We start from the raw sequence: 69662 nt of genomic DNA on the forward strand, positions 1-69662 counted from the left end.
ACTCATCTACCCTTGTCTCTGATCGGTTCTTCACAGACCTCTGCCACCCCTCCCCACCATGGAGCTCTTGGTCTAGTGAAGGTGAGGGAGGGCCAGAGAGCTAGCTCTCTCCTGCCCTCCTCACAAAGCTGTCCCCTTTCGCCTCCTCTGTCCAGCCCTCATGGCCCCCCTCCACCCATGGTCTTCTGGTGAAATGGGTTAAGCCCTCCCAGGAAAAGCCAGAGATGGAGCCCAACCCTACCTTCTCCCCAAGACATTCTCCTACATGGGACAAACCACCATCTTTGGTCTGACCCCTTCTCCCCCGATTGATGGGAACACGCCAGCCCCAGCTCCCCAGGAGGAAGGAGGGGCTAGAAAGCAGCAAAAAAGGGTCCCACAGCCACCTACCTACCTGTCCCCTTCCCTTAATTCCTCCCTAGAGCTCCTCCACTTTAACCCAAAGAAGTTCATGGCAGCAGCAGGCTGAGACCCAGAGATGTTTGAAAACTCATGGCACTTGTGAGAAACGAGGGAGGGGCAAGAGATAGGGAGGGGCCACCCCTGGGGAAATGGCAATGAAGGGGATGGACCAGTGTAGCAATGGGGCTCTGCTACTCCCAAGATTGGGCGGGATCTGGGAAGTTGAGGGTAACAGGCTGGAGAAAAGGGGATCAGGAGATGATGGGAGAGGTACTCAGGAGGCACCCCAAACCTGGAGCTTCCAGGGTCTGAAGGTTTGGGGGCAGAGTCCCCAGACCCTCATACGTGGCTTTGCCTTCCCTGCAGGACCTCTTAACTGCCCCCTCCCCCCCCCCAGAGAATACAGCCTCACCATTCCCAACCCACCCTTCTCAGCCGTGCCCACCGCCATCAAACCCTGCTGCCCTCTCCTACCCCAGCTTCTTCCTGCCTTCATGCCCGCATCAACCTCTTTAGAGGGGAACCAAACCCCATCTCCCTGGCCCAGAGTCCCAGAAGCAATATACAAGAAGCAGGAACTCAAAGGGACAGACAGCACAGCCATCTTGGCAAAAGCATCTTTGGGTGTAAGGGTGTCTCCCCCCGGGCCAGTGGGGAGGGGAGGGGAGACAGGCCCCTGGTCCTGGGGCAGGCGGTGAGGTACAAGCCCCAGGAGGGCTGACTGATGCCTGGCAGGGGGCCAGGAGGAGAGGACAGACACGCGGTGCCAGGAAGGAGACAGGTTCTTTGTTTCACTGTTGCTTCTAGATTTTGTTTTCTGTCTCTGGGTTGTAAAAAGCTGCACTGGCGGCCTGCCCCGCCCCGGCGGGGGATGCGCACGTACATGGAGAAGTCCTGGCTGCCGGGTGCAGCAGGCGCTGCTCTGCTCCTGGAAAAGCCAGAGCTGGCCTGGGCCGCAGGCTCCCGGTGGCTTCAAGTGATGAGATTTTTTTTTTTTTTTTGTCTTTTTTTCTTTTCCATTTCGTTGAAATATTTACAGCAATGGGGAAGGAGGAGAGAGGGAGGGGTAAGAGGGCCCCCTAGGGGAAGATCCAAGTCCTGGACCCACTCCCCAGGGAGATCCAGACCCAAAATCTGCTCCCCAGATAGCCGAGCCCACAGGACTGGGAACTGCCCAAATATGGCCACCCCTGTGGGCTGGAGGCCCTGCAGGGAGTTGTGCTTCATCAGGAGTCACCCCAAGGGAGGGGGTCATTGGATGCAGTTGTGGAGGGCTAGGGGACAGGCTTGCTTGGAAGGCAGGAATGAAGAGCAAAGGGAAGGAGCTTCAGAGAAAGTTCCACCTTTAAACCACCAGCCACTGCCCTGGCCCTGGGGCTTTCTCATGGGCCAGAGGCCCCAGTCTCCAGGGAGCAGGGAACCATAGTCAGGAGGAACCTGTCCTCTGTCCTTCTGCCCCCACTGCTTCCTCCTGGTGGCCGCAGCACTTCTGGCTGCAAAGGAGCAGCTGACAGGTTTGATGCAGCAGGGCCTTTGGCAACCTCAGATGACAGCTGCCCCTGGAGCCCAGGGAAGCCAAAGCATCATTTCTCTCCAAGGGGTGGGGGGTAGGGGGGCCAGGAAGTGGACTGTGCTCTTCCACTGTCTCCCTCCTCACTCCCCTGGGGACCGCTGGGCTTCTCCTCACTGCACTTCCCCCAAAACAGAGCTGGTGCATGTGGCTGGTGGGAAACCCTGTCTGCGACCCTGCACCTCAGGCCTTCACATCAGAGTCCCCTGGAGGGCGCTGTAGGGTCCACAGCTGAGGGGTGCCTCTGGAGAGAGTGGCCCCCCCAGCCACTGCCTCCACCAGTCCCCTTCCCTACCAGAGCCCTGCCCAGGATTCCTTCTTGGCACTGGGCCACCAGCCCCTGGTTCGTGAAGTCCCTCAGAGACTGGTGACCAGCTGCATCTGCCCATCCCCATCGGGCCCTGGCCCCTCCAGGCCCGGGGCAGCCAGGTACCCCTCGTGGCTAGGCCGCCGCACCTGGTAGTAGCCCTGCAGGGGATTCCGGGCCACCAGGGCCGGCGGGCGAGAGGTGTAGTAGATTTCAGGGGGGCCAGGGGGCACGGGAGGGGGTGGGGGCAGGGCCTCGCCAGGCCCCTCAGGGCTGCTGTCCGGGTAGGAGGGCGAGTCCCGCAGGTTGGCCCCGCTGGCGTAGAGCGAGTCCCGGCCGGGAGGGGAGGAGAGAGGCCGGCTGGTGGCCCCATCCTCTGCCGTGCAGCTCTCCGACTCGTCCAGATCACTCTGGTACAGCACCGACTGGGCCCGGGGCAGCAGCAGAGGCTCCTCCAGGGCCTTGTAGAGAAGTTCGATCTCGGCCCGGTCAGCACCCCCGGGCCCTCCAGCCTCTTCCTCACCACTACCCCCTGGCACGGGTGGCACAGGGGGCTCGGGTGGTGGGGGGCCCTTGGCCACGCTGCTGCTCCCCCGTAGGTTGTTGTGAACCAGCTCGGAGATGATCATCTTCTCAAAGGCAGCAGCGTCGGCAAGGTTTCGGCCTCGGGGTGGCTCAGGGCCCCCATCCCCTGGAGGGAAATCCCCACTTCGCAAGGAGTAACTGTTGTTGAAGTTGCCGTTCAGGGGAAGGGTGTCCATGCCACAGGCCTCCCGGCCTCCCAAGGGGTGCTCTGCAGGTGGAAAGGGACTGGTCAGGAGGGGAGAGGGCCTGTTCCTGGGACAGCACAGAGCGGGGTACGGCCATATCTCTGGGCTTTCTCTGCACTGGCCCCTGCTCCCTGGGACTCTGCTGTCATGCTCCCTCTCTTCCTCTCTGGTAGTGGGGTTGCCAGGTCAGTAGCAGGCTGGCAGAAGAGGTGGTTGGGGACCTGTTCTCCCAGGGCTCCCTCCCAATGGGGGCTCAGGTTCTCAGCAGTGTGAGGAGGCCTGGGGTGACTGGGTCTGGAGAAATGGCTGCTTTTGCGCTCTGACTCTCGTCACCATCATTTCCCCACTGAAGGCCCAAACTCAAAGAATACCATCCATCTGGCTGCTAAGCCAGAGATGGATTGGAGGGGGGGGCGGGAGGTGGGGGACTGCATCCTTGAGTTCTCCTTCTCCCTAAGTGAGGCTGTCTGAGTTAAGGCCACTACCTGTCCTAACTCAGCCTCAGAAATGTCATCAGAAAAGAACCACACTTACTGGGTTCCCGGAAGCTCCCTGCAGGTGCCAGCCAGGAGAGAAAACAGGGAAGGTTAAGAGTGAGCCTAGAAGGCAGAGTCCAGCCCCCAGACCCCATGATCCCAGCCACTGATGGCACACTCTCCCGGCACCATCGCGGCTGTCTCCCCAGAGTGCTTTTACCTGGGGAGTTGAAGACAGGGGGTGAGGAGGGATTGAAGCCCACAGACTCGGCAATGAGGGTGTTGTAGGGACTGGTGCCACCACGGGGCTGCAGGACAGGGTTGGTCAGCAGGTGGTTCCCCATGGTACCTGCCCAAGAGGTCAGAGATCACAAAGCAGCCCAGAGACGTGAATCCAAGAACTGTGAGGGAACTGGAGCTGAACAGAGGGACCCCTTCTCACCTCGGTTCAGGGTGGGGGTGCTGTTGATGTCACCCGCCATGAAGGAGGACTCCGTCTGTTTCCTCACGGTGTCGTTCCACATCCTCCGGATTCGGCTCTGGGGACACAGCCCAGACGTGAAAGGTCCTCAGCAGACCCTCCCCAAGCTTCCTCACTGGGTCAACCATCAGAGACTGGGACCGAGCACGCCCTGCCTCCAAGGCTCTCGTTCCACCCCCTCAGCCCATGGAGCCCTGCCTGTGCCCTGCCTGGCCTCCGTACCTGGGTCCCTGTGTAGTAGCGGGTGTTGCTTCGCATGGCTGAGGTCTTGAGGGAGCCATGCGTGCCCCCGGGCGGGGAGCGTATGCAGCAGTAGGAGTGACGCAGGCACTTGCTGTACTCCTTGTGCACCTGGGAGCGAGGAAGAACATCAGCGAGAGCAGACGCTGGCCTCCTTGATGAACCAGCCACCCGTAGAGTGAGTGCAGACGGGACCCCGATGGCATGTTCCCCGTGCCAGGATGGCAGGCCACCCGAACCTCACTGTCATCCTGTTCTCCCTGCCCCAATCAGTTAGTCTCATTGTCATCTCATTTGGGCCCATCCCCTTCTCTGCCTCCACCGACAGCTGCTGATTCATTTGTTCGTCTGTCCACCAGATCTCGAATCAGCACCTGCTAGGTGCCAGGCACATTTTAGGCCCCAGGGTTAGAAGACAACAAAACAGCCACAAAGCCCTACCTCTGGGAACGTAGAGTTTAGTAGACAGAGACAGAACGTAAATAACAACATAAATGTCTATAGAGTGTCTGGTTGTGTTAAATATTGTGGAGAAAACAATGGCTGGGCAGGGGTCTGGGGAGTGCTGGTGGGTGGTCTGCAGTTTTGAATAGATCAAGGATGGCTCATTGGGAAGGAGACATTTTAGCAGAGATTTTGAAAGAAATATGTGAGATCTGCGGATATTGGGGAAAAGCATTTAGGCCAAGGACAGGGAGGTGCCAAGCGGAGAAGAGGGAGCACATGTCTAGCACGCCCAAAAGAACAGAGGTGAACAGGGCTGGAAGGACAGGAGGGAAGCAGGGTCCTGAGGGTGGTGGAAGCAGAGAGGAGCTTAGCCAGACTGTACACGGTGCGGGGGGGCCCTGCAAGGACATCGGCTGTACTGTGAGAGGTGGGAGCCTTGTGAGGATGTCAGCTGTACTGTGTGAGGTGGGGGGCCAGCGCAGACATTGGCTGTCACTGTGTGAGGTAGGGGCCCTGTGAGAACATCGGCCATACTGTGGGACGTGGGGGTCCTGTGAGAACATTGGCTGTCACTGGGAGTGGTGGGGGACCTGTGAGGACATTGGCTGTCACTGAGAGGTGGGGTCCATGGATGGTTTTGAGCAGAGCAGCAGGGATACAGTCAACCTTACAACATGAATTTTTGTGATAGCCATTTCCTTTATCCTCTGCCTTAGTCTTACCCACCTTCCTGCTCCCAAGGCCAAGAACCTTTCTCAAACAAAAATCTGACCATGGTTCCTTGTTGCTTTTGGGATGAAGTCTAAAAATTCCTTAGCTTGGTTTCCCCAACTATAGTCTTAAGTGTTGTTGTTTTGCAGTCAAGTCGGCCCTGTGACTCATGGCAACCCCATGTGTTAGAGTAGAACTGCTCCATAGGGTTTTCTTGGCTGTAGTATTTATGGGAGCAATTTGCCAAGCGTTTCTTCCATGGAGTTGCTGGGTGGGTTTGAATGGCCAACCTTTAGGTTAGCAGCCAACTGCAAACCGCTTGCGCCATCCAGATTCCTGTCAGGAGTGTACCTCCTAGTTACTTGTGCCCTCTCCATATTCCTCCACTATTGTTATTTCTTTCATACACACATTTTTAATTCAGCTTTTAACATATTTATTTAAGAGAAAAACTTTCTATCACCACAAAACTCACAGCTCTTCCCTAAATGCTCAGCTAGGAAACATCCTGTCTGGGAGACACCCCAAATCCTCTCCCCTCCCCCACACTTGATACTGTCCCCCACTTTGGAGAAGGTAGCGGCTTCTCTCAACACATCTCTGAACTGTACACTCCCACCCTTCCAGAACACTCCAATCTGGCACGCGTCCTCACACCTCCAGGCCACTCTGTCTTTTTGCCTAGAACCTTCTTCTCCCTCTAGCTGAGGCCTCCTTGACCCCGAGCCTGTGCCTCCCTGATGGTAGGACACAAGTCCTACCGCGGACCATGGGCCGGTCCTCACATGCTAGATCACCACTGCCTCCCTCTCCAGAGTGCCTAGGAAATGTCTCCGAGAATCTGATCCAGGGCTGGGTATCTGGGATAAGGGCCACAGAGCCCCCACCCTGACCTTACCTTCTTCTGTAAGGCGCAGTGAAAGACAAAGATGAAGACCCCCTGGAAGGCGTTGAATGTGGTGAAGAGATAGGCCATGACCACGGATTCCTTGTTGATGAAGAGGAGGCCAAAAGCCCAGGTAAGACCCAGCAGGAAGAGCAGTGCGATGGCCCCCAGGGCCCAGGATCTGGGGGAACAAGGGGTGGGCACGTCAAAGAGCCAGCCGGAGAGGGGAACAGCTGCAGCCCAGGCTCCAACCTGGGCCCAGTGTGCGGGATAGGGGATCCTCAGCTGGCTGGGGCTGTCTGCAGAGAGCCCACAGGCCCTACCTGGGGTTGAGCAGGCCCTGGGGGAAGTGGCCCGCCCAGGGACACTCACTGGGCCTGGGCCTAGGGAGGTGGGGGGGGGGGGTGGAGGTGAGGGTGGCAGTTTTACTAAGGTGAGTCATTCATTCTCCTGCCATCTCTGTTTTTCCCTATTTCTAGACCACTTAACTATATTTTAACTGCCTACTCCTCTTTAAGTTGCCCTTAAAATGGACTCACCTTTTAAACGCAGCCTTTAAGCAATTATATCTGTAAACCACAGGTTTCGTGTGCTAATTATATTTTTTCTAATACCTGTTAAATAGATATATAACGATCTTTGTACTTAAATTCATACCATGGAGCACCAAAGGTACAAGGACAGTATTTAGGGGACTCTAGAAGAGGCCAAGCCCTGTGTGGTGGGCCAAGTCCTGGAGGAGGCACAGGGGGTGGGCGCGTGTATGTGCGCATGCATGCACGTATGCTCACTTGATGTTGTCGAGGCGGCTCGAGTCGGGCTTCAGCACGGAGGAGCTTCGGACCATCTTGTGCAGGGTCACCATGAGGAACACCAGGTTCACCTGGGGTGGGAGAAGGGAAGGAGGCTGGGCCGGGAGTGGCGTCTTCCGCCCTCGAGGCCTCCTCTGTGGACGGCCCTCCTGGAGGGCCTGCACTTTTCATCAAGGCACCCATGCCACTGAAGTTAACCGGCTGGCACAGATCTGTGTGTGGTGTTGCTGTGAGAACAGGGACCAGGTTCGACCGTCACTGTCTAACGTGGAGCGGGGGCTCAGGCAGCAGCTCCTGAACACCTGGGCCTTCATTCTGGAGTTCCATAGACCCAATCTGCTTTCATTCTTAGATGGCTGCCCAGTTCTGATGGTGTTTTGAAACCAGTCCCTCTTGGGGCTCAGGGGTGAATGGAGTCTAGGCTAGCCTGAACAAAGGAAGGAGACGCAGCACTGAGGGTACTGCCTTCCGACTTACCACGATAACAAAAGAGACGGGGCCAATGAAACTCCAGATGAAGTAATTGTCCACTCGGAGCCAACAGCTGTAAAGGAAATGAGGTAGGGTAGAGAGGAGCAGAGACTTTTCCCTGCACCGGGAGGCCAGTGACTGAGGCTACAATCTTGGGGCCCGGGGAGGGAAGGCACTGCTGAGAAGGGAGCCAGGCAGGAGAAGCAACTGGAGGGAAGGAGCAGGAGACACTCACGCCTTCTCAGTGCCATAGCTGCGGTAGTCAATGGCAGCTGCGATGCCCACCACCAGGGCCGGGAAGCAGTAGCCGCCCAGGTAGTAGTATTTGGTGCGGGAGTACTCGCTCTCAAACACCTCCACCAGCAGCAGATAGAGGTGCACGCCCTCCAGACACAGCCAGGAGAAGGCCGCCAGGAAGAAGTAGTGCAGCAAGCCGGCAAAGATGGGGCAGGCAATCTGGGGATGGAGCACCACAGGTGAGGGGAGCCCCACGGGCCTCCGCCTTCCTCTCCACTCAGGGGTGGCCTCTCCCTGTCCCCCAGTGCTGGCAGGCACCTGCCCCTTGTGCACCCACCCACCTCATACTGAGTCTTGTCTATCCCGACCAGGAAGAGCAGCTCGGCCAGGAAGAGGTTGATGCACAGGTTCTTGTGGATAGTGTTGCGGTCTGTCTGCAGCCCCCGCAGGAAGCAGAAGGTGGAGATGCAGATTGCCAGGCAGACCAGGGAGATCACGATGCCCACCCAGGTGATGACCGACAGCAGGAGCTCGTTGATGCGGCCCTGGTACTGGGGAAGGAGTGGCAAACTCAGGGCCTTGGGCTCGGACACAGCTGAGCTCGCTGCCTCCCCCCATCTGTTGGCCTTCTGCCCCCTTTGCAGGTAGGCCCACTTCTTCATGCTCTGGGAGGCTTGTGGGGAGAAGACAAAAGGGACACCTGCTTTTCTTCTCCAGAGCGCCCTAGAGAAGGTGGGACCACGACCAGAGAGGGCCTCATGCCCCAGGCAGACTGGTAGCGCCTGCGCGCGCAGAGCTGCCCCTCCCTCTGCTGCCCATGCTGTGTGCTCTGTGATGCCATGCAAAGCAGGCCAGCCAGCAGCCTGGCTGACGAGTGGCACTGGGCGCTTACAATCTCACGGTGAGCCATGAGCACGGCGAAATTGGTGAGGTGGCTGCAGGCGCAAGTGGTGTGTGTCTTGTTGGACTCCACCAGGCGGCAGCCCTGGGTCGACCAGTAGCCCAGCATGGACCGCTCAGAGTAGTTCCAGAAGGAGCAGTTGGCGTTGAAGTGGTTCTTGGCCTGTTGTGTGGTGTGGCCAGGGGTCAGAACCAGGGAGTCCTGTCTGGCCCCACACCCAGTGACAGGGATAGTGACAAGCCAGAGAGAAGTGCCTGGGGCTTTCAGGCTCACAGTGACAGCCTGGGATCTTTGGGGACAAGTTGCTCAAGCTGGTGAAGGGGGAAGGTACACAGGGAGGGGTTGTATCTGAGCCACACGCTTGCCCCTGGGGCGGATGAAGCCTAGGGGCATATGAGCAGGATGCTGGGACTCCATGGTGGGTAAGACACCTCAGCTCACCTCCAGGTGGGCCACGGTAAAGATGACAGGGTCCATGAGGAAGACACGGCTGGACTCCTTGTTGATGGACGCAGCGATGACCTGCGAGTTCACCACCAGAGAAGCGCCCCCTGGGCCTCCTGCGCCTACTTCTCCTGCCAGCTTCACCGTGGCGTTCTCCGTGGACAGAAAGAGGCCCAGGTTGTTGTAGAGGATAAAGACAACTTTGACCACCCCTGGGGGGACAGGCACACCATCAGTCCTCGGAAGTGCACCTCCACCTGGGCCCTCAGCCATGCTCGCCACTGGGACCTCTAACACCAGCCCAGGGGGACCCTTGGGGAGCCCTCCTACAGGACTGCTGCTCATTGGTAGGCAGTTTGAACAGCAGGGCAGTGGGCCCTCAATTCACCCCTTCCTTGCTGTGTGATCTTGAGCAAACCACTAAACTCTGAGCCTCAATCTCAAATGGGACAGACCTCCCCATGTGAGGACCAACTGCACTGTTCATAGGAGTGAGCACTGCACTCAGTAAGGCTGGGGGGACCTGCGGACCCCTGCAGTTTACACTAGCTGGAGCGGAGGAATGAATCTCTGTGCATTTTCATGGGTCCCAAACTGTGCTTGAATTCTCCAATCCAATAAACGTTAACCACTGCTTGCAGAGGTGGAGCAGAGAGTACCGGCTGAGGGGCTGTGTTTCTGCCTGAGGCACCACCGGGGGGCACTAACCGTTGCGGCTGTTCTGCTTGATGGTTCTGGCTGACAGCTGGATGGAGTTCTCGCTGGGGTACTCCTGGGGGAACACCAGCTCCTGCACCTGGCCCTCTGTGTTCAGGACCGTGACCTCCAGAACTGTGGGGACAGGGAATGGCAGGCCATGCAGGGTTGGGGTCTGTCCCTCATCCAGGGGCTTGGGCTTCAGAGTTGGGGCTATGTGGCAAGAGGCCCAAGGCTGAGGGTCAGGGTGCCAAGGATACCCCATAGTGTAGGGCCAGGTGTGCCCCTGCGGTCAAGATTTGTGTCTGAGCTTGTTCCTCAAGGCTGGAGACTGCCTGTGTGATGCGGCACGTACCCACGTTTTGCTTGGCAGCCAGGAATCGGGCAGGCTCCCGGACATTGTCGGCTAGCAGGAAGGCCCCCTCCTCTAGGACATCCAGGAGCATGGTGGCCGTATGCACCTGCTCCGTGGTGTTCATGTCCTTCCAGGACTCAAGAGCCTCTGGCCGCAGCAGATTATCCACCGTCTCCACCACAGCCTGCACAGGGTGGGTGGGGGTATGGCGCTGTGAGCCCCATTACCGAGTTCCTCAGGGGCCTGGCAGGAGGGCTGGCTCTGCCCCTCCTCTCAGCCTCCACCCCCAGTGCCGCCTGGACCTGCTCCCCTACCCTGCACCATCCACCTGAGCAGGTCTCACCTTAATATAGTCCTTGCAGGTTCTCTCTCGCTTGTGCATCTAGGGGATAAGATGGAGGTGGCATCAGGCCCAGCTTCCAGACACTGCTTCCCTAAACCCAACACGCACATCTAGGGCCCGATATCTCACTCTTCGGTATCAGTACCACCCACTGGGGCTAGGCCATCAGCAAGAGAGTTCTAAGAGCACTCCGGCACCCAGGACCATCCGAGGCAGCATAGGGGCAAAACCCAGTAGTCCTTGGAGCCTTTCCTCCTGCCTGACTGAGTGGTGTGCCAGCAGCTAGCCCAGCTCAGAGTACCAGGCCAGACACTGCCTGAGCCCTATGGGCAGGCACCTGCCCTGGGTCCCACTGCCCCACCGCCAGGCCCACCTTGTTGTAGTTCTTGCCAGCTGACTCTCGCTCAATGGGCCGCAAGGCCTGCAGCTGGGCGTCCAGGATGTCCAGCAGCTGCTCCATCAGCTTCACGGAGGAGGAGACGTCACCCGCGTAGATTGAGCCCCGGGTGTGACGAGCTAGCTCACTGGCGATGTTGGCTGCATTTTCCCCGCTCTTGATCTGTGTGAGGTGGGTTGCGCACCAGCTCTGTCAGGGACCATCCTGTTCTCCCCCACATCCACAGCCCTGTACACCCCCACCCAGCCCCTGCATCTCCTTCCCCTCCCCTGGTCCTCTTCTGCCTCCCCACCTGGCCCTGCTCCCTGTTTAGGCAGGGAGGGGACCGAGCAGTTCCAGTTCCGCCTTCTAGACTTTGGACCCCGTTGTCTTCCCAGTTGCTCCCCCACCCTTGCTGTGTCCCGCGCATGGCCGTCCAGGCCTGGTGCTCAAGCAAATGTGTGTGTCTGTGAGGGGTGGCTGCTGCTGGTACCTTCTGGGCCACCTGGTTGACCCAGGGGGAGGTGCAGTTGCTGAGGTCAGGGCCCCGGGGGTTCCAGAGCCCCAGGGCTGGTAGACACTGGAAGGAGGCAATTCCTGCAGGGACAGACGAACAGGAAGAGAGAAGGAAGCCAAAGGAAAGGAGAGAAGGATGGGCCAGAGAAGGGGGAAGGAGACATCAGACAGAGAGGGATGGGTAGGCAAAGATGGAGGTGAGGGGAACACGGGAGGACAGGGGTGAAGCAGCCAGACAGTCAAGAGAAGCAGCAATTGGAGGCGACGTAAGCCACCCCTTGCTTCCCCTAGGTGCCACTTTCCCTCTTGGCTCCCCTTGCCTTTGCCTGCCAGGATGATAGCCCTCTAGCCAAGTCCCCCCAGGAAGCTCCTTCTTGGGGAAGCCTCTTCTGACTCACCCTCCCCTGACCTTAAAGTACATGGCTCCCACCCCACCCCCCCAGCACTTCAGCGGCTCCTAGGTTGTCCCGTATCTCTCAACTGAGCCAGGAGCCATGCTCTCTGCAGGTGCTCAGTGGGCATTTAGGGGAGGAGGGGAGTCACTGAGCTACTGCTGTCTCTGGAACTCTGCTAGACACGGGGGACACAGTGCCTTCAATAAAGCTCCTGTCCCGGTAAGGAAGAGACAGGTTAAATGTGTTTACATTCAGCAGAAGAGTGGACATGTCCCCCATCCCTTCCCTGGCCCAACCAGCAGTGGCCAACCCCAAGCCAGTCACAGTGGACATGACCGTGGTCTCTGCCTGTTCCACTCACCTCGTGTCCCCTTGGGGCAAGGCCTTTCCACCAGCATCCCCTGCTGGGTGGCTGGCCACTGGACTCGCCGTACCTCCCGGGGTTCACAGAAGAGCTCAGGAGACACGTGCAGATTGGGGGCCAGGGGCCGCCGGGTGCTGGGGGCCGGGGCTGTGGCTGGAGGCAGGTCAGGTCCCAGCTGGTTGATGGCACCCACAGGGTGCGTGGTGAGGGGAGCCCGGCGGAGCGGGGTGGTGGCTGCGGGCGAGGCTGTGCTGGTGAGCGGAGTGGGCCGGGCTGTGGTGGTCGTGCTGAGGGGTGGGGAAGTGGCTGGACCTGGAAGGGAGAAGAGATATGAAACAGGGTCACCCACCCCTGGGCACAGGGTTCCTGGTCCCCAAAGAGTCTGGGGTTGGATCTCTCTCCACAGTTTAATCCACGAAGAGAGGCAGAGGTCCCCTATACCCAAGGAACCATACAAAGTGTCAAAAGAGGCCATAAAAACCCTGAGGTCTGAGGGAATAGTTCAGAGAGGAGAAGCAGGAAGGAGGTGTCAGAGGGCCACTAAACCTAGTCACCTCCCATCCTGTTCTTGCTCCAACTCTGGTCTCTTTACCCCTGAACATATCCCTTCCTGCTGGGGGCATCACTTCGCCCTTCTACAAACTCGACTGGATTAGATCGGCGGCTTTCCAGCTGCTCCATGGGGCCCTGGGCTGCTTAGAGCTGGCTCTGGGCAGCTGAGGGGATAAAATGAGACTGTGGAGGGCCCTGCCCCATGTCAATGCCAGCAACTCTGCTCTGATCTGTTTATACATATTGGGTTCCCACCCAAGGTTTTGGCCCACGAGGGCTCTACACTGAAAAACCGTGCTTGAGCCCTGGGTAGAGGCAGTGCAGTTTAATGGTTACGAACTCAGAGTCTTGGGTTCAAATTCTGATTTGGGTGAGTTAATCCCCCACCCGCCCAGGGCCTCAGTTTCCTCATCTGTAAAGTGGGGACAATGACAGTTCCTGTCTCATGGGTCACTGTGAGGATTAGATGAGTTAACAATTGTAAAGTGCTAACAACAGTGCCTGTCACATGCTGTGGCTTTCTCCTACGTAGGGTCCCCTGAGCCCAAAAACTCTAGGTCCCCAAGAGCTCTCAGGATGCTGCCCACCCTGGGGTCCATGGAAGGGACAGACTCCTGGCCTGGACATAAGCTGTCCTCACCAGCACTGGGGTCAGGTGGCCCAAACTCCAGGCTGTAGCGCACCACGAAATAGTTGTTCCAGACGTAGAGCTGGTTGTCACGTGGGTTGTAGTCAACAGAGGAGACAAACTGGTAGGGGTTGGGAAAGGCGAGGCTGACGGGTTCCTCACGGTTAGCGTTGGTGTTGAAGGCGTAGTCCACTCGGTTGCCAGCTGCCTCGCTGTCATCGTCCACGTACACGGAGCGCAGCACATAGAGGACGCCGCACACCATGAAGGCGTTGGACGCTGAGCGCTTGTCGTAGCCCGTCTCCCAGGTGCCCTCAAAGCGCAGCGTGTAGGGGTTGAGCTGGCTCACCACCAGCCGCCCGTTGTTGCCCTCGGTGGCGTAGATGACCCACAGCCCATTCTCATCCACAGCCAGGTCAATGTCGGTCTTGCCCCCCCAGCGGTAGGGTGAAGTGTCGTGGTAGTTGGCCGTGTTGATGACTGTCTCCCCACTCTTGATGCGTGTCCGGAGGTCATACTTGACAATGTTGCGTGTCCGCTCCTTGTTGTAGAACACGGCTCCGTCATAGACCACAAAGCCCGTGCCGTCTACCCGATTGGGTAGGCGGTAGGTGGTGGTATGGCGGGCGGCCACATAGTCTTCCCACGAGGCATACTCGGTCAGTGTGTCTGTGCGGTATGGGATCCAGGGCATCACGTAGATGCGGTCACCAGCCTGCAGTGGGTCCTTGCACCATGCGCCAGACTGGTGCTCTGACTCGTGTGTTGAGGTGGGCTCCAGCACCTTCTGCAGAGTCCCTGGGCACACGAAGACTGGGCCAGGTGGGGTGGGGAGGAGACAGGAGAGGAGGAGCAAGGACGAGGGAGGGAGAGAGAAAGGCACGTTGGTCACGGGGGCCAGGGGGACCAGGCTCTCCCCTCCTGCAGCTGCAGTCATGGTTGCTTGGTAGGGCTGGTGATGGGGAGGGGGTTCTGGGCTGGGACCCCCCCTCCCCAGCTGCCCCTGTCCCTGGAGATGTCAACCCTGGAGGCCATTAAGAGCAGGGTTAGTGTGTGTGAGGGGGAAGGTGGTGCCCCTCTTTCCTTCCCTGGCTGCTTGAGACCCCACAGGCTGGGGAGAAGGGGTTTGGCAAGGTCCCTCCAGAGACATCCATGTGACTTAGATGGGCGGAAAGATTGCCCACTGCAGTGACTCCTGGATGCGTCCTTCCAGGGTCTCAATGTCTGCCCCTCCCCCTCTCCAAGAGCTAGGGTCAAGGGTCCCATCCTTCACCAACCACACCAGAACAGAGATTTTTTTTTTACTCCACTTTCTTCCTCCTGCAAAAATTGCAAGGTAGAGATATTTCCTTACCCTTGTGGGTATCAGAATGCCCCATTCCAGGATGGGGGAGGCATAGGGGAGTCAACTCTTCTAAAGGTCATGAAGGAGCCCGTGTCCCCCCTCCCCATTCCCACTCAATCAATAGCTGAGGAAGGGTTTCCTGAGGCTGGTCCCTGGCCAGCCCTCCCAGGGCCCCAGCCCTGCCCCAGCCAGCAGGGTCTCTCACGGCATTGCTCAGCAGCAGACACTGACACTGGTGCACATGGGGAGGGTGGGGACATGAGAGGGAGGGGCTCCCGTGAGGGGGGGTGGGGAAGGAGAGCTGCAGGGCATGAAGAAAGACAGAGGGGATGCGGCGAGGTCCTGGCTCCGAGTGCTGGAGACCACCTGGGAAGAAAGGGTTAGTGCTGGCAGAGGAGAGAGGGGGTGAGCAGAGAATTCACTCCAAGGCCCAGGCCCGACTCAGGGTCCCTCGGGGGGGCAGTCCCAGGTCCAGCTCGGAGGGGGCAAGGGAGGGAACCAGGTGCTAGGATAAAGACCCAGCCCGCCCCAGCCAGGCCCCCCACCTCCCCTGCCCCGGACCCCGATTTACCTGCAACCATCCCCGGCTCGGGAGGAGGGATCAAGGCAGCGCTGATGTCAGAAAGGTGGGGGGCCCCGCCCCACCCCCCCATTCCCTGAAAAGGAGGAAAACCTCAACTGCATCTCGTTGGCCGCCGCTGGCCTGCCCACCCCTGCCCGACACATCCCAGTACAACTTGCTCCTAGCCTCCCTGCAATGGGTGGTGTGGCTGGCCTCCCCGCCTCCTCTTCACAGAGAGGTGGCACCCACCGCCCCTCCACATAGGTGGGTGGGCCTCCCTCTCCCTGCTAGCAGAACCCACGGACAGGCCAGGGCGAGGGCTTGGGGGGTTGCAGTGAATTCTCTGCTCCTGCTTGGCCTGTTACCAAAGCAGCTGGCCTGGGTGGGACAGGGCAGGCTGGGGACCTGGCTCTAGCCTGGGGGCTGCCCCAGTGGCCAGATGGCTTGGACAGTAGCCAATGCTCATCCCCACTTCAGCCTTGCCCTTCCGCAGACTTTGGGGGCAGCCAGCCCTTCCACAGCCTCGTGGAGAGTCGACAAGTGGTCCCCAGGCACCAAGCAGCCAGGAGCATGGCCATTAGCAGGGGGAAGGGAGTCTGAGGCACAGAGGTGGGCAGGGACCAGAAAGCCTGTCCCCTAGGTCCTTCACTGCCCATCCCCATGGACCTTGAGGGCCTTGGGCCCCTGCCACCACCCTGTCCCGGCTGCCCTGAGGGCCAGCCTCCACCCTCTGCCCCTGGCCTCTGTGCCTGTCTCCCCTCTCCCCAGGCCCCCCTCCAGGCCCATGGTGTCTGAGTTGATGTGTGTGTGAAGGGGGCGGTGGAAGGTCTCAGAACCTGTCCTGGTTAAGGGTTTGGGGGAGGAAAAACATGGTTAGAGGTTGCGGGGGAAGAGGGAGAGGACAAGGAAGGGTCGGTCTGGGGCCTTTGACAGCAAGGACCCCTCCCCAGCACCAAGGTCCCAACTCCTCTTCTCTCCCCTTTGCCCCGCCCCTCCCATCGAAGAAAAAAGAATCCAGGGCTGCGCATCCAAACAGGGCCTGCAAGAAGAGTGTCTGGTGCCGGGTGGGAGAGAGACTCCAGGAGAGAGTGGGGAGGGGTGCCTCTCAGAGGAGAGGGAGGGGTGGAGGGGGGAGGGGAGCAGCTCAGAGGGACCACACCCCACCTCCCTTGCAGGGGATGCTCCACAGACCGTAATTTCAAGGCCCAAGGGTTTCTGAAAGGCCACCCCATCCAGCCCTGCCCCCGGGGCCAGCCTGGGCTCTGTCAATTTCCCAAAACTTTCTGGGGAGGAAATGACAGCCCCCAACATCCCACCCACCATGGTGTCTCTGTTTCTCTGCTAAAGGTTCGACAAGCAAGAAATTACGGTCCTCATGGAAGTCCCCAGACTCTCCTATGGCCCCCCAGGGGCCTCTCCCTTCCTCTAACCACAACAGCCCAGAAGAAACCCTGACTGCAGCTTCGCAAGTGTGAAAGAGACAGAGAACCCCACCCCCCCCTGCGAGGCCCACCCCCGCCCCTCAGCCCCCCTTTTGGCACGCTGCCCTCCCAGGGCTGGGAAGAGCTTGAGACCCCTTCCCAGAACTGGACCCCCAGCTGGCAGGAATGGGGTTGGGGGTGGGCTGGTGCTCCGTGCTCCAAAACAGCTCTGGGCCTTGGAAACGCCAAACCAGAAGGAACTTAAGAAGCCACTAGCAGCCCAAGGAGAAATCTGCTCCCCAAAAGGAAAACATAAGTGTCCCCTTTATCCCACCTCCCTTGAACCAGAAACACAAAAGCTGGGGGAGGAGGAAGAGGAGAGAGCCAACTCCTCTAAAACCCCAGCTGGGAGCTGGGATAGGGTCCCTCCCCCACCCGCCCTGGATGCTTACACACTTCTCCTGAAGGAGGCAAAAGGAATATGAGAGGAGGCCAGGTCCCTGGCAAGGGCTGAGGACTAGGAAGGAGGTACAGGGAGAGGCCGAAAGAGAGGCAGAGAGAGAGAGACAGAGAAAGTCCTGCCCGTGCTCAGAGACGAGCTTCCGCGGGTGTCTGGACGGTGGAGATGCCCGTGGCTGCACCAGGGCTGACCCCACCAGGAGGACACCCGGGGTGGGGTCATCAACTGGACCAAGTTGGGAGGGGAGAAGAAAGGGCTGGGGAGGGGAGGGTGGGGTCACATTAAGTATGGGTACAGGTAGAACAAAGTGTGAGTTAGGGGTTAGCATTGGTAACAGTGCGTTTACCTTTCTGCTCCACTTCTACTTTAAGCATCGGAAGAGAGAGAGAAAACAAATTGAAAAAAAAAATGTGCAAGAAAAAAAGAGAAAAAAAAAAAAGAGATTAAATTGCTTTTGTTTCTTTTCTGGCAACATGCCCCCTTTTCCTTTCCTTCCTCACTCCTGCTTCCCCAACCCCATACGTAGCATCAGTTCAGCCCCCGCCCCCAAGTCCCTTCCTCTGGGAATAGGTTGGGGCAAGGGAGTGTTGGGGAGACGTCACAGAGAGGGGAGACACACAGGAGGACAGAGACAAAGAGAGACACAGAGGTGGGGGGAGGACAGGGCAGGCAGACAGAGCCCTCAGATCCGAGGGGAGACCCTCTGTACAGAGAGGGGGGCAGAGGGGCGGGGGAGTCCCAGCTGGGAGATGGGCTCTGGTTAGGGGGGGCACCAGGGAGGGAGTGGGGTGGAGGAGCCACTCTGATCACCTCCCACCTGCTCAGGCCCTCCTGCTAGAATGGGGCCTGGGGGTAAGGGGGTTCAGTGCTGAGAGAGCACGCTGAACTCCGCATCCTCTGGCCTGGCCATGTCCAAGTCCAGCTGAGTTCCCCAGGCCCTCACCACCCCAAGAGCAAACACAGAGAGAAGGTGGCAGAATCAGACACTGTGATGAGGAGGCAGACAGGCAGTGTACCCCGGCCTCGGAGTGAGCCAGGGTGGGGAGACGGAGGCCAAGAGGTGAGAGGCAGGGGAGGACACAGACGGGGCCAGACAGCAGGCGGCGGGCACAGACACCCCTGCTCACGGGCAGTTCCAACTGGGTTTCTCCCCCAGCCCCCCTGGGCCCAGGAGCTGGGAGCTCTGCGCCTGCCCGCACCTGGGGGAGGAAGGGGCACGTTAGGCTGTGCTCAGCTGCAAGGCAAATCCAGTGTTAGTCGGGCTTGTCCAGGGTCCCAGACACCCACTTCCTTTTCCCCACAGTAGCCCCTACCACCCACCCCTGACTCACCCTCACCAGCACTGGGGTCACCCTCAGGGTAGGGGGCCCAGTCTCTAGAAGCCCAGGGCAAGATGGCTGCCAGATGTTCCCACAAGGCTCTGCTTCCCTGGCCTGGCCCCTCCTCTCTCTGGGTGGCCCTGCCCAGGTCCTCCAGGGGCCCTGGCCATCTCTTTGAAGACCTGAGCCTCAGCAGGGAGTTCACAGGGGCAGCGTTGGCCCCTAGCACCTCATCCAGGTCTGGCACACAGGAGGTGCTCAGCAAACGTTTGGGGGATAAGTTAGCCCTGGCTTCTTGTCCTCTGGCCTCACTTGCATTGCTCCTTCTTCCAGCCCACCTCCAGCTCTACCCACACACGTCTGCTTTGTGTGTCCATCCTGTCTCCCTGAAAGCTCTGGCCAGCTCTCTACCTTCAGACTGGGAGCTGCCCTGCCCTCTATCCCAGCCCATTCTGGACTCTGTGGCCCTACAGACACTCAGGGCTCGGCTCCTGGAGGTCTCTAAGCTCCTTCCCTCCCCAAGCCCTCTAGCTTTGTTCTGCCTCTTTACCTGCTTGGATATCTACTTGGGTTAGACGCCACTTGGACCAGGGAATTTTTCCTGCCCTTTATCATGCCTGCCTTGGGAAGAATTGGGTTAGTCACCTGCTGTTACTTTTATCTTGATTAAAAGCAATAATAATTGGTAGGAATCATAATGAGTAGTCACAACAAAAACAGAAACTACCAAGTGTACAGCACGTACTAGGTGCTGTGAGCTGTGCTGACACTGCCTTGGCCATAGATGGGGAAACTGAGGCTCAGGGAAGTGAAGCAGTAGGGCTGAGGCCACTTGGCTAGCAAATGCAGCACCGTTTCCTTCACACCTATTGCTGGGAGTGCCCACTAGGTGCTTTACGCACATATCTCTACTCCTTACAGTATCCCAGGGGAGACTTTACTCTCCCCCCATTACAGATAAAAGAACAGGCTCAGCTTGAAAGAGCATTTCAGAATGTTACGGAGCACATTCTGAACCAGGCTCAGGGCTGGGTGCTGGGGGTGAGTGGGCCTGAAGAAGCAGCCTCTGCCCTCAGGGAGTCTACATTCAATAGTCATAATTCAAGAACTTGGTTTCCAGCCCCAGGCCAAGTGCTTGACATGCATGATCTCATGGACTCTGCCTTCCGTGGCAGCCCAGAGGAATGAAGCCATTTGCTCAGGGTTTCAGCATCAGAAGGTTCAAGAGCCGAACCTCGAACCTAAGCCTGCCTGGCTTCCCTGCTGTGCTATACTTGCTGCCTTCTGCCCGACCCCCCGCTTCCCTGCTGTCCCAGCCGTGGGGTAGGCAGTGTCCCCAGTGCTGTGGGGAGGCTTCAAGGAGTAGATGGGCATCCCCCTCGGCCAGTGGCTGGAGGCCTCAGTTGCTGAAAGGAAAGGGTAACGAGCAAAAGAAGAAAGTTATGGAAGCACATAAGCAATCCTGTTTCCCCCAGCGGAGTCACCTGCAAGGAGAAATCAAAGGTTGGGGGGAAGAGCAGGGTGGAAGGGGAGAGGCAGGAGAGTTACAGGGCTTTCTGCTCCCCCTGCCCCCCATGCTCACAGCCTGGTTGCCCTGCCTCCTCTCCCCTCCGCCCTGAGGTGCTATCTCCAGGTTGGCTACGTGAAGCTGGGAGAGGAAAAGGGAAGGGGTGGTGGGGAAGAGGGAGGGAAGAGAGAAGGCAGGAAAGCAGGGTAATGTTCAGGGCAGGATGCTGAGGAGGAGAGACCCTGTCTTTGCTCCCCTTGGCCAGGTAGAAGACAACCAGGCTCCTGGCTCCCCAGATCACCTTTCTCAGGCTTCCCAGGGACCACTCACAGTAAAACATGTTGGCACTTCCTTTGCAGACAGGAAGTGCTATCATGGTAATGGACAAACCAACCAGGAGATATAAATCTACTGAAAATGCCCCCAGCCCTTCACACAGAATCTGTCACTAGGTCTCAGGGGGTGGTCTGCCTTGCTATGGCTGGCAAGAGACTGCTTGCTGTGTACAGTCCAGCTTCTGGGGCTAGGAGGGTATACAATAGGAAGCAGTGTCAGGGGGACAGGAATGGAGGTGTGTGGGGGTGGGGGGGGCAAGAGAGAAGAGAGAAAGTTGAGAGAGGAAGGGAGGTGAGTGACAGGGAAGAGCAGGCACGTGAGGGGGATCAGGAAGGAAAGGGCGTGAGAGGAAGAGGGAGGCAGAGGATTTAGAAGGCAGCAGTCCGAGTTCAAGGAAGATGTAAGTGTACAAATGGGAGTGGGAATGAGTGAGGGGAATGTGAACAAGAGTTTGAGAAGGTGCCCCGTGAAGGGGACAGAGTCTGTGAAAAGGGAGTACCAAGTGTGGATGAGGGTGTCTGGGAGAAGAGAGTGTGATGGAGGGAGCAGGCCCGGCCGTCCCCCGAGCGGCCAGTGCACGTGGCAGGTCAAGGTATCTCCTCCTCATGTGCTCACTTGGGGAAAGGGCCCACATTGCACAAAGAACAAGATGACTCACTGTAGGGAACACAGTCGTACTGCACCTCCAGGTACTTGTAGGTCCCTGGACAGGGGTCAGGAAAGGCATCAGAGCCAGCGACCACCACACACTGGGTGCGGTTGTTACACCTGTGGAAGAGAGACAGGGAGCTGAGAAATAGAACCTAGAACTGGGGGGCTGGCCCCTTTCTTTCCCAGCCTACAGGGTCAGGGGAGGAATAACCAAACCTGCTGCCGTTGAGTCACTTCTGACTCATGGTGACCCCATGTGTTTTAGAGTAGAACTGCTCCATAAGGTTTTCGATGGTTATGATTTTTCAGTAGATCACCAGGCCTTTCTTCCAAGGCACCTCTGGGTGGATTTCAACCACCAACCTTTTGGTTCGTAGTCAAGTACTTAACCATTTGTACCATTCAGGGACTGGCCTCAGGGGAGGAGTGAACACTCCCAAATTGGGAAGGAACAGTGGGGCCGAAAACCAAGAGCAGAGGCCTTGCATGGGCATTGTTTTCTGTTTCCTGCCTGCTTTCTCTTCCCCACCAGGGATCGCTCTTCTCCTTTCAGCCCAGTCTCAGCATCGAACACAGGGCTGGGCCAGAGGATGTGCCCTATGAACAAGCTGCCCTTTATCACTTTCATCACACCTGAGTGTCACCAGTACTACTGCATCCTTGATATTTCTCTTTAACTTGACTTTAAAGCCCTTTCATTGTTCACTTAATTAGTACATATGAAGCCACACATGTCAGGTGGTATCTTTCTTCAGAATGAACACATCCTATTCACAAAATGTTCAGTGTCCACCTCAGAGTGTCTTGTGGTCTAATATGGCCCAAGAAGCACTCTTTGAGCAACGCTGCTGTAAGGATTTACAGCCAGAGACGAAAGGAGAGGGGGCAAGCCCTCACTTTGTGGAAAACCCATTCTTGATTGCCCACAGGGAACTCCTGAGCCCCTGTCAATTTTTTAAGAGTCTAGCTAACATTTATGAGAGACCTACTTAACAAAAAACAAGAACAAAAAAACAGACATCTGCTGTCTGTCCGTCTGTCATCACAGTCAGGGTCTCCATTCTTGGAGCAGGCCAGGTCTAGTCCAGACAGGATTACAACCCGGCCGCGGGCATGCAGAGAGTGTTTTGCGAGGCTTCGCAACAGGTATAGGCAGAGTGGGCCCTGTGTCTTCAATCCTGCCCTCAACCAATGAGTGCTCAAAGCTGAGGCAAAAGTGCAAGAAGGGTTAAGGGGCTGGCGGGGAGGGACAGATTAAGATGGGAGGCATGGGGGCATCCACCTATGTCCACCCATCCCACCCACTTCCTTACAAATAGAACACTTGCCTGAACAAGTTAAACACGGTGTTACCATACGTCACAACAATTCCACTCCTAAGTATATACCCAATAGACTTGAAAGTAATGAATCCAACAAATACTTGTACCCCAGTGTTCATTGCACCATTATTTACAATAGCCACAAGGTGGAGACAGCCCTAATGTCTTAAACAGATGATGGATAAACACAATGTTGTCTATCTATACAATGGAATATAATTTGGCCATAAAAAGGAATCAAGTGCTGCTACACACTACCACATGGATGAACCCTGAAAATACTCTGCTCAGTGAAAGAAGCCAGACACAAAAGGCCACAGAGTATAAATTCCACTTATATGAAACCTCTAGGATCCAGAGGCAGAAAGTAGATGAGCAGTGGTTGGGCTGGGGGAGGGGAGTGGGGAGTGACTGCTGATGGGTACAGGGTTTCTCTCTAGGGTGATGAGAACATCCTGGAACTAGAAAGAGGCAGTGGTTGCAGAACATGGTGAACGTTCCAAATGCCACTGAGTCGTTCTTTTGAAAATGGTGAATTTTATGCTGTGTGAGCTTCACCTCCATAAACATAAAAACACACACAGAACAGCAGCCCTCAGCGGGAGACTCCACATCCCAGCCTCCCCTGCAGCTGGACGGGCACGTGACTGAGGAACCAGTGAGATGTGAGCAGGCGAGACTTACGCCTTTAAAGGGCGGGGTGAGGGGAGGTGCTGGGCACGCGCAAGCGAAAGACAGGAATCACAGGAAAGACAGGAATCGTGGTCTTATGAACTCCGACCTATTTTGGCATCTGTCACCTTTCAGCTCCTCCCCAGCCCCTCCATTGCTGGACGAGGTCTGTGACTCCTGCCCTCTCTCAGCCCACAGTCACAGCAGTGCTCAGTGTGGGCATCCCAGCTGGGCAAGGTGCTGAGGAATCGTGGGGAACAACTCAGACCCCGGAGACGGTGGTGACTGAGAGTGATGTGGGCAGGGTGAATCTGGAAAGGCAAGTGGGAGGAGGAAGGCAGTTTCCAGGGAGCAGGGCCACAGCCCAAGGAAAGGCTTGGAGACTGGACTGGGACCACCAGCACGGGGGTGCCAGGAGACAGCAAGTGGAGGTGAGGGCCAAGGTTGCCAGGCGGGGTGCAGTGGGCGTTTGAGAGAGAACAGGGGAGGGGCAGCCGAGGAAGGTGCCCAGAAGTTGGCTATACCCAGCCCAGCCCACTTGTCCAAGCGACCTGGCCATGCTCATCCCCTGCCCAAAACTCTCCGAGGCTCGTGGTGACCCCAGACACATTCTGGAATCCTCCACTGGCATTCAAGGTCTCCCCTTCTACCAGCCTAGGTTCCAGGCCCTGGAGTGAACCTGGCTCTCTCAGGCATTTGGCACAAACTCTGTGAGTGACTACTGTGCAACTGGCCATGTTCTGGGACGTGGCAGTGACAGACAAAACTCCATCTCCACGGGGCTGACAGCCCAGTGATGGCAGAAAGAAACCAGACACTAAGGAGGCAAAGTATCAGATGGAAAAGTGGACGAAAATCAGGGCCAAGGAGAGAAATAAAGCAGGGAAGGGGGCTGGAGCTGGGGGGCAGGGGCCGCGAGTTTGGAGAGGGTGGTCTGGGGGCCCCGAGGAGGGGAAGGAGAAGCTATGTGGATGTCAAGAACAGCATTCCAGGGGGGGGAACAACTATTGTGGGGGCCCTGAGTGAGGAGACCCTGATGTGTGTAGGAACAGGCTGAGGTAGCCAGAGCTGAGGAAGCGAGGGGAGAGATGGGGAGACAAGGAAAGGAAGGTGACGAGGAAGCACATGCAGGGCCTGCTATGCCGTGGGGAGGACCTGGGCTCGTGCTCTGGGTGAGGTGGGAGTCACAGCTGAGCAGAGGAGGGTGTTCACAGGTGCACCTGGCCGGGAGAACAGGCTGTAGCAGGACAGAGGGGCAGCAGGAAGAACTGCTGTAACGGTGAGAGGTGGTGTGGAAGCGCTGGTCAGATTCTGGGCATAATTTGAAGGCAGAGCCAACGTTCTGCAGGTGGATGATATGAGCGTGCGTGAGGCTTCTACAGCTTTGTACACGTGGCGCCTCACCCTGGGATCCTCTCCTTCCACGCGTGCACATATTCACAGCCACACATACTCAAACACTCTCACGTTTACACTCACACACAAAGCCACACATACTCACTTAAACACACACTCATATGCTCACACTCTCCTTCTTTTGTCTGGATGTAGGTGTCACCTCCTTAGGGAAGACTGACCTGACCTCTCATGTCTAGGATAAAGGGCCCCCCTTTGCTCTCATGACACCTTGACACTGTCCTGCCACTGCTTTTATTTTGCAAGGCCCTCTGCCCCCCACTAACCTTACAGTAAGCTTCTGGAGGGGGTGGGCTGGTGTGGGGAGGCTGGGCCGCTGTTGCAGAACAGGCTGGTGTTGGGGCTGGGTCTGATTTTCTGTCTGCAGGGGGCCGGCACCTGGCTGGCCCTCAGGAAACACCCAGCAAATGGATGGAAAAAAGGACGGGGTGAGTGGCCTGCCTTTAAAGCTGGGGAAGGGGAAGCAGCTCACCTCTGCGACATGATCTTGAAGGCGTCTGGCAGGTAGCACTGCACATTCTCCATCTGGAAGGGGTCGGCGTCGCAGATCTTGTCGTCCGTGCGCCCATAGTTGGCGTTCTCCACCATGATGACGTCGCTGCCGGGGCACCGCAGCTCAATGGGGTAGCCCTCGCATGCCAGCTCCCGCCGCATCAGCCCAAATGGGAGCCCGGCCCGGCTCAGGCCTGCAGGGAGGGGTGGTGTCACAGATGACAGAGAAGGGGCCACTGAGCATGGCTTTTGCCAGCTAGGGATGGCTCCACCTCCAGCTCTGCTGTGTCAGGAACCTCAGTTTATTTAGCTGTAAAATGGGCTTCTCACATGCCCACCTGTGCAGTAAAGAATTTAACCTTTCCCAAAGACATGTCTGGCCTTGGCCCTTGGCTCCCGGGAGGAGATCCCTAAGCCCTTGAATCATCCTGCCTGTTAGGAGCGTCTTTGCCTACCTGGGGACCTTGCGCCATGCCACTAGTCTAACGATGTGATTTAGGGTGGACACCTTGGGTCACATGGTATCAGCTCGACCTCTGAGGGGTTTGGAGGCTGAGGTCGGTCAGACATGGTGGCCAACCATATCAATGTGCCCGAGCCCAGTAACAATCTTGGTCACATCACTGTCAGAGGGGTCAGTGCTGTCCATGACTCCAGGAGCAGAGGACACCTAGAAGCACTGCGTTTAGGGTCCCCCAGGACCTTGCCCTGTGCCTCCTCCCCGGCTGACTTTCACCTGTGTCCCTTCCTGTCATAAACCGCAGCCCACAGTGTAAAAGGTCTTAGTGGGTCATTTCAGTGAATTAAAGAACCCGAGGGTGGTCTTGGGGACCCCTGAGATGGCAGCTGGTGTCAGAAATGAGGGTGGTCTGTGGCCTGTTCCCTAACCTCCCAGCACCCTATGAAGGAGCAGAGGGGAGTAGCATATACTCCTGCCTTGGAAGAGGAACCGCAGACCTGCTCTGCCACTGCCCAGCTGACAGAGAATGTGTCCTTTAAGCAAGGGCTCTGCCATGCGGCCTGGGGACAAGCAGCATTGGCACTGAGCAGGGGTTGGTTCAAAATGCAGATTCTGGCCCCCACCCGGAACCTGCTAAATCAGAACCTCGGGGGTGAGGCCAGGAACCTCCTTCACTAGGTCAGCCTGATATACACTCAGGTTCAGGCAACCACTGCTCTAACCTCCCTAGCCTCAATTTTCTGGTCTGTAAAATGGGGTACCCAAGGCTATGCCAAGAAGAGTCCATGCACAAAGAGAATGCTCTTGAACGAGGCACTGAGCGTTACCATCCAGGGTTGCCACGGAGATGAAGGAACATGCCCTGGGCAGGCCCAGCACCTAGTAGGGCACTGTCACATGGCAGAACCCATCCTGGTTGTGCGGGGTAGACGGCCTGAGTTCAAATCCCCACCCAGCCACTCCCTGGGGGTGACTCCTCTAAGTCACTGACAGTCCCTGGGCCCTGGCTCCTCCTCTGAGGTGCAGTGCAAGGAATTCAGCATGCCACACGGGCCGAGCGCTTGGAGGGTCTCTGGCCTCCAGCGAGATGGTAAGTGCAAGCTGCTGCTATCATTAATGTTGCTCAAGCAGCCAGTTTGGACTGGACAGGGAGCTCGGGCCTGCTCTGCTGCTGAGGCAGCCACCTTCTCCAACACTGGTCCCCGCCATGCCTTGCAGGGTACAGGCGGGAGTGCTGATGCAGAGAGTGGCCCAGAGGTGCCAACTTGGGGACTGTCCCTTGCAGTTGCAGGGGATGACCACCTGGGCTCCCAGACTGCATGAGGGCACAAGGGCAGGAGGGGAGACAGAGCAAAGCAGCCCCACCCAGAGGCCGGGCTCTCCAGCACCGGCCAGGGTGCCCAGGGCATGGCAGCCAGAACATGGGGTTTCTTGGGGTGAGTCGAGTCTCAGTCGGGGAAGTTTTACATGTGCTCCTCTCAACACCATCTGCTTCCCCAGCTAATTTTAGCCCTTCCCAGGCTGGGAGGGAGGCTGGGGGTGGAGGGCTGGCTCAGACAGGCCTGGGGGTGTGAGCAAGGCTTCCTCCCTGCCCAGCTGGGGCTGCAGGGCAGAACCCTGATGGGCAGAGAACATGGGGCGCTGGGGTGCTGCTGATCAGGCTGTGCCAAGGAAGGCCCTGGAACTCTGCTCAACACTGCCACCTCCACCTTCAGGCCCACGTGGAGGGTGCTAGGGAAGAGGGCCGTGGCTGATGCTGTTCACACAGTGCCGGGTAGGTTGGCCAGGCTGGCCAGGGCAAGGGGTGCGGCCAGCAGGCCCCTTCTCTTGGTCTGTCTCTGCGCCCATGCCCGTTGGCTGCCATCGGAAGCATAATTGAATAATCGGGGTGGGTGGGCGGTGGCTTGGGGCGCTAATTGTGGCCTGTGCAGGATCCCAGGGCCGGCACAGGGCCGAGCCGGGTAATTAGTTGTTTTTAAATAAACGTCAGCGGGCATGCTTTAATTAAGCCTTCTTCCCAGTGAGAGCCTGAGAGATGTAATCACAGAGAGAGAGACATAAGACGGAAGCACGCTGGCTCACCAGGGCGACCTGTCCACGTCCCAGGGGGCCACAGCCACATCCCCAGCTCTGGGACCCCTGGCAGGATAGCACCTGGCACCCTGGCCAGGCAACTTGTTGGAGTGCGGGAATGATCCAGGGGCTCCTGAGAGGGGGCAGGGTGGGATGCGATCCCCAAATCATTCTCAGGCTGGCTCCTGCACCCTTGGGTGCTTGGGAGTCACTTCGGTGCTTTCACAGCCCGCCCTGCTGCTGCAGGCTGCCCTGCTGGAGGGTTTTAGAGATGTGGTCTGTCCCCAGCCCCGGCAACACCTACCTTGGGTGGCCGATGTGACCAGGACGGCAGTGACGCAGAGGCTCCAGAGTACAGCGGCCAGGCGGGCCATGGCGATAGTGGCCAAAGGCGTGCGCGGAGCAGTCAATGGCCTGCTTGGGGGGCCTTGCCCCACATCACCAGGCAGGCACCAAGGCCTGGCCCACCAGCCTGGGGAAGAACAGGAAAGTGAGGTGCCACATGGCCAGGGCCAGGCAGCCAGCAGCATCCCGCCAGGCTCAGGACGGTTCCCTCTCCTCCTGTGAGTGCTTCGGCTTCCATCCTGCTGCAGTGGCGCCCAGCACCTCCCTTGGGCCAGCTACATCTGACAGAAGCTGCAACCTCACCTCTCCCAGGCCTCTAGCACTCCCCTGCCTTCCAGGGACAGACCTCCATTCTTTCCCCACGGGAACCTCCAGGAGGCAAGGCTGCATCCAGTGGCAGAGCAGCTAGCTCATCAGGACATCGCAGCTACAGAGGGCCCACCTGTATCCAGGCATGCCTCAGCACCCCCACCAGAAGCCTCTCTCCTCCATCCCTAATCCCACCTTGTCACCCCACTGGGCACCCTCACCAGCTAGGAGGAGAATGGAACTGATCCTGGGTGGGGACCCAGGTGTCCGGCTCGTAGCCTCTGGTCCTGGGCAGGAATCCAGCTGCCTGCCCCCAGCCCCCGCTTCCTGTCTCTTGTGCTCTGGTAACTAATTAGAATCCTGCTGGCTGGCGCCATGGATGGGGACCAGGGAGGCCTGAGTCCCCTCTTTCCCCGCTGGGGGACCCTTGGGGTAAAGCTGGAGACAGGCAGGTGGGGTCGGGGGGTACTGCCTGGGGTGGGGCCGGGAAGCTGGTGGAGGGGCTGGCGATCCTCCCCACTCCCGCTTGCTCTTTCCTGGCAGAGGCAGCGGCTCCTTAGGCACACTGGCTTGGGGGTCAAAGAGCTCAGCTCCGACCCAGTTTCTTCCTCCCTGGCGGCTGTTCTTCTCACCTCTCTCCCTGGCTTGGTCTCCCCATTACTCTCAAGGTTGCAGCCCTGGAACTCTGCCCTGGGCTCTTGGCTTTATCTAAGCCCTAGTCTTCCAAGTGTGGTTCCTGCCCAGAGACTGCAGCATCACAGGCAACTGCTCAAAACCCACATTCCCTGGGGAGGCCTAGAGCCCCATGTTTCAATGGGCCCCCGGTGCGTAAACCACCGCTGTCCTCTCCCTCCCGAAGCAATTCCAGCCTGCCCCCCCTCACACTCAGCACCACCGAGGAGCTAAGACTTTTCAGACCTCTTCTTCCCAGCCTGGAACCTCTCAACAGACTTCAACCAACTCTGACTCGTGGTGACCCCATGCGAGTCAGAGTAAAATTGTGCTCCACAGGGTTTTCAGTGGGTGACTTTTCAAAAGTAGATCACAAGGCCTTTCTTCTGAGGCACCTCTGGCTGAGCTTGAACCTTCAACTTCTCAGTTAGCAGCCAAGTGTGTTCACTGTTGCACCACCCAGGGACTCCCAACAGCTCAAGCTAGTGTCCTTCCCCCCGCCCTCCAAGATGTTGCAGCAGCCTTCAAGGTCTTACTTGAATCGGCCCATTAGCTCCCGGGCCCATTTCTACTCTACCACTCTGCTGTTCCTCGACCACACCAGGCTCTGCCCCAGGACCTTTGCACGTGTCACTTCCTCTGGGCTTTTGTTCAAATGTAACTTCTTTTGTTTAGTTTTGTTGAAACAGAATTAACAAACCATACAATTCACCCATTTAAAGTGTACAATTCAGTAGTTTTTAGTACATTCACAGATATGTGCAACCAGCACCACAGTTAATTTTAGAACATTTTCATCACCTCAACAAGAGATCCTGTACCCTTTAGCTATCACCCCAGTCCCCCAGCCCCTGGCAACCACTAATCTGCTTCAGTTTCTCTCTGTAGATTTACCTATTCTAGATGTTCCATATAAATGGAATCATACTACATGTGACCTTTTGTGGCTGACTTACTTCACTGAGCGTCATGGTTTTGAGGTTCATCCACATTGTAGCATGTGTCAGTACTTCACTCCTTTTTATAGCTGAGTAATATTCCACTGTACAGCTGGACCAGTGTCCTGGGGTGGTGCAAATGGTTGATGCACTTACTGCTAAACAAAAGGTTACCACCCAGAGGTACCTTGGAAGAAAGGCCTGGTGATCTCCTTCCAAAAAAATCAGCCATTGAAAACACTATGGAGCAGAATTCTACTCTGATGCACATGCGATCACCATGAGTTGGGGTCAACTTGATGGCAACTGTGTTTTTTTTTTTTTTAAATAGACGGATCACATTCCGTTTGTCCATCTGTTGATGGACAGGAAATGTAACCGTATCTCTCGTGCATGGTGTGTCCCCGCCACAAGGCAGGGATCGATCCTGGATCATGTTCACTGCTATATCCTCAGCTTCTAGAACAGGGCCTGGCACATGGCAATAAGCATTTGTCAAAAATGAATCTCAGACCCCAGACCCAGGAATCCACCTCGGATCCTCACTTCTTTTCACATATAAGATCCATTGGCAAGTCCTGTGGACTCTGCCTCTAAAACAACTCACTCATCTGCCCACTTCTGGCCCTAGTGCCACCACTCACCACCATCAGCTGTGGCTGGGCCATGGTCCCAGCCTCTTCCTCCCCCTGGGGCTTTCCACCTCCATGCCTACCCCCAATCCAACCTCTCCCCAAGGCTAAGGGGTTATTTAAATATGCAAATCGGATCACAGCCTCCCCTCAGCTCTCCAACTTTCTGCTCCTCACCTGGGTTTAGATGGCTGCTCCTGACCCAGCCCTACCAAGCTCTCCAAACTCCTCTCCCTCCCTCTCTCCTCCCTACCCTTCCCTCCTTGCCACTTAGGCTGTTCCCTCTGCCCTAAGATTGAAACAGTCTGCTGAGGCTTCTCATTGCTCAGGGCTCAACTCCAAGGTGGCCCCAGCAGAGACCTCCCCTGACCAACCCTACTGTCTATCATGTTGCCTGATTTTTTTTTTCCTTTATAGCTCTGAAGTCACCTGAAGTCATCTTTTTATACTGGCAGGACTGTCGGCAGCCTTTCCCAGCAGACTGTAAGCTCCTTGAGGGCAGGGACTCGACCTAGGCCAGGCCCATGACGGGCCCTCAATAAAAAGAGATGGGAGGGGACACTGACTGGGCAAAGCGCCCCCCCATGCCCACCTGGGAAAATAGTATCAGCTCTGCAGCCCTGTGCCCCTCCCCTGCTCTCCTCCTTCAGCAGCTCCCCCCAACCACTGCCAGCCTGAAGCCATCTCCCCCCACAACCCTGACCCCTGACCCCTGACGGGAGGCACTGACCCCAGGCCGATGGAGGTTCCCCTTCCCAACTCTCCCCAAGGGCTTTCTTTCTGGATATAAGAGACATCCAAGGCAAGAGGCAGTTAAACTTGTTACTGACTGGTTAATGCCAGGGAAGGCGCTGGGTGCTAGTCTCTGGGGGCTGCTGGCCATGTGGGTCTGGCTCCCGACTCTGCCATTTACGTGCTGTATGACCTTTTTTTTTTTTATGACCTTAAGCCGGTCTCCTCAGCCCCCTCAGGCCACAGTCCCTCAGCTCCGGCAAGTCTGCAGTGTTCTGGTCAGGACACGGAGGCCAGTGCAAGGCCTGGCAGAGGTGCTATCCACAGCATGGCCAGTGTCCATCTGAAGGTTGCACCTCTCCTCCTCCCAGGTAGAGTCCCCAGCCCTCTTCCCACCCACACACCCCTCCTGGAGATGCCAACCAGCCTCCTGAATTTCGTTACCATCTACACTGATGACAGCCGCCCTCACACTCCAGCCCTACCTCTCTCCTGACCTGACAGTCTGTACCTCCCTCTCGTCTCCACGGCATCTTCAGCCCGACTGGACCAAGTACCCTCCCCCACCCCTTCTCAGCCAGCAACCCCACCATCCTCCCCAGTCCTTGGCCAAATCCCACAGGTCCAGATCCTTGATTCTTATTGGCCTCACCACCACATCCAGGTCAGAGTAAATCCTGGAGGTGGTACCTCCAGAATACCCCAGCATCCGCCCTTCCTTGGCAGTTGCCTCCAGTCCCAGCTGAAATCCCTCCCCCGGCTCCATTCCACTACCCATGGGCCCCCCTACCTCCCCCCCCACCACCGCAGCCGGGTCCCCAACAGGCCACCTTGGCGTATGCAGCCCCATGCCTGTGCGTGCTCTCCTCAGAGAGGCAGACTTGGGCCCCATATGATACCGGCCTTCGTTTACCACCTGCCTGACTGACTGGGGTCAGGTCCACCGCCACTTGTTCTTTTTCTTCTTGGTAAAATACGATACTGCATAGGTTTTGTGTTACATGTATGAACCTATATAAAATAAGACAATTTTACATAGGTTGATCTACATATATGAATCCAGAAGAACTAGACAAATCATACATGTACAGTGCTGGGAGCAGGGGCTGGCACACAGCAAGTGAGAACTGTCCCCCATCACTATCCTCATGGCACCCACCATAACCATCCTCACTGTCCCTGTCTCTACCATCTTCATCCTCACCATCCCCACCATATTGTTACTGTCCCTGCCTCCGTCTCCATCCTCAGTGTCCCCACTATGTCCCACCATCCCCACCCTCACTGTCCCTACCGTCCCCACTGTCCCCATCTTCACCATCCCACCATCCCTGTCTTCACCAGCCCTGTCCTCACCCTCCCACCATCCCCACCGATACTCCATACACCTGCTCACTTGCCCGCTCCTTGATTCTCTTTCTACCCCAGGAGGAGGTAAGCTCCTGAGCTGGGGCGTGGTCTCCCTGACCATGGTCTCCAGCACCCAGGCACACAAGAATAATTCCTGGATAAGCACAGCCAAGTGCCCAAGGACACCGTGGGAGCAGCTGCCTGGCTAGGCTGGGCACCACTGCCTGCAGGTGCAGAGAGTTCCCGTGGGCTGCTGGCCACTCCCTGAACCCCTCTCCCCAAGTGCCTTCCAAAGCCCCAGGCACTCCAGCTTCTGTCTGCCTCCATCCAGGGTCTGGCTACATTCCACCCCACCCAGGTGAACCTGCACACCTGATGCCACCGAGGCAGAAGCAAGGTCATATGTGGGAAAGTGGGTACCACCACAGGAGACCCAAGTCGGACCATCCCTGAGGCCCAGAGGATGTCACAGCACATGGCAGGGTTGGAGGCAGAGACAGAGACAGGGCCCCACAACTCCAGGGGTGCACAAAGGTCACAAACTATGGGTGTGGACAGCCAAGATGTCCAGCACCACCCCTCACTCCCCCATGATGCCATGGTCAGCAACGACACATGCACACCTGGTCTGAGCATGCCGCACAGGCACCCCACCTAACCTTCACAGTAACTTAGAGAAGGCAGTGTTCTACCCACGTCTCTAAGAGGAGGAGACCAAGGGCCTGGAGGTGAAAGCACAGGCCCAGGGGTACCCAATGGGCAAGTGGGCTTTGAACCCAGGCAGCGTGGCCCCCCAGCTGGGCTCAGTGAGGCTAGGGACCTGGGGCCTGGGGCCCTCCGGCTCCCATTCCCCTAGCCCTTATGCGTCTGCCCCCACCCTATGCCTCAGTGGTCTTGGGCACACCCCTTTATACCTGCAGGATATAGGACCAGCTGCCTTACCCTGGGGGGGCTTGGCCCCAGGCATACCAGACTCCACGGCCAGGGGCTGCCCACCAGCTATGCAGCTCCTATGTTTGTGTCCAAGCCAATGTCAGCCTCCATAGAGGGCGGGAACAGCAGGGTGGGTGGAGCTCAGGGGCAGGGGCCCAGGATCTGTCCTCGGGTGCCCCGGGATGGGAAGGGGAGGGTGACAGGAGGGGAATCGGCTGCCGGAGGAGTGGGGGTGCCTCTAGCCTGCCCTAGAGTGCGGTTGCCATAGCAACCCTCTATGCTCGTGTGGGTGGGCGTCTGCATGCCTTTGGGGTACTGAGAGGGGTGCTCTGGGCCTCCCACAGCCTCACCCCTTCCCCAAAGGCGAAGGCAGCCAACCCCACCTGCCTGGCCGGGTCCCTCCACACCCACCCCCCGGCCCCATCTCCTGCCTCTTGCCTGGTTCCTTCCTGTTATGGGTTAAAAAGCACCTCCCCCAAATTTATATTGAAGTCCTAATCCTGGGTACCTGTGAACCTTGTTTGGAAATAGGGTACCTGAACATGTTACCAACTAAGTTAACGTGAGGCCATACCGGAGTAGGGTGGGTTCTAATTTTATCTGAGTGGCGTCCTTCTGAAAGAAAAGACACAAACACAGACAGGAGGAAGACGGCCATGTGATGATGGAGTTATGCTGCTGCTGCCAAGTCAAGGAAGGCCTGTGGCTACCAGGAGCTGGGAGAGACGAGGAAGAATCTGCCCCTAGATCTGACGCAGGGAGAGCTTAGCCCTGCCAACACCTCCAGACCTGTGAGACAACAAATGCATGTCCTTATAAATCACTCACTTTGTAGACCTTTGTTACGGCAGCCCTAAGATGCTCATCCACCTGCGAGCACACTATTCCTCCCCAAACCTGTGGCCTGGGGGCCCTGCTCCACGGGCCACCTCCTCCTGAAAGCCCTCGGGCATTCTCGCCATCTGTGTACACCCGCAGGGCAGAGCTGGGAACCAGCAGCCCTTTGGGAGGTTTGAGGATCCGTAGGAGTCGGGGGCTCCAGGCTTGGAGTCTGCAGTGGCTCAGCCCAGATTCCTGACCTCTCTAAGCTGTTTCCTGTCCCTAAGCAGGACTAACAGACCAATCTCACAGTTGCGGTGAGCTCACAGGGCGCCCAGCACATGGTTCTCGGGGAAGGGGCCTGTGGGGAGGCCCCTGATCCCCCCAAGCCCCCACCCCCATCTTCCTCATCTCAGCAGATGGGGCCCAGTCTTTCCTGGTGCTCAGAAAACACAAAACACACAGCCATCCTGGGGCCTCTCCTCCTCTCACCCCCATATCCAAACCACCAGCAGTTCCTGCGGCCCCACCTGCAGAATCCACCCCCTTCTTCTACCTTTCCGGTCCCGCCCCCCTGCCTCCCCCCCTCCCCCCGCCCCGGTCATCACCCACCAGGACCAGCTTCTGCCCTTGCCTCCCAGTCTGTCCTCCCCAGAGAGGCCAGCGGGCGCCTGTGAGCGCCTGAGTCAGGGCAGTCCATCTGCTCAGAGCCCTCTAGGGCTCCCACCTTCTTGATAGTAACAGCCTAAGTCCTCCTGGCAGCCCACCAGGCCCTGTACTTTCTGTCCCATTCCCTCCCTGCTCTCACCTCCTCCCACTCTCCCCTTCCTCACTCGCTACCAGTTTTCCTGGAGGAAAACACCAGGCACAGTCTCACCCCAGAGCCTTTGCCTGTGCTTCAAGCCTTTGCTCAAACAATCCCCTCCCCAAGGAGGCCCTGGCAGGCATTATTTCTTTCTGGAGTCATCACACCTTGCATTTTACTGACTTGCTTATCATCTCTCTCCCACTAGATGTCAGCCCCACGAGAGTGGGGTTTGTGTCTGTCTTGTCTGTGGCTGTGTCCCATCCCCTCCCTGTCCTCACCTTTTTCCTCTCTCCCTGGGCTCAGTCCCTAAGCAGGGCTAACAGAGCAAGCCTGCTGCGTCTGGCACAAGTAGGAACTCAACACATACTTGACGGAGATCACTCTGGCCACCAGACTGCACTGGGCTGCAGAGGGGTAACGGCAGTTCAAAGCGCCCCCTCCCCCATGATGGCTGAACTAGCCTCTCCCTTCTCCCTCATCTGCCATCCCCACCCCACCCAATCTCTGCCTGCAGCCAGAGTAATCTTTCCAAAATGAAATCCTGATCACGTCCCTCCTTGCCCACAACCTTCCATGGCTCCCTATTGCTGCATCAGTGGCCCTAATACGGCCTCTCACCTACCCTGCACACCCCACAACACCTGCAGCCTCACACATTGTGGGAGCTCTGCTCTGATGCCCTACCCCATCTCCGCCTTTCAGCCCCCCAGGGCGTGGTGCTCCCCTCTCCCTCCAAAAGGCTCTGTGTGCCATGCTACGTTGGTATCTCTCGCATCCACCCGCACAGCAGACGGGGCCTCCACTTTTTGCTCTCCAGTTGGGCTTAAAATTAACTGTTGCACATCTGTGTCTCCCACCAAACAGGAACTCTGCAGGGAAAGTTCCATCATGGATCTGTCTGGTTCTTGTGGCATGCCCAGCCCTGGGTATGAAGTGGGCACTTTGATTTAATGAACAAAAACGAAAGGGAACCAAAGAACAGGCCATCTATTCAGGAGATGGTTATCTGCCTGGTCACAAGTGCTATGGAGGAAAATATGCCTGCAAGGGAAGAGGTTGTGGGGGTGGGTCAGCTGGAGACGGGGAGGTCAGGAACACCTCACCAAGTAGGTGATACCTGGGCAGAGGTCTCTAAGAGGTGAGCATCCAGGCTCCTGGGGAAAGAGCAACCCAGGCAGAGGGAACAGAACGTGCAAAGGCCCTGGGGCAGAGCAGGCCTGGTGTGCTCAGATCAATGAGGAGGCCCAGGTTGCTGGCAGGACGGAGCAAGGGGAGACAAGGGCAGGGAGATGACAGAGCAGAATGTGCAGGGCCTATGGGCCTCAGAACTTAGCTTTTTACCCTGAGTGAGGTGGGAGCCACAGAGGGTTCTGAACAGAGGAGGGATGTGACCTGACTCAGGCACTCACAGGCACCCTCTGGTCACTATGGGGAGGATGGACTATGTGCATGCGTGTGGGGGACTGTTAGAGGGTGTTCCTCACCTTGCCCTCCTCCGGTGTCAAAGCCAGAAACCTGCAGTTTTCCCCTGTCCCCATTTAACCTATCCTCCCAGCCAATCAGCCACCAAAACATGTCAATTCCAACTCTCACACCAATCTCTAACATCTCAAGACCCCCACCAGGGCCCTGGCTGCTTCCAGTTCTCACCCTCCTCCTAGCCTCCGTTCCTGCCCTATGGGACCCTCTCTCACACAGCAGCCAGAGAAAGTTCATGCTATACAATCTGGCCCTATCGCTGTCACCACCACCCCTCCCAACTCATGGCAACCCCATGTGCATAAGAGTACAACTGTGTTCCGTAAGGTTTTCAATGGCTGATTTTTTGGAACTAGATTGCCAGGCCTTTCTTCTGAGGTGCCTCTGGGTAGATATGAGCCCTTAATCTTCTACAAGTCTTTCAGCCCCATAGCAAGCAGAATGCAAACAGGACTCCTGCGCCCCCCACCCCGGCCTCAGGATGGCACCTTTGCTGGCTCTCTCCACGCCCAGACAGATGGAGTATTCCTTGCCCCCTTTGAGCCATCACCTTCTTTCTGGCATCAGGGCTGGCCCCTCCCCCTCCAGGAAGCTTGCAGGCTGGCCAGGCGCCTCCTCTATGCTTCCCACCACCATGGTCAGTTGTCAGCTTCTACCCCAGGGTGTTCACTGCCCAGCCCAGCCCAGCCCAGAGCCTGGCACTGCAGTGTTCCAGAGGCCAGGGCCATGGTAGAGGGGCAGAAGGAGGCTCTGGCCCCTCTGCCACCTTCAGGCGTGGACGGTGAAGGGGTGGAGGTGGGGGGCGGTGCCTTGCAGGACAGGAGGGAAGAGGGCATTGGGCATAGCACCCCTAAGTCCCAGGTGCTGCAGCCCAAGGGCTCTAGGCTCAAATCCCTGCTTCGTCCACTTGAGGCTACGTGATGGGGCCCCCACGTAGCCCCTCGGAAATCTCTTTCTCTAAAGGGGAAACAGGAATGAAAACCTCACAGCGTGGCTGTAGGGATTAGAAATGATAGTCAGCTCCTCCACATGTCTTTTTGAGCACTACTATGTGCCAGGCACTGTTCTAGGTGCTAGAGATATAGCCTGAATGAGCCAGGAAAAAGCCCTGCCCATGTGGAGCTGGGAGAGGATACAAAGCACACAAAATCCATCCATTCAACAGTGTGTTAATGCCGTGGGAGACAGTATGGTGGGCAGGTGGGCAAGAGGAGTGTGTATGTAAAAGTGGGGGTGTTATGTGCATGCAATTTTAAATAGGGTGGTTGGGAAAGGCCACCCTGCCCTGAAAAGATGACGTTTCAAAAGAGCCCTGCGAAGGTGAGGGCAGAGCCGCGAAGGTGTCCAGGGAAGGAGATCAGTCCAGGCAGAGGGCCTGTGCAAAGGCCCTGAGGCCAGATCAAGCCTGCAAGTTTGAGGAGAGGCGAGGAGGCCAGCATGCATGGAGGAGAGGGTGCATGGGGGTAAGTGGGGAGAATTGAGGGCAGGCAAGGGATGGGTAGATAGTACAGGGCTTGGCAGGCACTCAAGGGCACAAGTGCTCCCCAAATGGGGCTGTCCCTCTGTTGAGGGCAAATACCCTGGTACCCCATCACCCACCACCAGAAACCACTGGGGGGTACCCTCGAGCAGGGGTTGGCAAACTATGGCCCAGGTCTCTACCTGATTCTGTACAGCCAAATTGTTGTTTTATATTTTTAAAGGGCTGTGGAGAAGAAGAAAGAAGACAAAGGGCTGGAAAAAGAGGACGAATGTGCAACAGGGCTGGAACATGGCCACAGAACCTACATGGGTTTGCTATCTGGCCCTTTACAGAAGTCGGCCGACCTTTCCTCCAGAGCAGTGGTTCTTGTCAGGGGCTGATTTTGCCCCAACCTGGGGACACTGGGCAATGTCTGCAGACATTTTTGGTTGTCACAAACTGAGAGCCCTACTGGCATCTAATGGGTCAAGGCCAGGGATGGGGTCCATCACCCTACAATGCAGAGGATGGTTCCCCACAGCAGAGAATGACCCAGCCCCAGATGTCGGCAGTGCCATGGTGGGGACACCCTGCCCTGGGGAGCCAGCCACTGGGGCCATCGCCTGCCTGCACCACCTATGCCTGCCTTCCTAGCCTCCTGGCCTGCTATTTATGACATGTCGGGTATTTTTAGCACCTGGGAGAGGGGTACCAGCTATTTTTAGCTTTAGGGGGGCATGGCTATTTTTAGCCTTTGTACGAGATGTGCATTTTCCCAAATTATTGAGTTGGCGGGCAGAGGGGCTTTCTGTTTGGCCAGTTCCCCAGGGCCAGGGTAGACCTGAAGGGTGAGGGACCCAGGAGCTCTGACCCATTGACAGGAAGCAAGGACAGTGGCCCCCACATGTCCCCCAGGCTCCACACACACACACACACACACACACACACAGCTGGGGGAGTATGGGGGCAAGCCGCCTGCCCACACATACAACCTCACGCACCCAAGCATCTCCCAGGCCGCAGAATCGCACCTGAATCTGCACAGGTGTGCATGCAGGGACAGATACAGAGCTGGCCTGGCCCAGGTCCTGGGGGTGGTGGGTATCTCTCACTCCCCCAGAGGGCTGGGTGAAAACGGGCCCTCTCTGAGAGCCCCCATTCATTCAAGAAAGATTTATTTTATTATTATTATTACTTTTAACTGTGCTTTAAATGGAAGCTTACAAATCAAGTCAGTCTCTCATATAAAAATTTACATAAGAAAGATTTCTTGAACACCTGGGATCCAAAACCAAACAAAGTCAACAGAATCCTGCCTCCTCCCACCCCCCACCTGCCTGGGTCCTGGATTGGAGACAGACAACACACCAGGAGGCACAAGCAATCTGTGAAAGGAGACAGGCTCTGGGGAAAGACTGAGCAGAACCAGGGGTGGGAGGGGTGTGGGGAGGGGAAGGAGCTGCAACTTAAATGGGGTGGGGGGACAACAGAGGTTACTGGGGAGGTGACATCTGAAGGGGGTAAGGGAGAATCCTAGCAGGTGTCTGGCGGAGGGTCCCAGGTGGAAGGAGCAGCCAGAGCAAAGGCCCTGAGGTGGGAGTGTGCCTAGCACGCTGGAGGGATAGGGCTGGAAGCTCGTGCAGGGTCCACCCCACGATGCCCCTCCTGGGAGTGATGGTGCAACAGGAAGCAGGGGCTGCTGTGTTTAGTCTGGGCTGCCTGTCCCCATTAGGGAGCCTGGCTCCTCTGGAGGAGAAGATTCAAGCCTTCCCCCTACTCCCATGAGATAAGTGAACCCCTTTAACAAGATCACTTTGTGTTGTGAGACTGTGAGTATCATGAGGTGAGGGCACCGCCATTACGGTGTCCCCAGCATGGCTTCTAGCAAGGAAGGTACTTGCCAAGCATTCGAAGATTGGATGAAGAGGCACACCCAGCCTAGTGCCCAGTAGCCCCATTTACACACCTGAGCACACCTGTAGGTGCACAGCAGATACAGACAGCTGCTCATCTGAGCAGCCACGTGCACCCACAGCCACCCTCTTAGGAAAATGAAAACACCGGCATTAAAAAGACCCTGTGAACAAACAGCAGGCGGCCACACGTGGCCACAGGCCGCTCAGCCAGGGTCACCATCCAACCACCCACAGAAAAAGTACACACAGGTGCAGACAGACACTTGACAGAGAACTGGATGGGAGTTGGCAGTGGGACCCCCCCCCATGCCCACTGCCTAGCGCCCTGTCCTGGGACCCTGCTTTCCTCTTCCATCAGCACAGTCAATACTGTAGCTGGTCCATACCCAGGGCCCTGGCGGAACACCGGTTCCTTCAGGCACCTCCAGGGTCCCACAGTTGGCTTCCAGATCCAGGGAACCCTCACCTCGGGAGCTCCTCCCCTGCCTCCCGGTAGAGGGGCCCTGAGGAGGGAAGTGTCTGGCGCCTGGAAATTGCTTCCGGGAGAGAAGCCCACAGAGAAACCAGAGCCTTCGGTGTCCTTGGCCACACATTTGGCTGGCAAGGTGGAGGGAGACCCATGAGCCCCAGCTCCCCACCGCCCCAGACGGGCGGCTCCGCCTCCTCTTCGGGGGTACCTGCCCCTGAGCTGAGCAGTATACAAGTCTCCTGGGACGCTGCCCCCACAAAGATGCCCATGCTCGGGCTGAAGCCCATGCTCGGGTTGAAGCCCACACGCTCTCTCACCAGCCAGGCGCACAGAGACCACGCAGACGACTCAGAAGCAGCCAGAGCAGGTAGAGACACCAACCAACGGCAAGAAGCCCAGACAGCTTGATGCAAACAGAGTCTCAACCGAGGCACCCGCAGGTCCCCTCCCCCACAGGCCCGCAGGGTCCTCCTCAGCCCCCCAGGAGACGGGGGGCTCCCCAGGGCAGGCTGGGAATAGAAACCGGCTTGAGTCTCCTGCCTTCCACCTCCTCCCTGCAGGCCCCACAGCCCAGGTGCGCTGGTCCCCAGCTCCCCACCCTCCCCCAACCCTGCGCAGTATCCACACTCAAGGGAGGGCATGGCACCTAGAGATGGTGGGGTTCATGGGTCCCCCACGCCCCCCAAGTGAGGGGTTGGGATGGGCTGCCCTGGGGAAGGAATGAGGGCCTAGTGGGGCATTGGAGAGCAGGGGTGACACACATGGGGTGGGACAAGGCACAGTGGGAGGCCGCGAAGGGGATAAAGAAGAAGGCAGGGAGCTGGGGGAGGGCCAGCTATCACAAGGGAGCGCACACTATGTGACAGCGGCCTGCTCTCAGTGCGATCGCCTCCGGCAAGGGATCGAATTAGTGCCTTTTTCCTCTTTCCAGATGATTTTTCATCTCTGTAATTAATGGGCAAGTCAGTTCTGAACGGCGTGGCAGGCAAATTGCTAGTTAGGAAAATCACGGATAATTTTCTCGATATGATAATGAAGGTTGTATTCCTTCTCTTATTCTCCCTGTTTTCATCCTACTTTTAAGTAATAAATTCGGCATTAGTGGAAGGGGAGTGGGGAGGAAGGAGAAGTCACCTGATCCTGGAGCTGGGACCTGACCCAGGCCCAAGCAGGGTGAGACAAGACAATGCCAGATGGGGAGCCTCAATGGGACATCCTGACACCGCAGTGATCAATTCCAGCGCCAGGCCTGGGAAAGCAGATGGAGGGCAGGGAGGCCCTGGACTGTCGTTTGGGGTGAAGGGATCAGAATCTAGGGTTGGGAAGAAGTGGGGATTCCTGATTCATGTCCCACCTTTGGGGTGCTGGAGAGGGGAGCAGAGACCACCAGCTTCTCCCCAACCAGCATCCAGGTCAAGAGGCCCAGAGAAGGTCAGGTGTCCCTGCACCTGTGCCCACACAGTCCAGCCCCCGCCCTGCAATGAACCCCAAAGCAGCTAAGGGAGCAGGGTGAGGAGAAACAGAAAAGAGGAAGAAAGAGAGACAGAGAGGGGCAGAGGGCGAACAGCCATCTTGGCAGCCATCTTGAACCCCTCCCCCTGCTCCCCAGGCACACCACATGTTTGGATGTGGGCAGACAAGCCAGGCCGTGGGTCCTGCAGAAGCCAGGAGGCAAGGGGCCCCTGCCTCCAGACAGGGATGGAAGAACACCCACGCACGACCCACTACGGGGGGAGGGGCTCAGGTCTGGAGGGAAGGGACCAGGCAGTGGTAGGGCTGGGGCAGTGTGCTGACCTAGACTGAAGTGTAGGGACAGGGATGTTCGGGGAGGCTGGCGGGGGGGTGAGGGGGAGAGGGATGCTGTGAGCAGACAGGGTGCTGTCTTCAGATGGGTACCAGGGGTGCTGAAGTGATGCCTACAAGGGCACACACAGCACCTCCCCGTTCAGGCTCAGACTCCTAGCCCAAGGTCCTCGGATGGCAGAATGACAATACACCAGTGCACACCCGGAGAGAGGGCTGGGCGAACCCGGGTGGGTCAAACCCGACAGCCCCCCATGCCTAAGCCGGCACCACCGAGGAGATGCTGCCGGGCAGCACCCCTCCTAATGACAGCGGCAGCCCCGAGGCTGCCTCCGGTCCGACACCCAGACAGGCCCCCGCCCCGCGCCGCCACCTCCCAGAGGAAAAACAACCCCCAACCCAACCTCCTGCGGAGCCAGCCCCCGACACTGCTCCTCCAGGGCCGGGGCCCGCGCGGCGCGCACACGCACCCTCTCCGCTCACACCCAGACACCTACACAAACAGGGCGCCAAGCACCCGCGCGCACACGCACCGGGGACACGCAGGCACCGCCGCACCGCTTCCCCACAAAGGCTGGCGCGCGCGCGGGCACACGCAGCCACGCGCGGGCACACTCGCCGTCCCCTCCCCCCGCAGGGCGTCCCGCGGCCGCCCATCCGCACCCCCCGCACCCCGGCGCTCCGTGAGACCGTCCCTCCCGGCTCCCTAGCCGGCGGGGGTGCGGAGCTAGCCGCCCCCAACACCCCTCCTGGCTCAGGTGCGGTGACCGGCGACTCCAGCATCCCCTCCCCCTCCGAGGCTCGGACAGGCCCCGGATCCCATCCCCCACGCCCCGCACACCTGGCCCAGGTACGGCGTCCCCTCGCCCTAGGCCCGCAGACACTCACCGGTCCGGCGCCGCTCCGGGGTCGGCCCTCCGCGCCTCTCCTGCGGCTCCGCGAACCCGGGCCCCCCGCCCGGCACATCTCCCGGAGCCGGGGCGGGGGGTAAGTGGGTGGAGGGTGGCGGGTTGAGGGAGGCCTCCGTGTCCCCTCCTACCCCCGGTCCAGCACCTCGGCCACCGGCCAAAAATGTACCAGAAAAAAATGCAAAAAAAGCGGATTACACAGATCCAATGGCGGCCCACTCGGCGGCGGCGGCTCCGGGCTGGGGGCGCGCGGGTCTGCGCCCCTCCCGGGGAGGGAGGCGGGGGAGACAGCGGGCGGGGGCGGTGTCACAGCTCCGGGGGCTGGGGCGAGGCGGAGCCCCCCCAGGCGGCGCCGGCAGCGGGCCACATCTCCCCCGCAGCTCGCCGCCCCGACGGAGGCGGCACGTGCGCGCCCAGGCGACTTCCCAGCCCCCTCCGACGGCGGCCACCACGGACTTAGCGGGGCAACCGGAACGACCCTGCAGTCCCCCGCTGTCCGGCAGCGCCGCTCGGGGGCCCGCGCTGCCCCATCGGCCGGGGCCTCCTCGGCAGACGGCGGGCGGGGGCGCCGCAGCGCCGACAGCTCCCGCGCCGACGGCTCGGGCTCCCCGCAGTGGCCGGGGGGCTCGGGGCTGGAGGGGGGCGGCGCGGAGCAGGAGCAGCGGCCGGAGGCGGGCACGGCGGCGTCGCGCCCCGGGGAGGCCGGAGGGGGACCGCCGGGCGGTGGGCACCGCAGGACGCGCAGACCAAGCCGGCGCCGGGCACCAGCAATGACAAGCCGCCTGCTCGCCCCGCTCCCCGGCGCACCCGCTCCGGGAGGGGGCGCGGGCGCGCGCAAAACCCGGCCCGGAACCACCGACCGGGACCGGCCGCTGCAACCTGCCTGGGCGCACCGGGGGCAGCCCGAAAACCCGGGCTGGATATTGTGTGCCTTTGCCTCCCCTTGCCCCCTTGGAAAACGGGGAGAGGAAGGACGACGTGCAGGATCCTCGCGACTGAACGGGGAGTGGGGGAGGGGAGGCGGGCGCACGAAAAACCGGGAGCGAATTGAATGAAGTCAAGGAAAGGTGCCGATCCGGGGTGGGGGACTGTGGAGATGTGGAAGGGATATGCAAAACCCGGATCGGATTACACCAAGGTGGTGGTAGTCGGGGGAAGCTACGACAAGGCCAAATGCACCCGGGGCACGCAAATTTCGGGCCAGATTCTTCCTCGGGAGACGGAGTAATGCGTCATGCCTAATGCAGTGGGAACAAGTAAGACCCGGCCTTGCATTCTCCGGACCTGGGTTCTCAGGGGGCCAGGGGAGGGGGCTGCATAGTGGCTGAGGCGGCGTGGGCTGCCCCCATCTTCCAGGCAGCGACGTGCAAGCGGGACGGGCAAAAAGAGGGCTGGAATCTGGCACGAACGGATCCGGAGCTACCGGCTGCATCAGGAGCGGCCAGGTAAAAGCGGTGTCTGGATTCCAGGGGCGATGCGCAGGGAATGCAATGAGAAGGCTGCTACCCTGGGAGACAAGACCTACAATAAAAGAGAGGGAAGGACGTAAAGCCAGGACTGGATTACACGGGATGGGATGAGGCCCAGCAGAAGATTCCGTCCAACCGGACAGAGACTTGGAGCTGACCGCGTAGCAGGGGCGGTGGGGGTGGGTGAGTGTTAGGGGGAGGATAGTATCTATGAAAGTCTCAAACGTCTAGCTTCGGGCGGGGGGGAGGGGAGAGAAAAAAATGAATTTTACGTTCTCGGCAAGAGCAAAAACCCGGTGTGGATTTTCACTGCCCAGCAAATACACAGCAGCTGGTGGACTTGCAGAAGTAGGCCACGGAACCGGCTTAGATACTAGGCATGTGGCCGAGTGTGGCAAGGGGCAGGTTTCGGGCTGAGGATGGATGCAGAGGTAGCCCTGCACCCCTCTCTGGTACGGGGAAGGCTGTCCGACTTGGCTTGGATCCCCAGAGCCAGGGCTATGACTGCCAAGACCCACAATGGGGGATATGAAACCGAAAATAGGCACTTCTGCAGAACAGACAACTCAGTGCAGGGATGTGGGTGGGGGCTGGGGAAAATGGGAGGAGGTAGAATCAGGGAGGAGGGGGAAGGGAAAAGGCGCTGAGAGGTAAGATCTGGTTAGGATCTCCAGAGATCGGACCTGGAAGCCAAGCTGCTAGCTCCAGGTTATGGAAGACAGATGGAACTCTAATATTGATGTATGGGGAGGAGCAAAACCCGGGCTTGGATCTCCCGGGAAGGGAGCCAGTCCAAATGAGGCCTAAATATTAAAGATGCCAGCACAGGCAAAGTCTGGTCTGAATCTTTGCAAGCTAGGAACTAGCACTTGGTGCAATGTGGCAGGGGAGTAGGGCAGAGACAAATCCTGATGTGGATTCTAGAGGAAGGGGATGGGGTGAGGATGGGGGGGCGGGAGGCGGGCAAAACGCGTCTCTGTCTCCAGGGAAGAGAATCCACTGCCACCCAAGCTTGGCTCTTGTTAGAATGGGTGAGGAATAGGGAAAGGGTGCGGGAGTAGGGCTGGGAGGCATTGAGGTGGTCAATACACAAAGCTAGGGGCAGGCTTGGATGTGGACTGTGAGCATCTAAGAAAGTCTGGATTGAATATCTGCAAGGAAATTAAACTGGCATCCAAGAATCCCTGTCTGGACTCCAAGGGAGCTAGGGAAGAGGACTGAATAGTGTCTGAGATGGCATTGACTGCCCTCTTCTTGCTTGTCCCGGTGGCTGGACCCAGAGAAGAGGTGAGGACACCAGACTTCCTGGCAGCCTCCCTCGCAGGCTATGGTCGACTATCGAATTCAGGACACGACCCAGAGCCCAGAATCTGCGCCAAATCTGGCCCTAAGACCTCAAGGCTGAGGGGGCGAATGGGCCACCTTGGTTCCCCCATCAAAGCCAGGACTTGATGGCCGCAGAGCTCGGGGCTTGAATTCGGGTGACCAGGCTCAGGTGACCAGGGCCTGGGAATGGAGAGGCGTATGAAGTGGAGGTTGATGGGTGCAGAAAGGATTTCACTGTTGACTGCGGGTGGACTGGGCATGGAGGATCCCACCTCTCCACGCCTTGGTTTCCCACTGAGATATCAAGAGCAGCCGGTAGGACCCCGAGAGGGTTTTCAGGTGCTGGGGAATTGGGGGCGGTGCCTTGAGGGTAACCAGGACCCCTGTCCCCCGCCCCCAACATCCAAGCAGCCAACTTCTTAAAAACCGAGCAGGAGTGAAAGGGAGAGGAAACCCAGGGAAAGTTGGAGAAGGCAGTTTCGCACCGTCCCAAGGGTCCTCTGGCCCCAAGCCTCCTTCCCCCAAACTTAGAGCTATGAGCCACTCACCCAACTATCCTGGCCCCAGAGCGGCCTAGGAACGGGTTCCTTTACTTACATTAGAGGGAGGTGGGGGCGTCATATAAGGGACCCCGGCTCAGTTTCGAAAAATACCGGCCAGCCTACTCCTCCCCGACCCGGGCGGGTCCAAGTGACCTCCTTCTCTCAGTGCAAGTGACCATAGCAGCGCCCCTGCCCTTAGGTGCAGGGCCGCACGGGGAGTGATTCGTTAGCCCCCAGCCCAGCCCGGTCTCCTGTTATCACAGGCGGAGGGTGGGGGCGATTCACGAGGCAAAGGGTGAGAAGATGCTGGGGACGTGAAAAGGACCCCGGTGCGGGCCATAGGAGCGCACTCGGACCTCTGTCAGCCTCCGGTGCCCCGCAAGCCCCTCGGCTGCGCAGCCGCAGTAGAAATCAAGCCTGCAGCCGGGCTCCCGGAGCCAACGCGTCCACGCGCGCAGGCTCGCCCGGGCGCCCCGCGTCCAGCATCTCGCCGGTTGTTTCCCTTGCCTGGGATACTCTACCCTGAGCCTCGGGACCCCCACGTCCATAGCGTCCTGCGCCTCAGGGACCCACGTTCAGTGCACCCTGCGTCTCGGGCACCCTACCCTGTGCCTCGGGATCCCCACACCCAGAGTGCCCCGCGCTCGGGAACCCACGTTCTGTGCACCCTGGGCCTCAGGCACGCTGTGCTCACCTTTGCCCTCTGCCCCCGCCCTTTGTCCTCCGTGTCTTGAGCCTGCTGTCTGGGGCCCCACGCTTTGCTTCCTTTGCCTCAGGCCCAGCACCCTTGGTCCAGGGTGCCCTGCCTCGGGGTACTTACTTCCTTGGCTGAGAGGTTGGGATGAAATCTGGACTCACAGAGAAGCAGATCTCCTGTCCACTGAGGCGCCCCCGCCCCTACCTTTCTTAGAGCCCACTGTGTACACTGCTGGCATACGCTGCCATTCGTTCATTTATTCATTCCTTCCATTTATTCCTCGCACACGAAGTACCCCTTACCCACCCTTACCTGGCCCCTGCAATGCTAGGCATTAAGGATGCCCTAGGGAGCAGGAAGGAGTCTCTGGGTGGTGCAGAGGGTTAACGTGCTTGGCTGTTAAGGGAAAGATTGGCAATTCAAGCTCACCCAGAAGTGCCTCAGAAGAAAGCCTGACGATCTACTTCTGAAAAATGAGCCACTGAAAACCCTATGGAGCACAGTTGTACTGTGACACACATGGGGTTTCCGTAAGTCAGAATGGATGGCAACTCATAAAACAGGGCCCCCTCTGGTGAAGCTACCCAGACTACATGGTGGAATTTGCCCTTGGAAAATGAGCAAGAGGCTATAGGAATGGATGAAGGACCTTCCTGAGCCTTGAGGAGCTGGGTGAGTGGGGCTCTGTGTGCCTCTGAGCCCCATCCAGTGTCTCCCACACCCAAGTGAAAAACAAGGTAAAGAGGTCCCAGAGTTGGGCTGCGAAAATAGGGTAGGAGTGGGGTGGGAACAATTCAGTTAGTCAACAAACATTTATTGAGCACCTACTGTGTGCCAGGCACTGTGCTAGGTGTTGGGGACACGGAGATAAACAAGGCAGACAAGATTCTTTGTCCTGGGGTGAGGGTTGACATTCTCATTAGGAAATGCACAAGGAATCAGTCAAATAAAAGATACAAGATGTCGGAGAATGACAAGTGCTCTGGAAGAAAAGGAAGGAAGTCGGGGGAAAGGTGGGAGGTTGGTGGCTACAGTTTTATTTATTTATTTTTTATTGTGCTTTAGATGAAAGTTTACAGCTCAAGTTAATTTCTCATACAAAAATTTATACACATATTGTTATGTGACACTATTTGCAATCCGTATAATGTGTCAGCACACTCCTCCTTTTCGCCTCGGGTTGGGTTTAGGGTTTCATGTCCCTCCAATCAGCTCCTATTCTTTCTTGCCTTCTCATCCTGCCTCCAGGCGGGAGCCGCCCATCTGGTCTCCTCTCTCTGCCTGAACTCGATGGCACTGGGTTTGGGTTATCTGCTCGAACTAAGAAGCACACTCTTCACAAGTATTATTTTATGTTTTATAGTCCGGTCTAATCTTATCTGAAGAGTGGGGTTCAGAAATGGTTTTAGTTCTGGGTTAACAGAGCATCCAGCGACCATGGCTTTGGGGGTTCCTCCAGTCTCAGACCATTAACTGTGGTCTTTTGAGCTGATTTTGAGTTCTGCACCCCACTTTTCTCCTGCTCTGTCAGGGACTCTCTGTTGTGTTCCCTGTCAGGGCAGTCATTGGCGGTAGCCAGACACTGTCTAGTTCTTCTGGTCTCAGGCTGATGGAGTCTCTGGTTTATGTGGCCCTTTTGTCTCTTGGGCTAATATTTTCCTTGTGTCTTTGGTGTTCTTCATTCTCCTTTGCTCCAGGTGGTTTGGGATGCATCTTGGATGGCTGGCAGCTGCAATTTTAGATAGGTGAGGTTAGAGAAGGCCTTCCTGAGAAATAATATTTGAGCAGAGACCTGAAGGCAATGAGGGAGGGAGCCATGCAGGAATTTAGGGAACAAGGATCCAGGCAGGGAGAACAGCCCCTGCAAAGGTCCAGAGGTGAGAATGTGTTAGGGTGGTCAGTGGATCAGTGAGAGGACCAGTGTGGCTGGAGTGGAGTGAGTAAGGGGGAGAGACAGGGGAGACAAGGGCAGGAGGTGATGGAGCAGGCTGTGCTGGGCCTTGTGGACCACAGGGAGGACTTAGACTTTTGTTCTAAGTGAAGTGAGAGCCATAGAGAGTTCTGAGCAGAGGAGGGAAGTGACCTGACTCAGGTGCTCATAGGCACCCCCTGGCCATTGTGGGGTAACAGACTATAGGGGCCAAGGGTGGAAGCTGGGCGACCAGGGAAGAGGCTTGGGCTCTGGTCCAGGTGATCAGTGCTGGGGCTGGACCAGGTGAAGACAGCGAATGTGAGATGTGGGCAGATTCTGAGTGTATTTTGAAGGTGAACAGATGGATTGGTAAGTTCAAGTTTGTGGCTTGAGTACCTGGAAGAGGGGAGAAGATGGACGGAGGCACCGTTTGGGAATTAGATTCAGGAGTTCCATTTGGTTTGAGAAGCCCACAAGAAATCCAAATGGAAGTGTCCAGTTGAAAACTGGGGAGAGGCTCAGGCTGCTGAGAAAATGGCTCGAGTTAACACTTGTTTGAGAGTCTTCTTTACTCTTTATGGTGACTCTGTGAAGTAGGCTCCTCTACTTAGGCAGAGCTGAACAGAAGATTTCAAAGGTTGCTCAAGAAGTCAAAGTAAATTATTATAATGACATGTGCAAAGACCTGGAGATGAAAAACCAAAAGGGAAGAACACGCTCTGCATTTCTCAAGCTGAAAGAACTGAAGAAAAAATTCAAGCCTTGAGTTGCAATAGTGAAGGATTCTATGGGGAAAATATTAAACAACTCAGGAAGCATCAAAAGAAGATGGAAGGAATACACGGCATCACTATACCAAAAAGAAGTGGTTGACTTTCAACCATTTCAGGAGGCACCACATGAGCAGAAGCCAATAGTACTGAAGGAAGAAGTCCAAGCTGCTCTGAAGGCATTGGCAAAAAACAAGGCTCCAGAAACTGACAGAATACCAGTTGAGATGTTTCAACAAACAGATGCAGCGCTGGAGGTGCTCACTCATCTATGCCTAGAAGACAGCTACCTGGCCAACCAACTGAAAGAGATCTATATTTATGCCTATTCCCAAGAAAAGTGATTGCATCGAATGTGGAAATTATCAAACAATATCATTAATACCACACGCAAGTAAAAGCAAGGATGGTGAGACTACATCTCACATACTTTGGACAAGTCGTCAGGAGGAATCAGTCCCTAGAGAAGGACATCATGCTTGTAGAAGGTCAGCAAAAAAGAGGAAGACCTACAATGAGATGGATTGACACAGTGGCTGCAACAATGGACCTACGCATAACAAGGATTGTGAGGATGGTGCAGGACGGGGCAGTGTTTCCTTCTGTTGTACATAGGGTCGCTATGAGTTGGAACCAACTCAACAGCACCTAACAACAACACCAACAGTGAAGTAGGCACTACCTTTTCTCTCTGGCTTACAGAAGGGACAACTGAGGCTCCACAACTCACCTAAGTAGTATGAAATGGACTGAGGTTTTGAGCCAGGCCTATCTGACTCAGGGACCCGGTCTGGAGCTATTGTTGGGCTGTGCGGGTGATGAGGAGAGGGGCTATGAGGTTGGCGATTGCAGGGCTGGCTTTGTGCTGCCCAGGACTCCCAGCCCTTGAAGCCATAAACATCCTGGCCCCAGCTTCCCTCCGACTCATCAATTCACCCTCAAACTCTGGACAGAGGAACAGAATGTCTACTGGGCTCCAGGTACCGCCACCCGGGGCTAGGGTGAGGCAAGTGAGGCACTCACCTTGGGCACAAAATGTAAGGCAGTGCCCCAAAACTTAGTCATCAAGATAAATAATACTTTAATGTAATATTAAAACAAACAAACCCAAATCCATGTGGAAAAAATCCATGATGAGTAAAATATCAAAATTTTAAATAAAGACATGATCAGTAACAGTGCCAAGACATTTTGGAGCCTGGGGGAAAAGAAAAAATCAGGAACACCAATGCTGTCTTTAGTGAAGATTTTCATCCTGAAATTTTGCATGAATTTGGTTTTTTAAAAAGATTGCATTAAAGTTTATTTACCTTAATGATTGAGTTTTTGGGTGCTTCCTTAAATTTTGTGCCGGAGGCAAGTGCCTCACTCTAGTCCTGGTCCTGGTTCCAGGCCCTGTTCTGGGAGCTGAGGGTATGACAGTGAGTAAAACAGACAAAATCACTGCCCTGAGTTAGGAGGCAGGTGTGGGTGAGTATGATTTAGGTGAAGGTGACTGTCCTGGCGTGTGGGGAAGGCTCTCAGAGGAGGGGAGATTGGAGCTGAGACCTGAAAACTGAGAAGGAGCCCATCAGGTGAGATCTGGAGGAAGGATGTTCCGAGAGGAGGGAACAGCAAGTGCAAAGGCCATGGGGTTGGAGCCAGCAAGTACTATGTGAAGAGCAGAAGGGCTGGCCTGGCTGGACCACCATGCACAGCATCACGGGTTGTGGGGAGGGTCTGGATTATATTCTTGGTGACATGGGAAGCCACGGGAAGGCTTTGAACAGGGGAATGACATGGTCTTATCTGCATGTTTAAAAAATTATAGGGGTAGGTCCTCAAAAATTTAAACAGAATTATCGGCCCATTGCTGTCAACTCAATTCTGACTCATAGCGACCCTATAGGATACATTAGAACTGCCCCTTAGGGTTCAAACCTCCATCCTTTCAGTTAGCAGCCCAGTACTTTAACCACTGTGCCACCAGGGCCCCTTAAAAAACAAACAAACAAACTTGTTGCCATTGAGTTGATTTTAACTCATAGCGACCCTATAGGACAGAGTAGAACTGCCCCATAGGGTTCTAAGGAGCAGCTGGTGGATTCAAACTGCCAACCTTTTGGTTAGCAGCTGAGTTCTTAACCACTGCACCACCAGGGCTCCAGGGTGCCTTAGATTCACTATAAAACAAAACCAAAACCAAACCCATTGCCACTGACTTAATTTCGACTCACAGCGGCCCTATAGGCCAGAGTAGAACTGCCCCATAGGGTTTCCAAGGCTGTAAATCTTTACAGAAGCAAAATGCCACATCTTTCTCCCAAGTAGCTGCTGGTAGTTTTGAACCCTGACCTTTCAGTTAGCAGCCAAACGATTAACCACTGTGCCACCAGGACTTCTTAGAATCACTAAATGACCCAGCAATTCTACCCCTAGGTATACACCCCAAAGAATTGAAAGCAAGGACTCAAACAGATACTTACACAGCTATGTCCACTGCAGCACTATTCACAGTAGCCAAAACCCATGTGTCCGTCAACAGATGAATGGATAAACGAAATGGTATTTGGCCAAAAAAAAAAAATCCTTTTTATGGCCGAATAATATGCATACGACGGAATATTATTGGGCAATAAAAAGGAATGAAGTCCTGATACATGCTACTGCAGGGATGGACCTTGAAAATATTATGCTCAGTGAACGAAGCCAGACACAAAAGGTCACATACTATGTGATTCCATTTATTTGAAATATCCAGAATGGAGAAATTCATAGAGGTAGAAAGCAGGTTAGTGGTGGTGGAGGGGAGATTGGGGGAGGGAGAAATTGGGGAGTGACTTCGTAGTGGGTACAGGAGTTTCCTTATGGGGTGGTGTGAACGTTCTGGAACTAGACGGGGTGGAGCATGCATAAAAAAAAATAGCACAGTGAATACACTAAATGCCACTGAATCAGTTGACTTTAAATGGCTAATTTTACGTTATGTGAATATCACCTCAATAAATAGTTTTTTGAATAAAAGATTATGGGGAGAGAGGGCTTGAGAGCGAGTCAGAGGTCTGGAGAGGCAGCCTGCCCTGTCTAGTTCAGGGGCTGGTGGAGGCCTGGCCCTGGGCGATAGGGAGAAGCTGTCAGGTTTGATGCTGATTTTAGGGACATAGCTGACTGGGCCCCTTAATCTTTGCACCCATCTCACCTTCTTCACTCCCTAACCCCCTTCTCCCTGCCCCCAGAAGCATTTTCCGCCTCGGAAAACACCACACCCATACCTACTTTTTGTAAATTACTGGTTTGTCTCACCCACTAGAATATTAGCTCAAAGAGGGCAGAATTTTTTGTCTCTTAGTCACTGCTGTATTCCCAGCGCCTAGAACAGTTCCTGGCACATAGTAGGCCGTCAGGAGAAAGTGGGGGTGCGGAGGAAAGCGAAAGTCTAAGAAGATGCTGCTCGGTTTTCAGCCACAGCTGGAGGGGAGTGCGAACGTCGATGTGGTTCCCAGTTACGTGGCCGGACTGAGATGGGGGGGCCCAGCTGGGCTGCGCTTCCCTCCCCGGCCGCTAGGGGCTGCTGCCCCGCTGCTCTGCGGCCACCAGGTGAGGGGGGCCCCCCCGCCCTTCTCCCCACAGGTGCACGGGAGGCGCGGCCTCCGGGGCTGGGAAGGGCGATGAGAACAGAGCTGGGGTTTGAGTTGGGGTGTGAGAGCGCGAAGTGGGGGTAAAGGGAGAGAGCTGAGCGTGTCTGAGGTACGGATGCCGAAAGGGACGTTGGGATAAGCAGTAAAAAGCCGTCGGGAGGTTGGTGGTGCCAAGGAGGAAACAGCCTAGGGCTTGGGAGAAAGGTGTGAGAAGGGGAGAGCTGACAGGGTGAGGCCAATGAGGCACTCACCTCAGCACAGAATTTAAGGAAACAATTGGAGGGTCAAGGGCAGGTGAGCAGGTGAAGGAAGGGTCATAGAGAGTTAGGGCTTGAATGGTGGATATTTGGACAGTGAATTGGAAGAGGTGGGATATTGGCACTGATGGGGGGAGTCTTGGCCTCTGCAGAGTTGAGGACCCCAGGGAAGGGACCCTGCATGTTGCCACCCTTGGGCAGGTGTAGACTGTGGGAAGGGGGGTGGGGTTGGGGGGAAGGGCGTAGTTTCTTGGGCCCTAACTACCCTTGGATCAGCAATGGGGATGGAGCTTCTTAGGAGTGAAATGTGCCTGCCAAGCCCATCCTAGGAGCCCAGCTTGCTTCTGCAGAAGGCACGGCCAGGTAAGTGGTTTGTCCAAGAGGGCACAGGCTCTCCCTGCCCTCTTGGATACCCCATGGCCAATACTCATTGCGCATTGACCTGGGTGGTGGGGAAACAGTGTGAACGAGGCAGACACAGGTCCATCTGGCTAGGGCTGACATGGAATAGTCAGTCAATGCAAGGGTGACGGGTGGAGGACAGGTAGGGGCCTGTGAGAGTGTACGACTGGGAGGCCTCCCCTGGGCAGAGGGCTCAGAGAAGGCTCCCCCCGGGGAGGTGACATGTAAGCTGAGAGCAGGAGCTGACTGCTCAGAAAAGAGGCCAGGGGTTCTGAGCTGAGAAGACCATGCATAGGAAAGCTCTGAAGATGTGGCCAAGGTAAAAGCCAACAGGGACCAGGCTGGAATAGGTGATAGGAGTGGCGGGGCCTGGAGCAACCCGGAAATGCACACCGGTCACAAGGGGACCCTGTCTTTGGGGTTGAGGTGGGGGCTGCAGGCTCTGCCAAATGGAGAGGGATTGGAAAGGGGGATTGGGTTAGAAGATGAGGGGGTGTGGATGGGTCCTGGGAAGGTCCATGCCACGGCCATGAGAAGCTAAAAGGTGATGTCTGACCTTGCATGGGGCCAGGTGTCACAAAGCCAAATGCCAGCTGACGGGGAAATGACAATGCAGAAACTGGACAGGTATGAGGCAGGGCAGAGCTGGAGATGTACCCCCTTGTAAAGCAGGCAGCCTCTTACTACCACTCAGCTCCAGCTGAGTGCTACTACATAGGAATTCAGGCCCAGGGTTTCCAGGATGGATCTTCAAGAGAAGCCAGAAATCAGGATTTTTTGTACAAAATTGCTTGAGTTTCAAACATCATGCAAGGATCTACTGGAGTTAAATTGCTACAACCCAGAAGTTCCTTTCCTGGGTTTATTTCCAACAGGAATGAGAGCTTATGTCTGCCAAAAGAGATGCATGCAGATGTTCACAGCAGCTTCATTCACAATCACCAATGCTGAACACCACCCAGCTGGCCAGGGACTGGCAAATGGAAAACAAATTGCAGTATATCTTATGCTGGAATACAACGAAGCAACGAAAAAGAGCAAACTACTAATGCGTGCATCACGTGGATGAATCCCGAAGATGTAATGCTGAGCAAAGGAAGCCAGACATACACACACACACATACACAGAGAGGATGCATGATTCCATCTCTGTTGTGGTCAAAAACAGGCAGAACTAACTATGGAGAGAGCAGTCAGAGGAGCCCAGGACTCCCCAACCACAGCCCTGCTGACAACTGGGGCTGGAAGATATTTTGCTGTGGGAGGCTGTTATGGATTAAATTGTCTCCCCCTCCCCCAAAATACGTGCTGTAATTCCTAACCTCTGTGCCTGTTTTTTTTTTTTGTGTGTGTGCCTGTAGTTATAATCCCATTTGGGAATGGATTGTCTTTATTACGTTAATGAGATAGGATTAGTGTAGGGTGTATCTTGAGTCAATCTCTTTTGAGATATAAAAGCGACTAAATGCAAACTAGCAAGCAGAGATGGGGGGGAAGAGAGATGCCAAGCCACATGAAGATTGCCCAGGAGCAGAAGCTCAGAAGAGGCAAGGACCTCCCTCCAGAACCAACAAAGAGAAAGCGTTCGCCTAGAGCCGGCACCCTGAATTCGGACTCCTAGCCCTCTAAACTGTGAGAAAATAAATTTCTGTTTGTTAAAGCCACCTACCTGTGGTATTTCTGTTATAGTAGCATTGGATAACTAAGATAGAGGCTGTCCCTCGCCTTGTAGGATGTTGAGCACCATCTCTGGCCTCTACCCACTTGATGTCAGTAGCACCCCACCCCAGTTGTGAGCAAGGTCCAGGGAGGGGGGACAGTTGTTCCTGGGCGACAACCACTGGGATGATGACTACTTTGGGGCAGGACGCTGACTGAGAAATGGCCCTAGAGAGGCTTCTGGGAGACTAGAATGTTCTATATCTTGAGCCAAGGGGTGGTAACAAGGGTGGACACCTACTGTGACAAGGATGATATACCAGTGTTCATGGCAACATCATTCATAATAGCCAAAAGGTGGAAACAACCCAAGTGTCCAACCGATAAATGGATAAACAATGGAATATTACTTAGTCATAAAGAGAAATGAAGTTCTGAACTATGCTACAACACAGATGAGCCTTGAAAACACAATGCTGAGTGAACTAAGTCAGACTCAGAAGGACAAATACTGTATGATCCCACTCATATGAGGTATCTGTTTTTGTTAGGTATCCAGTCAATTCCTACACGTAACGACCCAGTGAGACAGCATAGAGCTGCCCCTTAGGATTTTCTAGGCTGTAGTCTTTACTTCCTCCTTTGGAGCTGCTGGGTGGGTTTCAACCGCCAACATTTCAGTTAGCAGCGGAGCACTTAACCATTGCACCACCAGAGCTCCTTGTGAGGTATCTACCCGCTGCCATTAAGTCGATTCCAACTCCTAGTGACACTGTGGGACAGAGTAGAACTGCCCGTAGGGTTTCCAAGGCTATAATCTTTATGGAGGCAGACTGCCATATCTTTCTCCCCAGGAACATCTGATGGGTTTGAGCTGCAAATCTTTTGGTTAGCAGCTGAGCGCTTTAACCACTGTGCCACCAGGGCTCCTGTGAGATATCTAGGACAGGTAAATTCCTAGAGACAAAAAGTAAATTAGAGGTTACCTGGGGCTGGGGAGGGGATATGGAGGAGGTAATACATAATGGGTACTGAGTTTCTGTTTGGGGTAAAGAAAAAGTCTTCAAACTAGATCGTGGTGATGGCTATACAGCACTGTGAATCTAATAAGTAGCACTGAACTGTACACTTAAAAATGTTTAAGGGGCAAATTTTATGTTATATATGTTACCAAAATAAAAAAAAAAAATGGACAAAAAAATTAATCAAGCTGCACTGTCACAGAAAATAGCCCTACAATGTAGATGAACCTTGAAAACATTATGTTGAGTGAGAGAAGCCAGACTCAAAAGACCACAGAGTATATGATTCCACTTATATGAAATGTCTAGAACAGGCAAATCCACAGAGACAGAAAGCCGATTAGTGGTGGCCGGGGGGCTGGGGAGGGGAATGGAGAGGGACAGCTAATGGGTACAGGGTTTCTGTTTGGGGTGATGAAAAAAGTTACGGAACCAGATAGAGGTGGCGGTTGTACAACATTGTGAATGTACTAAACCCCACTGAGTTGTACGCTTTAAAATGGGTAATTTTATGTTAGGTGAATTTTACTTCAGTTAAAAAAAAAACAAAAGGAACCTAGGCCCACAGGCTGACAAAACTGTGGCCATTTTGCCATGAACGGAGGAGAAGAGGAAGTGATGCTTGACACCGAGAAAGTGCAGAGCCAAGCTGTGGGCTTCCTGGGTGAGGGGAGGGCTCAAGCAAGTTGGAGGGAAGAAAGTGTGTCTTGGCTCAGGGGAGCACTCCCTCTTAACCCAACCTGTCAGCCCAAGAAAGAAAGCTGCAGCAGGTCAGAGGCCAGCCGGGAACTGTTGAAGGGAATGTGAACTTCTGACAGGTGGAAGAGAAATGACAGCCAATCAGTCCAGCCCGCTGCCTGCCACGATGAGGGAATGGGGCTGGCAGGGGTGTTCTCTGCGAGCTGGGCAGAAAGCAGGGGTCCTCACCCCAGTTCTTCAGCAGGCACAGGGGAGCAGCATCAGAGGGCGAATGGATTCGCATTTGCGCCTGTCCCTCCCTCCTGGCATGGAGGCAGGGAGGACAGATGGGAGGCTTCTGTGGGGCAGGACCGGGGTCCAGGGTCTGGACTGCAACTGGCTTGGCAAACAGTTGGATGAGTTAAGAGAGACAGAAAGCCAAGACCCCAGAATGCTGTGGAGGTCCTGTGGTGAGTTGAATGGTGGCCCCTCAAAAGATATGTTTGCCCAGAACCTGGGAATGTGACCTGATTTGGAAATAGGGCCTCTGCAGATGTGATTAAATTAAGGATCTCCCAATGGGATTATCCTGGATTACTGGGGTAGGCCCTAAATCCAGTGACTGTCGTTATAAGAGATGGAAGAGGAGTAGACACGGACACAGAGGAGAAGGCCATCCGAAGACTGAGGCAGAGAGTGGAGTGATGCTGCCACAAGCCAAGGAATGCCTGGAGCCACCAGGAGCTGGAGGAGGCAAGAGAGGATACTGCCCTAGAGCTTCTGGGGTGAGGGCGACCCTGCCAACACTTTGATTTTGGACTTCTGGCCTCCAGAACTGGGAGAAAATACATTTCTGGGTTTTTTTTTAAGCCACTGAGGTTGTGGTGCATCATTTCGGCAGCCCTGGGAAATTGATACAGGCCCTGCTGTTCAGTTCCGTGAACATCAGTGAAGCCCCAGCAGGACTCGCAGTACAGTGAGGAGGCAAACATGCCAATGGGTCATCCAATACGGGCAGGTCATTGTAAATGTGGGGGAGCTCTGAGGAATGGATGTGCAGTGGGGTAGAGGGCTGACTGGGAATGCTTCACAGATGTGACAACATGGTGCTGGGCCTGGAGCAGGTCACACACCTATAGGGGACAGCAGATGTTATGAGTTGAATTGTGTCCCCTGAAAAGATATACTGAAGTTCTAACTTCTGGTGCCTGTGAATGTGACCTTGTTTGGAAATAGGGTCTTTGAAGGTGTTATCAGTGAAGTTCACCAGTTTCCACTGAGTCGATTTGGACTCATAGTGACCCTATAGGACAGAATAGAACTGCCATATAGGGTTTCCAAGGCTGTAATCTTTACTGAAGCAGACTGCCACATCTTTCTCCTATGGAGCAACTGATGGGTTCAAACCGCTGACCTTTTGGTTAGCAGCCGAGCGTTTAACCACTGAGCCACCAGGGCTCCCTTCAGTTAAATTAACATGAGCTTATACTGGAGTAGAGTGGGTCCCTATGTTTGGAACCTGTGTAAGGTGGAAACCTGTCAGAGAAGGAAAACACAAACATTTCCCACTAAAACGAGCAATAGAAAAGTGGTAAACCTGCACCCTGTCAGAGGTGGAAAACTTTCAAGACTTGGAAAAACAAGGCAGTCCCGTTCGGTTCCGGCTCTCACAGGTTTTGCGTAGTTGCCAATGTTTATTAGCACTTGCTAAGCCCTTTACTTACACAGTATTTACTCATTCAATCCTCACATCAACTCTTCGAGCAGATACTACCATTTTCCCATTTACTGATCAGATGTATTAACTGAGGCATAGAGACTGTATCATTCAGGCCCCTGAAAGGAAACAGATGGTGCATTCAAATTGGGTAATTTGAGTAGCGTTTAATGAAGGGACAAACTTACAAAAGCAGGGACAGGTGTACGGAACCACAAGGAACAATGCAGTGCTCTGCGCTAGTAACCTCAGCCAGAGAGGGCAAGAGGAGGGAGAAGTTTCCAGAATCTGGAGACAGAGCAGGCTCTGTGGATCCGTGAGGCTCCCCAATGGCTGAACCAAATGGCATGGAAGCCTATTGATGAGAGCCACGCAGGCCAGCCCCCTGGGCACCTGGCTAGGTGGAGAAGTCTCCAGCCTTGGAGGGCTGTCACCTTTACCACCTGTGCCCTCTGCAGGGGGAGGGGAAAACCCTTGCTGAGCCCCAGCCCCTGCTGGGCCCATGGTCCCAGCCTTGCAGAGTCTTTGACTTTTGATATAGAACCAGAAATCCAGATTTTGATGCAAAGTTCACCTGGTATTTAAATGCTGATGACTAACTAAAACATTTTAAAATCCTGCATGGTCCAAACAAGTGAGCTGGACTTAGCTTTGGGTGCCGAATCTCCAGCTCAAAAGGTAAACAAGGAGGGCATGGCCGGCATCCAGGTGGGGGAAACAGGATGTTCAAAGAGCTCAAAGCATCATGGGTAAGATGGGGAGCCACAGCCAGGCTAGTGGGCTTGACTAAGAAGGTGCCTTGGGCAGGAGCAGGTGGGGAAGGGGCTGGGGGGCATGAATCAAGCATGTGGTTTGGGTCTAGATCGTGGAGGGCCTTTGGCTTCAAGTTTGGAGGAGAGAAGACACTGGGGTGGCTTTTTACCAGCCCAGTGACTCAGTCATGTTTCTCCCTCTCCCCCAGAAAGCTAGCTGTGAGTCAGGCTTTCTTTGGGGTGAAGAGACCATGAATCCATAATTGAAAGAAACAGCCCCCTACTTGCAGAGGGTGCACAACTCTGTGGGGAGGGCATAAGTAATGATATCAGGGTCTGGTGAGAGTCGTCCTGGGGAAGCCTGTGCCAGAACGTCTGGTAGCGACTACAGATATTTGAGCAACTGCTCCGTGTCAGTGTTGGGGTTGCAGGCCTGCTGTCATGACGAAGGATATACAGCAAGAAGATAAGTCTCAGTGGTGATAAGAAAATGGAAGAAGGAAAAGAAAGTGGGTTTTTTTTTTTTTAGAGGAAAGGGCTCAGACCAGGTGGCCCAAGGGCTGGGGCAGGAGGACGGGGCCCTGGGTGGTTCCCAGCCATCCCTGTCCCCCGGGGCCCAACAGCCTGGCCAGGCCTCCTTCTCCCCATAGTCGCCTCCGTCACACCACAGAGAACAAACCGGCAGCTGACATAGGAATCCTGACGCGGAGCGGAGCAGGGGGAGAAAGGGGCGAGAAGGCATCCATCTGTTTTCCCGGTGATGGAATGCGACTTTTCACCCAGTGCTTAAACCCGCTCCTCTCCTCCCATTTCCTCTCAGCAGCCTCAGTGACGCGATATAAATCGCTGCAAATGGTTTTTCCCGGCCGGTCGCCGTGTTGTTTTAATAATGGTTCATTTTCTGCCCTGCAAAAAAATACTCAGTCAAGAACTTGGGGGCGGGGGTGCTCGTTTTGGAGAGATGCCTGTGTGCGCGTGTGCGTGCTGCGTGTGTACACTGGTGTCCCTGACACCCCGAGAAGATCCTGGTGCATCCTGCTGAGACACCAGGTGGCCTGTTGGGTTGGGTGTTTGTAAGGGGTTGAATAGCCTTCCCCCAATGCGTGTTCACCTGGGACCTCAGAACGAGACCTGATTTGGAAATAGGGTGTTTACAGATGTAATTAGTTAAGGATCTTCAGATGAAATCATCCTGGATTCAGGACCCCAAACCAAACTCATTGCCCTTGAGTCAATTCCAACTCATAGCAACCCTATAGGACAAAGTAGAAGTCCCCCATGGAGTTTCCAAGTAGCGGATGGTGGATTCTAACTGCCTGCAGACCTTTTCAGTTAGCAGACAAGCTCTTAACCACTGTGCCACCAGGGCTCCCCTGGATTCAGGGTGGGCCCTAAATGCAAAGATTGGTGTCCTTATAAAAGGAAGACACACAGAGAAGAAGGCCATGTGACAGAGGCAAAGATGGGAGTGATGTGGCCACAAGACAAGGAATTGGGAGCCACCAGAAGCTAGAAGAGACAAGGGAGGAGCCTCCCCTAGAGCATTCTGAGGGATTCTGCCCTGCTGACACCTTGATTTAAGACTTTTGGCCCCCAGAACTGTGAGATAATAATTCCTGTTGTCTTAAGCCAACCGGTGTGTGGTAATTTGCTAGGGCAGCCCAGGACGTTAACAGTGTTGCTGGTCAGAGGCCTAGTGGTGTCATCCTTACTCGGATAAAGGGATTTGTTTGAAAACCTCTTGGGCAAGCTTACTGAGCACTTATGTGTGCTGTACCTGAGTTGGGCGTGGGGGATGTAGCAGCGAAGACATCTCCAGGGCCCCGCCCTCCCTCCTTGCACCATCCTTCTTCCCCCCTTCCCCCAGACTCCCATTTTAGACTGGGAGAGTGACCTTAAAAAGAATTCCCTAAAATGACATTATTACATCACAACCCACTAGGAGGGCTATGATAAAAAGAAAAAGGAAAATAACAAGTGTTGGCTAGGATGTGGAGAAGCTGGAGCCCTTGTGCATTACTGGTAGGAACGTAAATGTTGCAGCTGCTGTGGAAGACAGTTTGGTGGTTCCTCAAAGAGTTAACAGAATTATCCTATGACCCAACAATCCCACTCCTAGGGACATACCCAAAAGAATTGAAAGCAGCAACTCAGACACTTGTGCATCCATATTCATAGCAGTATTATTCATAATAGTCAAAAGGTGGAAACCACCCAAGCGTCCATCAACTGATGAATGGGAAACACAGTGTGGTCCATCCGCACAATGTAATATTATGCAGTCATAAAGAGAATGAGGATTCCCTGTGGCAAAGTGGTTTAAGAGCTCAGCTGCTAACCAAAAGGTTGGCAGTTCAAATCTACCATCCACTTCTTGGAAACCCTATGGAGTAGTTCTATTCTGTCCTTTTAGGGTCACTATGAATCAGAATCGACTCGATGGGAATGGATTTTTTTTTTTTTTTAAAAGGAAAATGAAGCACTGATACATGCTAGGACATGTATAAACCTCAAAACCATTATGCTCAATGAGATAAGCCAGACCACATGTTGTATGATTCCATTTATATGAGATGTCCAGAGCGGGCAAATTCATAGAGAGAGAAAGCAGATTGGTGGTTGCCAGAGACTAGAAAGATGGGGGTGGGTGATGGGGTGTGATCATTTAATGGGTATGGGGTCTCCTTTGAGAGTGATAAAAATGTCTTGGAACTAGATAATAGGGGTGGTTACACAACATTGTGAATGGACTTAATGCCACCACTGAGTTGTATACTTCAAATGGTTATAAGGGCAAATTTGATATTATGTATATTTTACCACAGTAGTTTTTAAAACTACATAATTATGATTGTGGAAACTGCCCTAGGAAAAAGCATAGGGTGCAAGGGGAACAGATGAGAGGGATTTGACATAACTGGGGCCCCTGTGGCAGGGACCCTCAAGCTGAAACTCAGAGGAGGGACAGAGTTGGAGGAGGGAATTCATGCAGGTGTCCCTTGAAGGGATGTGGTGCAGGTTCAGGTCTGAGCGAAGGCAAGGCCAGGATAGTTGGGGTGTGAGGGATGGCAGTGTCTGAGGTGGGGAGCAGCCTGAGACCAGGGGAGCTTCTGCCCTGTTTCTGGGCGGACGTGGGGCCTTCTGCATTGACACTTGGCTGTGAATGTCCCTTTAGCCTCAAAGCTAGTGACGGCCCTTACTCAGCTGGGGAGAGAACAGAAGCCCTGGGAGGCCATATTGCTCCCTTCCATCTGCTGCCCTGTTCCTTTCCTACTGTGGTGGGCTGAATTGTGTCCCCCCAAAAGATATGTTCCAGTTCTAACCCACAGTACCTGTGAATGGGGCCTTATTTGGAAATAGGGTCTTTGCAGACATAATCAAGTTAAGATGAGAACATACTGGATTAGGGAGGGCCCTGAATCCAATGACTAGTGTCTTTATAAGAGAAAGGAGAGGAAGATTTGGACCCAGAGACACAGAGGAAGGAAGGCCATGTGATGATGGAGGCAGAGATGGGAGGGATGCATCTACAAGCCAAGAAACGCCAAAGATTGCCAGCAGCCACCAGAAGCTAGAGAAGCAAGGAACAGATTCTCCCTCAGAGCCTCGAGAAGGAACCAACCTTGATGACACCTTGATTTCAGACATCTAGCCTCTTGAGCAGTAAGAGAATAAAGTTCCATTGTTCTAAGCCACCCAGTTTGTGGTCATTTGTTTGAGCATACCAGGAAACTCATACACTCTGCTTCCCAGCAAAACGTCCCAAAAGTTTTCACTCCTCCCTGGCCCCAGGTCCTCTCCTCCTGTCCTCTTTCTGTCCCTTTCCGCCAGGCTATCGTCTGTACACAGCCCTTGAAAGGGCTCCATCCTGCCAAATCTGAAGGTTGTTTTTCAGTCCTTGTTGTGCATGGTGGATATACCCTCCTGTGCCAGCTCCAGGACCCCACACTCCCCAGGTTCTCCTCCCAGGTGCTCCTGCATAGTCTGCTCCTCTGGTTCCTCCTCACCTCCTCTAATGTTGCAGGGAGAGCCCTGGGTTCCCCCTCTTCTCTCCTGCATCTATGCTTACCATCCTGGTGATCCCAGTCACTTCCACCTGACGCCTCCCAAAGGCCATGTCAGCCCGGACCCCTCTGCTAACCTTCAGCTGCCCCCGAAGACATCTCCACTGGATACCTGTGGGTATAGACAAGTATTTTGCCTAAAACAGAACTCCCAACCCCAAATCTGTGCCTTGCCTGCCTCCCCTATCTCAGTAATGACACCAGAAGTGCACTCTAAGACAAGGATTTGAGTACAAGTGGTTCACCTGGGAGGTGCTTGAAGAAAGCACTGGTAGGGGAGAGGGTAGTGAGGCTGGAAGGGAGGGCAAGGAGTAAGGAGTGTGTTAACAAGCAGATTGTTCTGGGATATGTAGAGTCTAATGCTTCTGGGGAGGTCTGGGACACGCACCTCAAAGTCATCTCATGCGAGGGGTGGGAAAGCTGGAGTGTTTATCCACCAACACCCAGCCTTCATTGGTTGAGGTATGCCAGAAGCGGGTATGAATTCTCCAGAACTTCTGTCTGCCCTCCAGGCTGGCCAGAGCAGCCTCTGCAGCTGGACAAAGCTGTCAGAGTTGTAGGTGCTGGTGGTATAAAAGTCACTGGATTGACGGGCATGGTATGGTGACAGCTTGTAAGATGGACCCCAGTGGTCCTGCCTCCTGGTCTTCACACCCTTCAGTAATCCTCTCTTCTTGAGAGTGGGCAGGGCTTAGTGATTCACTTCTAACCAATAGAATGTGGCAAAGGTGATGGGAAGGTCACTTTCAAGATTAGTTTATAAAAAGACTGTGTCTTCCATCCTGGGCTCTCACTCACTTTGAGGGAAGCCAGCTGCCATGTTGTGGCCTGCCCTATGGAGAGGCCCACATGACAAGGAACTGCAAGAGGCTTCGGACCAAAAGCCAATGAGGAAACTGAGGACCTTGGTGCAACATCCCACGAGGAAATGAATCCTGGAACAGGTGTGTTAGTGTGCTTGGAAGTGGATCTTCCCCCAACTGAGTCTTCAGATGAGACCACAGCCCCAGCCAACATTTTTTTTTTTTTCTTTTTATTAACCAAAGTTCATACAAGGAGCCCTGGTGGCACAAACGGTTAAGTGCTCAGCTGCTAACTGGAGGGTTGGTGGTTCAAACCCACCCAGTGGGTCAGGAGAAAGACCTGGTGATCTGCTTCTATAAAGATTACAGCCTAGGAAACCTTATGGGGCAGATCTACTCTGTCACATGAGGTTGCTTTGAGTAGAATCAACTCGACAGCACCCAATAGAAACAGTAAAGTCCATACTTTGTTTCAGATTTCCTTAGTTTTTCTCTAATGTCCTCTTCTGTTACAGTATCCCATCCAGGATACCAAATTACAATTAACACACACACAGAAATTTTTTTTTTGCCACCTCAACAATCTTCACAGGTACAATTCAGTGACATTATGTTCATCACATCTGGCCAACATCTTGATTGCAGCCTGGGAGAGACTCTGAGCCAGAGGTACCCTGCTAGGTCAAGCCTGGGTTTCTGACTCACAGAAACTGTGAGAAAATAAATGTGTGTTGTTTTAAGCTACCAAGTTTGGGGTGATTTGGTCCATGGCAATAGGTAACTAATACACATGAAAATGCTGAATTCCGGGGACGTGGGGACTCGAATAGCGACTGGTGAACTCAATCACCCTAGATTCTAAGCTTTCTCTCATCCTTCACATGCAATCCATCAGCAGCCCTCGTCAACTCCAACTCCCAAATCTGTCCTGAATCTGTATACTTGCCCTACCTGCCCAGGTCAAGCCATCCTTGTCTCTTACATGAGTGAAAGCAAGGGCCCTTGCCCACCAATCTCCAGCTAGCCAGAGAGGGCCTCTTTGAGTCACAAATCAGATCCTGGCACACAATAGGTGCTCAGTAAGGATGGAGTGAGGTAGAGTGCCAGTCCGACTAGACCAGGTCCTGCCTGTTTCCCTTCCACAGGTGCACAAGGATGGGAATGACCTAGCGGTCAGAGCTGACTCTGCAGCCCCTGGAAGCAGCCCAACTCCCTGTGGCCCTTCCTCCTGTATACACTTAGCCAGCGCTGCCTGTCCATGCAAGAGGCAAGAATAACAACAGAAAACACTAAGTGCTTACTGTATGCCCCTGACTTCTGAGCACTGGACAGGCACTGTCTCATTTAATCCTTGGAATAGCCCTATGAATAGGACAGTCCTGTTCCCATTTTAGTCGGGAGAACTGAGTCACAGAGCAGCAAAGCCACTTGCCTAAAAGTGACTCGGCCACTACTAGGGAGAGCTGGGATTTGAACCCAGGCACCATTTCACCACCAGTGCTGGGATCTTTATTGAGATTCATTTGATGTGTCCCAGGGGTTAATTCTCTGGCTTCCATATTTCCAAATGTTCCCTGAAAAGCTAAGCAGGTTGATACCCTTGGCTTTCCCCAGAAGGTAGTTTTCTGTCTTGTTGGGATTCATCCATTAACAGGGCCATTCCCTGCCCTTGGGGAGGTTCCAGCCTAGCTGGGGAGACAAAGGTATTACCAACTTTAAATTCACAGGAATGACCAACTGAAACAACCAAACCTGTTGCTGTCGAGTCAATTCTGACTTATTGCAACCTTGTGTGTTACAGAGCAGAACTGTTCCACAAGGTTTTCTTGGCTATATGGAAGCAGATCACCAGGCCTTTCTTCCATGGCACCAGTGGGTGGGTTCGAACTGCCAACGTTTAGGTAAGCAGTCAAGCACAAACCATTTGCAGAACCCAGGGACCTTACAGGAATGGCAAGGGCCACAACAACCTTTGTCTGTGGGAACCTGGAGTGTCATAATTCTGCCCAGGCAGAGGGGCTCAGGAAGGCTGGAAGGGCCCCTGGGGCATGTGGAGTGCCGCTGTTTCCATTGATGGAGGATCGTTCTTGCCCATCTTTGTGTGCCAAGCCTGCAGAATGTGCTAAACATGGAAGGGCCCAGGCTGGTAAATGACTTGCTCCAGTCCTACCACCTGAAATCGAAATCCTGAGTGGGCCCAGGACTCCTGCTTCTTTGGACAGAGCCTCTCGTGCTATGTTGCACTGCCTTTCAACCCTCCTTTCCCTTGTAGACAATCTGTTATCTCTTGCTGGGTTACATGCTTCCCTGGGTCTGTCCAGCGACCCAATAAATAGCATTCATTCTTCCATTTTTTTTGTTGTTGTTGTTTTAATTTTTTATGCTGCAGTGTCTGTGCCTCAATCTATATTCTAATTAATTAAAACAAAAAGTAATGAATAGCTACCCTGTACTGAGCATTCTCAGAGATCCAGAGAAATTCGGTATCATCATTTGGGAATGCGTTGGGCTGCAAGTATCAAAATGTCTGAGCTACAGTGGCTTAAACAAAAAGGTTGCTGTTTTTTCTCACCAAAAAAACCCTGGAGCTAGGTGCCTAGTGCTGTCGGCCAGATAGCCATGATTTCCCTGGCCTGTCCCACCAGGTCACTAGATGGTACATGCCTCACCTGTGATAACTCATGAGATCCTCACCAAAGCAAATTGCCATTTTTATCCCCATTTTATAGATGAAACGACTAAGGCTTGGATGATAACATGCCCATCCTTTCCCCAAACCTCCAGCAGACTTCCGCTTGGGTCTACTTGGTCAGAACTGTGTCACACAGCCCTCCTCCCCCACCCCTGAGGACCAAGGGAGGCTGGTGAGAGAAGTATTTGAGCTGGGCACATTGTCACTCAGTGAGGGCTCTGTGAGCAAAGGTAAAAAAAAGGCGTAAAGATGGGGGGACAAAATGTGTCTCCCACAATTCTCTGAATCATCGGTAAGTGTATTGCGCACCCTCTAAGTACCAGGCATTGTGCTACAGGCTCGTGGTAAGTTATTTCTAAAAATAGTGATAGCAGCAGGATTCTCATGGAGTCCTCACAACGTCTGTGAGACAAGTGCTATTGTCATCCCCAGTTTACAGATGAGAAAACTGAGGCACAGGCAGGTTCGGTAGAACCTCATTTATTCATTCACTTAACAAGTACTCATTGAGCATCTACTATGTGCTAGGTCCTTTGGGCGCTGAGAATATGGTGGTAAATAAAACAAATACTGCCCTGGGCAGGGGGAATGCCCAGAAATGATATGAACAATATTAGTTCTAGGAATAACACCTACTGGGTGCCAGGCACTGTTCTGAGTGCTTCCCGTTAACTAAAGCACTTATTCATCACAAGGGTAGGAAAAAAAAAAAAAAAAAGGGTAGTAGGTAGGTTTTATTATATAGGAGGAAACTGAGGCTCAGACAAGGTAAGTAGCATGCTCAAGGCCACACAGCTAATAACTGTGAAGTCAGTATTCGAACCCAGAACCTTGAGTTTCAGAGTGTGAGCTCAAGTAAGCAATGAAACGTCAGATGGTGGTGAGACAGATGATTATAATGATTATAACGAGGGTTATGGAGTGATGGTGGTGGTGCTGCTAGGTGGCCAGGGAAGTTCCTTCTGAGGAGGTGACATCTGAGCAGAGACCTGAACAAAGGGAAGGGTGTGGGGCTATCAGAGCAAACAGCCAGTGCAAAGGCCAGAGGGTAGGACCGTGCAGGGTGTGTTTGGGGTGCTGTGAGGAGGCCGGTGTGGCTGGAACAGACCCAGCATCTGTTGCAAGCATTTTGCATGTGGGACTTCCTTTCAGTATTAAAAGTTTCATGAAATAGGTTTTTATAGTTATCTTCATTCTGCAGATGGGGAAACTGAGGCTCTGAGCAGTTAACTGAGCTGCCCAAGGGCACACAGCCAGAAGGTGGTAGTAGTGGCTGGGGTCTGACTCAGGCAGCCTGACCTGGTTGCCCTAACCCCAAGGGAAGCAGTGGGGCGCAATGCCAGCAGCCAGGGAGGACTGCCTGGAGGAAGAGCCAAGAGGCCAGCACAGGAGGAATTCCAGGAGCAGGGAGGGGTTAAGGGAAGGTGCTGGGCGAAGACCTTCACTGAGTAGGGCTTATAAATATATTCCTGGGATAGTTCCTCGAGGACAGATTTCCAGGAGCCTGCCCCAGCGGCCCTGCCTCGGTTTTCCCCGCAGGTCCATTCAGCCAGCCGGAAGGCGGCCATAGAAGCTTCATTAGCGCCTCTGAGGCCTCAGCCGCCCTGGGGGGATGAAAAGAGCCCTAGAGGGGAGCCGTCCTAATTTTGGCGCAACCGGCAGGGGGCCCAGGGCCACTGAAAGGGAAGCGGCTGGGACCGGCTGGGCAGGCCCAGTCATTGTTCCACGCTGGCGCCGTTCTTAGGGCTTCAAATGCAAAACCAAAGTGGGGAGGGGGGGTGGTGGAAGCTGGTGGCCTCTGCTCCTCCTTTAATAGACCAAAGGACCCTGGCGGCTTAGCTCTTTTTCCTAATTTAAAGATATTTTCAGGCGTTTGGGAGCTCCCCTACCGTGAAGCGGGAAGGTTGGAATGGGGGGCCTTGAAACTCTCATCGTGGTCGCCGATGGCGGATGGAGTAGGCCAAGTGGGGCGGAGGGCTGAGGCCGGTTTGGGGCCAAAGATGGGGCACCAGGGGGGTAAAGAGAGCCAAAACAACAGAGTTGTGGTCTCAGCTCTCCTTTGCCTCAGTTTCCTCTCAAACTCTCCCCTACAGGATATGGGTACCTGCTAAGAAAAGGGCTCTTCGGGATAAATGTGCAGGCCTCCAGTGGAGAGACAAGTGGAGGTGCTGTCCCATGCCAGCCCCTGGGCAGGGCAGAGGGTCCACAGCGGGGTGGTTAAAGACCCGAGAAGTCAAGGGGAGGGAGAAGGCTGTCCCTCTGCCCAGAGGGAGACGGACATCGGCTTGGCTC

At 55.3% G+C, this 69662-nt stretch overlaps 1 protein-coding gene across 4 annotated transcripts; it reads right to left on the reverse strand.

Annotated features, from left to right (window-relative positions):
* Positions 1-852: 852 nt before the first annotated feature.
* Positions 853-43797, reverse strand: ADGRL1 (adhesion G protein-coupled receptor L1). 4 transcript variants are annotated; one of them, XM_049877095.1, is made up of 23 exons: positions 42972-43797; positions 27721-27888; positions 24864-25077; positions 20989-21098; positions 13393-14193; positions 12198-12512; positions 11419-11522; positions 10923-11108; positions 10550-10588; positions 10207-10390; positions 9864-9986; positions 9153-9367; positions 8703-8873; positions 8152-8361; positions 7809-8029; positions 7580-7646; positions 7082-7173; positions 6303-6471; positions 4229-4357; positions 3968-4064; positions 3746-3874; positions 3584-3601; positions 853-3072 (listed from the first exon to the last, which is right to left on the reverse strand). In XM_049877095.1, exons 2-23 carry the CDS (start codon positions 27788-27790, stop codon positions 2330-2332), a joined length of 4407 nt encoding a protein of 1468 aa, XP_049733052.1. In that variant the 5' UTR covers positions 27791-27888; positions 42972-43797; the 3' UTR covers positions 853-2329. The 4 variants fall into 4 exon arrangements, with proteins under 4 accessions (XP_049733052.1, XP_049733050.1, XP_049733051.1 ...); XM_049877093.1 differs by lacking the exon at positions 42972-43797 and having other exon boundaries at positions 27721-30504; XM_049877094.1 differs by lacking the exons at positions 3584-3601; positions 42972-43797 and having other exon boundaries at positions 27721-30504.
* Positions 43798-69662: the final 25865 nt, after the last annotated feature.

Source organism: Elephas maximus, chromosome 3 (genome assembly GCF_024166365.1).
Source record: "Elephas maximus indicus isolate mEleMax1 chromosome 3, mEleMax1 primary haplotype, whole genome shotgun sequence".
NCBI lineage: Eukaryota > Metazoa > Chordata > Mammalia > Proboscidea > Elephantidae > Elephas > Elephas maximus.

Bases quoted from the DNA above. Each gene is read 5' to 3' on its own strand.
- ADGRL1 (XM_049877093.1), bottom strand. From the start codon at position 27,946: ATGCTGCTGGCTGCCTGGCCCTGGCCATGTGGCACCTCACTTTCCTGT. The intron at 8,362-8,702 runs GTAAGCGCCCAG...CTCCTTCCCCAG, and splicing joins TCATGGCTCACCGTGAGATT to TACCAGGGCCGCATCAACGA. The intron at 6,472-7,081 runs GTGAGCATACGT...TTGTTCCCCCAG, and splicing joins AGCCGCCTCGACAACATCAA to ATCCTGGGCCCTGGGGGCCA.